At 33.6% G+C, this 72,089-nt stretch overlaps 4 protein-coding genes across 6 annotated transcripts; 1 reads left to right on the forward strand and 3 right to left on the reverse strand.

Moving 5' to 3' along the window:
- Nucleotides 1-23,081: 23,081 nt before the first annotated feature.
- LOC109122337 (putative ubiquitin-like-specific protease 1B) lies at nt 23,082-23,889 on the reverse strand. 2 transcript variants are annotated; one of them, XM_019218890.1, is made up of 4 exons: nt 23,784-23,889; nt 23,458-23,693; nt 23,276-23,351; nt 23,082-23,109 (listed from the first exon to the last, which is right to left on the reverse strand). In XM_019218890.1, the coding sequence occupies exons 1-4, from the start codon at nt 23,832-23,834 to the stop codon at nt 23,095-23,097; spliced, it is 378 nt and encodes a 125-aa protein (XP_019074435.1). In that variant the 5' UTR covers nt 23,835-23,889; the 3' UTR covers nt 23,082-23,094. The 2 variants fall into 2 exon arrangements, with proteins under 2 accessions (XP_019074435.1, XP_019074433.1); XM_019218888.2 differs by having other exon boundaries at nt 23,085-23,193.
- Nucleotides 23,890-24,168: 279 nt separating this feature from the next.
- On the reverse strand, nt 24,169-26,085 carry LOC104878867 (uncharacterized). Its single transcript, XM_019218862.2, has 5 exons — nt 25,511-26,085; nt 25,218-25,358; nt 25,029-25,112; nt 24,356-24,906; nt 24,169-24,265 (listed from the first exon to the last, which is right to left on the reverse strand). The coding sequence occupies exons 1-5, from the start codon at nt 25,997-25,999 to the stop codon at nt 24,169-24,171; spliced, it is 1,362 nt and encodes a 453-aa protein (XP_019074407.2). The 5' UTR covers nt 26,000-26,085.
- A 4,159-nt stretch (nt 26,086-30,244) lies between these two features.
- Nucleotides 30,245-32,595, forward strand: LOC104878855 (ubiquitin-like-specific protease 1A). 2 transcript variants are annotated; one of them, XR_009465367.1, is made up of 5 exons: nt 30,245-31,668; nt 31,744-31,836; nt 31,959-32,099; nt 32,183-32,283; nt 32,383-32,595. XR_009465367.1 is itself a non-coding variant. In XM_059735732.1 (4 exons), the coding sequence occupies exons 1-4, from the start codon at nt 31,747-31,749 to the stop codon at nt 32,591-32,593; spliced, it is 543 nt and encodes a 180-aa protein (XP_059591715.1). In that variant the 5' UTR covers nt 31,691-31,746; the 3' UTR covers nt 32,594-32,595. The 2 variants fall into 2 exon arrangements, 1 of the variants encoding a protein (XP_059591715.1); XM_059735732.1 differs by lacking the exon at nt 30,245-31,668 and having other exon boundaries at nt 31,691-31,836.
- Nucleotides 32,596-35,838: 3,243 nt separating this feature from the next.
- On the reverse strand, nt 35,839-57,345 carry LOC104878866 (protein FAR1-RELATED SEQUENCE 5). The gene is made up of 3 exons (XM_010649755.1): nt 57,172-57,345; nt 56,813-56,878; nt 35,839-36,897 (listed from the first exon to the last, which is right to left on the reverse strand). Exons 1-3 carry the CDS (start codon nt 57,343-57,345, stop codon nt 35,839-35,841), a joined length of 1,299 nt encoding a protein of 432 aa, XP_010648057.1.
- Between the last annotated feature and the right edge of the window lie 14,744 nt (nt 57,346-72,089).

Raw genomic sequence — 72,089 nt, forward strand, 5'->3', positions numbered from 1 at the left:
AAGTTAGGTTTTCATGAAAATTGTTGGGTTATAGAGATTTATGCGGAACAAAAAAGGTGGGTAGAGGCATATTTACGGGAAAATTTCTTTAAAGAGATGAGAAGCACATAAAGGTGTGAGGGTATGAATGCCTATCTAAATTGATTTTTGAAAATTCATTTGCGGTTGTATGAGCTTGTACAACAATTTGATAAGGCAATAACAAGAATTCGACATAATGAGGCAAAGGTAGAGTTTGAGTCTAAGAATTCTTGACTTGTTCTTTCAACAAAACTATCCATCTTTGAAAATCATGCTACCAGTATGTACACTAAGGAATCATTCCTCAAATTTCACTAGAAGATGAAGAATGTAAAGTTATTCTTTGTAGTAGGACTTATAAACAAGGATACATTTTAGTCATACACATTATCTAAGTTTAGACACCCAAACTCTAAATGAGAAGTCTAATTTTGGTTAAATATTGTAACATTAAAATGCTTGTGCATAATGTTTGAGTTGATTGACATCCCTTGTTGTCACATGTTGTTATGAAGGTTGAGCAGTTAGAAAAAAGTCTTAGTTCATGTATTTTAAAGAGGTGGATAGAGTTAGCAAAGTCGCATCTAGGATCACCACTTGTGAATGGGATGAAAAATGACATGGTTCACATCATATGGTACAATTCATTGAGTCCTATGTGCAACAAACTCTCTTACTATGTTTCACAATCTTTAACTTCATTTCTACGGGCAAAAAATGAAATTGAAAGTTTAATAATGAAAATAAAGGAGCTTTGTAATATTAATTTAAAGGGAAAAAATTTAGGAATAGATGGAGCCATAGGTCACCATCAAGTTTGTGATCCAAGTATAGTGAAGACTAAAGGAAATCCAAGCAAAGTTGTATCACATATTCAAAAAAGAAGACAATGTAGTCGATGTAAAAGATCATTTATGGTATGTAAGTGTTGACACTATTCAAGAAAAGTAGGCCACACTATTCGAAAGTGTTGACAATCTATAATCCCTCATACGATATGGTATGCAAGATTTTTTATGCGTTACTTGTAAATGTCAATATTTAGTTGTAGTTATATTTATAACTAACATAATGGTTTTGAATGCATTAATTGTTTTCCCAATGTTACATTAAAATGGAATAGATGGCTTCATTAAATTATTCACATGACATTTTCTAAACTTTAAGTCATGTATGATTGTCTTTTAAATAATTTAATAAACTTTAAAAATACCTAAAGTCACATTACTTTACATAACTTAAACTCTGCAAATACAAGGAATGAGAGTGGATACTTCGTGGAATCCACCATCTATCATGTATATGGGATCTTGGTGCAAAGATAAATGTACCCTCCTCACATTAACACATTTCACTAAGACATTTTTAATATGCATTATTTAATGATAATGTTGAACAACTTGTAATGAAATTAGAGGTGTAGATTATAACCATGGACTGTCAATGTGCAAGAACCACAATTTCAACATTATGAACAAATTATTACAATAGAATGTCATGGTGAAAATCCAAACAATACTCCATATGAAAATGATATGCATGCTTTTTGTTATTCCTTAATGGAATAAATAAGGATAGATTAAAATTAGTACTTGTATTTGTTGATGTTTTGACTTAATATATTGTTTAATCATAAACATAGTATTACATAATTGTTGGATTGAAGAAAAAGAAACTCGTGGATTCAGGAAAACTCTTTTTCTTTTTCAGAACCAATCAACCACTTCATTGCTATCAATTGAGGAAAGCTTAATCAATCCATAATAGTAATTATGTTGAACCCTATATGGTTTTCCAATGTTACTGCTTCCCATGAAAATGACCATATATGGAGATGCAATTGACGAACATTGAAAAAATAACAAATTTCATAATAATAATCTTCTCATTGCTCATGTAGATGTATTTGTACAAATAATAGTCAAAATTGTTTGTTTTTCTCTGTTTTCCTTGTGTAGCACTAAATTAATTACTATTTGCCAACATATTTGAATGGAACTTGATATGCTAAAAGCCTTGATGGGATCACCATTTTCGAATGTCTGCACATGTTTAATCAAATGGACTCCAAAATCCCACCTAATAAAATAGAAGAAATGCAAACTGACTTAATAAAATGATGTAATCATTATAACTTAGATAAACAATATTCATGTGAGTCATATATATAACCCATTATCTTGGGTGGAAACCAAAGATGGCCAATTAATGGAGAACCGGAAGACTTCTTTCCCTATATCATCAAGCTTGGAGAAGGTTTGACAAAATTCAACCTGATTCATTTTCAAAGTGTTAATAATTATGCATTACATAAACAAAAAAAAAAAGAAAAACATAGTTTGAAAGAATACCACTATTTTCACATTATTATATCAAAACTCGTTCCTACTTTTTGGTCGTAATGAATCCAAAATTTGGATATTACAATTTTTAAAATTAACCACACATAAATACCAATGATTGGGATAATTGTGATGCATTGGAATGAATAGTTGTAAAGGAGGAAAAATTTAATATTGTCAAACTCTATTGAAGGTCAAAACTATATCTGCTTTAACTTTGATGTATGTAATAAAATATTAGAAATTATTACTAACCTTATTATAATGTACTTACTCACAATTGATGTTTTTAGATTAAATATAAGTTTTGGATTCCCAAACAAAATCATTTTCCAATCACATAATATAAAACAAACATTAGTATATTATACTAAGTATACACCTGAACAAGAAAAAAAATGAGCATCATGTTTGAAGATATAATTGAAAAAATATTTAAATTAATATAATTTTTAACAAATATACAAGTAATGAAATTTTTTATTAATTAAACACTTTTACTTTTGGAGTTGTGTTCTTTTAAAGCAATATCATTTTGAACTTTCATTTAACTTTACCATGAAACCTTCTTTTTCTACTTTTGGAAGCATATTTCACTTCATGCTCAAATTTTTCCTCAACAACATTAATTTACTACTTAATTCAAATTCTAATTTTAAAAAATAATTATATTAGCCAAAAGAGTATTATTCCTTACATCATTATTTATTTTAACTCCTTTATTATCTTCCTTGATCATGCCCAATTGATTGTTACTGCACAACAATTTCAAAAAAATATAACTATAACAACACAACACAAATAATAAACTATTATTTTACATATTTGTATTTTGTTTTACTAATAATGTATCCAAACTTTGATAGATCTCTTTGGATATCTAGGAAGTTTAACACCATCATGTTTGCTCCTAAAAATTAAATCAAATCATTAAGTTAATTTTCTAATATGATTTCAAATACCATAAAATAACTTCTATTTCTATTTTCATTTTATATTAAATATGTTAGAGGCTTCAACATTTAAAAAAAAAACATAATAACTTATTATCATTGTTTATTTTATATTGGATCATTGTATAAATGATAAGAATCAAAATAGTTACAGGAAAAAAATGAAATCAAACTAATACATAATAAATAAAAAAATACTTCCACCACCATACTATCTTAACAAAAATTTATCATAAATTTCAATCAATTTTCTTTTCCTATCTTACAAACAAACAAATACCAAATAAAATACAAACAAAATTATCCATCCAAATCCACCACACAATTTATTTCACATTTCAAAAAATTTTCTATTACTATCTTACAAATGAATGCCAAATAAAATAGAAATTTAATTACCATTCCAAAATCTCTTTACATTTTCAATGGTGGCAAAATTATGAACCTCTCCATTATATCGTTTTTAATGCTCAATTATGGATATAAATATAGTATTTTTCATTAATGTAATCAATCCATAAATAGAATATTATTTTTTTTCATCAATTTCTAACAAAACCACCAAAATATATGTTACAGTGAAGACATTTTATTTTTAACTCTAGCTCTTTTTCTTCTTTGTCCTCCTTTGTTATCATTGAGATTAAAAAAATGTGCACACTCTTCAACCTAATATTCATATCGTTATATCTTTTAGCAAAATAAAACATGTTATTTAACAACTAACATTAAAAAGTAATAAAATTCATTAAAATATAAGACATACCACAGTTCTCACAGATGAAGTTCGCATGCCATCCCTTTCTATTGATGGTAATGAATCCAATATATAAATATTACGTTGATGAAGATTTATAACACACAAATACCAATGATCCGAACATGTATCGTACATCGGGATGCATATCTAAACAAAACACACATTTTAGCATTGATAATTATTTACAACTATGATATGAATACTTCATATATGTTTATCACAATCATTCATTTCATCTATGTGTTTGATAATGTGTGAACATCTTGGTAGCAGTTGCCAATTTTCTACCACCATGTAAGATTATTTGCTATGCAAAAAAAAAAATATATATATATATATATATCACAATATTTATTAGGCTTATTTTTGTTCTTTAATAAGAAATATAATGGATGAACATACCACAAATGTGATGGGTAAATAACATCTGGTAGGCCATATTCCTTTGAATTTGTTCTCAAAACTATTAAGTTTGCATGCAAGTACATTTATGATCTAAAAATAAAACACAAAAAAGTTAACAATGTTAATTATGTAATAGAATTAATAAGAATTGAGTTTATCCTTGTATTACTCACCACATCAAGTAATTCTTGTCTAGGCCCTAAAGTCAAGAAGTCTGCTCGATTTGCATGCTCATATTGAAAATTAACAAGAAGTTCACTGCAAAATATAAGATATTTAATAAGTATAACTTTTAAAACATGACATACATAAAGTATATTCAAAATAATTGGTTTACACACCTTTTGTCCAATGAAACATCAAACACATAAGCAACAACTAGAGACTAAGTGTACTCAAGGAATGTGAATCCTCCATGTTCGGCAAAAGAGACATGGGGATTGTCTATATTGAAAACATCTCTAACAAACATTAGTTATTGTTCACTATATTATTAAGTATTGATTACTACCAAAAAGTGCTATTTTGTAGACCTAATTATAATGGTTTTAAGCACCTTTGAGTAGTAATCATATTCATTTAACCCAATTAATTCATTAAGGTCCTTAGTAATTGGTTTTAACCGTTTTGTGGCAAGTTTACATGTTTTTATCAGCTTATGAATCAATTCAAGCATGCCAAATGATGGAGGAGCTACTTGGACAAGTTATGGCAAAGCTTTTGGAAGCTCAAATTCATGAAGAACAAAGCTTTGGAGCTCCATAGCCCTTTGCCAAAGTCGTTCAAAGTATGCAAGGAAAGAACAATGGAGAAGAGGAAAGCAAAGTGAAAAAATCAGAGGACAGCAGCTGCAGTCTTCTTTCGCACTTTTGGAGCACTTCCAGAAGTCCATTTTTTACATACTATATACCATTTCAAAGCTCTGGAAGTCAATAATCCAACGCTTCAAACCGTGCATGATTTGGAGTTGAAATGAGGAAGATATGGCCTTCGGAAGCCAACTGCTCCAGGTTATGCGAAAATTTCGTCCGCATAACACCTTCAAAATTCGCATAACCCATGCGTGTTGCGAATTTTCCTCTGCTTTTGCCGACTCCACTTTAGATATTTTCCTTTGTATTTTGTGATGTAATTTCCTTTCTTATCCTTGTAACTAACCAATCACAAGCTTTTGCTTTTGTAAAGACTATATAAGGGGTGGAAATCACCTCTTGGAATATAGAATATAGAATATATATTACGTTTGACACTTAGAATATTTACAGAGCTCTCTCGTTTCTATTTTCTTAGTAGCCAAACAGCCTCTGAGGGCTTTTCCTTAGAGGATGATTGGCTAAAACTTTTAGTTTCTCAAAGTATGGATGTTATGTGATGGCTTGGATGCAATCCCATGGAAATTTCTCGCACCCGGAAGGTAAGGTAGTCGTTTTTCATTAAAGGTTCATTAATGCAAAGTTTGGTTTTTATTTCCTTTGGACAACTTCCAACGGCCAATACTTGATAAGCTTTTGGATTTCTATCCATTAGTTATCTCCTACGAGCTATTGGAAGGTGAGGTTTTCAATTCCAAGTTTTGTATTAATCCGTTAGAACCAATTTCAATGGCCATTGAAAGGTGAGTTTATCACTTGGAATGACTTTGAGTTGCCAATATTTGGTAAGCTTTTGGCTTTAGACCATTAGTTATCTCTTACGAGCCATTCAAAGGAAGTCTAAGGTGAATAACCATTGATGAAATTCACTACCATCTGTTTTGTCATTTTAAAGGATTAAAACTTGATTTGCTAAATCCATACCGGTTCGGGAAGCAAGCATCACCATAGTTGCAACCCCAACGCAAGGAGCCTATCCTAAGATTTCCAATTTGCATAAGAGCCAGAGCATAGCTATCCTATATTTGAGAAACTTGTTTTTACACCCTTTCATTTTAGTCTTTAATGTTAGCTTAAATTAGTTTAAATCTTTCTAAAACATTTACATCTTCTTTTAAAGCTAACATCCACAAGAAAATCACCTATTTTCCTAATTTGAATATCACTTGTGTTTGCGAAAACCCTTCCCAGTGAACGATCCTAGAACCACTATGCTATAGTAGCTTGGCTACTTTAGTAAAAGTATTCAAGGTATAAATTTTGTTGATACGCCTTTAAAGCTAAGCTACCATGAGTCGCATCAAGTATTTAAAAAAAACTACATCAATGAAGTAACATTTTACCTCTAATACCTTTTATGACCCAACAACTATGCTTGAGAATCTCTTAGACTTTGTCATCTTATTGGATTGATGAATGTAGGGTGACACCTTGAATTTACTAGGTTTGCATTCCATTCTTGTTCGTGTTCTCTTCAATTGACGCGGGAGCACCACCAATGAACTTAGTCGTTCTTCTTGTTTTTCAACATATGGAACATCAACATTAACCTATCATGTATTTGAACATTAGTATATATATATATATATATATATATATATAGAACTTTGTAAAAAACTAGGTCTTCATAATATGCAAATACCTTTTCATCTAGACATTGATTGTTGACAATGGGAGAAACATGTAACTCCATGTCACCACATGAGTCATTCTCACTCAATCTCTCTTCTACCACAACATTGCTCATAGGAAAAAACAAACGTTTCAATTCCATATATTTTTCTTCAAATTCGCTAAAAGTTGATTCTTTTCAACTTTCATCCATATCAGAAACATTTGTTTGTAGAACAAATTTTTTCAACTTTTCAAAAGCTTTCTCCATACCCATCAAACTTTTTTCTTCAACCTAGTAACAAATAAAAATGTCCAATATCATGAGAGAAAAAAAAGTTTTAGATGAATAAACTAATGTATATAAATATAGTACAAAAAAGTACCTTATGCCCTTCTTCTTGTTGTTCATGAACTTTTGCATCTTGTTTAACACCATCTTTTACATTTCTCATATCATTATCTTTATGATCAATTGTTCTCTCATCTTTCTCAACCACTTTCATTTTTTTCATCATTTTCATTTTCTGCACCATTATTTTGCTCCATATCTACACTTTGCCCAATTTTTATAATCCATATCGTGACCTATAATTTATCCATAAACTTTATTATAATTGTAACATCATATAAACAAATAAGTTTTTCAGTTAATAAATGTATCTTACCTTTGTATCATCATAACCTCCAAGTATTTTGATTTGACGTTTCATCCTAGAAACCTCATCATCTCCCCATTCATTTATACGAGGGCTATATGCATTAAAACATAAGTTCATACCCTTCTTTGTGGAAATGTGGTCTAGGTAGAAAATCTGCAAGAAATAAATTTTAAAATAATTATTGAGTTGAATATATCACAAACTCTATTATTATTAAAAATATCATAATATATCAACTTTGTTAAAAGTGTATTAGCATTAGAAAAAATAAACATCCAGAAATCACATTGCTTCATTTCTTGGATTTAAAGTCGTTTATGCCTCGTACAAGGAAGAAGAATACTATTTGGGCCCAATTTATCTTCTTTATTGATGCGGTGTCTTGAAGGAGATGGAGGAAGGAAGGCTTGACACTAACTTTCATAGTTGGACATAACAAGGCACCTAAAACAAATAATACAAAACGAATTTTAAATTCATCCCCACATTCCTTTTCTTACCGTATTTGGTTTTCTAACATCAACAATGACAATTTTCCCTTCCCATCACAATACATGTTGTATAAATCATTCCGTTTACTTGTGCATCTCTCTATATCTACCTCCACTCCCTTAGCCTTCACGCCCAAAATTAACTCAACATCCATTGGGGATAATTTAATGGAAGTGTTATGCACACTTAATATGCATGAAAGAGTGTCAAAATTCTCTACCAACCAATGACATAAACTATGATCAAGTTTAGTACATCGCAATCCTAAAATACCTTCAAACCCTATTTCTTGTATGGCCGCCTTTTGATTAGGTTGCAAGTGTTAAAGTAGTTTATACACCCAATCAAGTGAACAACGCGTGTAAAGATACGACTGGAAGTCATAAATATACATAAGCATGTATATTTTAAATTGAAAGAAAATATTATCATAATTTAAAAACATAAATTTCGAATTTCTTACCTTTGATGCATTTTTTGAGTTTCGACCCTTTTGTTTTATATATTCATGAGGGCATTTTTTAGACTTCTCTAAGAACTCTTTTTTTTCTCCATTTGAAAGGGATTGCCACTTTTTTCCAATCTTTTTTCGCATATGTAATATTAAATTAGTTAGTTATCATATAGAGTATAAAAGTTGACTAAAAAACATATTATGCAAATATCCATTTCTTTTCTTACATCATAAGTTATTATCAATTCCTTGTTATCTCATTTTCTTGCGAGTACTTGTTCTCGACTGCAAAAAACATCACACAAAAATGATTATATTTTCAACATATGAATAAATATCCAAAATGAATTAACCATATATGTATATATATTCTTACAAATAATAAAGCCATGAACCCATAGGACGTTTTTGGTTTGAAGAGGGATCATTCTCCTCAAATGATTGTTTGCTCTTATTTAAAATACAACATTATGAATGTAATTTACAACTAATTAAAACTATGTACTATATTCAAATCATTAAGTGACAAATATAAAATCTTACATATTTGGCTTTCTAAGTCAAGATGCAATAAGACTGCTCAAAATAAGATAAACTCTTCTTATACTAAGCAAATGTGTAGCCTACAAAATCTGATAAGAATTAAGTTTTGAATTTGACAGCAATGAGTTTGAAAATATTTGTAACAAAATGAAGTTTTTTTCTAAAAATATTAATCATTAGATCGATGAGTTAAACTAATTAAAATAAATTTAAATTATCAAATAAAAATAATTTATTTACTTAAAATTTTTTTTTATCTTATCTTTTTTACATGGCATAACAAAAAGGCAATTTTTAAGATCATATCAAATAATTTATAATTTTTTAAATATAATAATGTTGCGTTGGATTAGAAATAGAAAATAAAAAAAAAATTAAATTTAGAATATGCTATTTTAAAATTTTTTTATCTTTAAAAAAAATTTCCACAATATATATATAAAGAGATGCCTGTAATGGACTTTCTCAACTTGTTGGTCATCAGTGAACATATGTCCAAATGTTTTAAGCCCTTTTATCATTCTTTTCATCTCCTTAGGATGTTGTTTCATTGAATGGTTCAGTCGCATTTTGTAATTTCCAAATTTCATTACAAGTCCTCTTAGCTTCGTAGCTGAAAGTTCATCATACTTTTCTTTTAACGCTTCCCACATTTCATGAGAAGTTTGATATACCTCATACTCAATCATGAGATCATCTTGCATACAACTTAACAAAGTAATGCGAGCTAAAGAATTTTTTTGTGAGAGAGGCCACATCAACAAGATAAATAGACATGTCATGTCTCGCATATCAAATTATTTACATGTTATGTATAAAACATAAAAGAAAATGTAATATATAGAAGGAAAACTAATCTTTTCCTTTGAACTAAAAGGAACAATGTTAGGATTATACACAGTGTCTTCTATAACTCTAGAAGTTGTTTTCAATAACCATAACCCTCTAAGATTTTTATGCCTACTAGAATTTGAAAATCTTGCATTTCGTAAGTTAGGAGAAATACAAAACACTGTTGTTCGTCTGATGGCATTCTTCACGAAGCATTTTTCCCAATGTTCCTTGAAAATAGCTACTGGGTCATCTAAAGACCTATTTGTGAAACCATGAAGCCCTTCTTCAATGGATTCTCATATATTTTCAAGAACTTTTTTCTCAGGTTCTGTTAATGACATTTGTAGAATATGTTTTTTACAGTTTGACTCTAAGATATATTCCTCTTCGAAACGTTTGAACATATTAACCACATGATCCACATGTTCATTTGTAGAATGGCTAGGGTCCCTCTTGTAGTTCAAGATTGTATCCAAATGCGGCCAAGGTCCTCTACCCCTTAGTACTTTCTTAGTTCTCCTCAATCGTACCATTTTGCACCTGATCAAAAGAATTTAATTTAATTTTAATGAGTAACATTGATTACTACTCAAAAAGTGCTATTTGATAGCCTATAATTAATCCTTTTAAACACTTTTGAGTAGTAGTTTAGGCCTTTTAACTCAATTGGCATGTTAAGGACCCTTGAAAGCAATTTTAATTACTTTGTGTAAGTTTTGGTGTTTTTGTTAGTATTTTGATCACCAAAGCAATTCAAGTTTGAGGAGAATTATGAGGAATCTTGGGCAAAGCTTAGAAGTCATTTGCCAAGAGTGAATCCGGAATGCAAGGAGAAAAAGTAAAGAGAATCTGCCATGAAGCATATTCTTGATGACAGTCGTAGCAGCCATTTTTGGAGCACTTTCTGAAGTCCAATTGATGCATGCTATATACCATTTCAAAGCTCAGGAAGTCAACAATCCACTGCTTCAAACGGTGTGCAATTCGGAGTTGAAACGAAGAAGTTGCAGCCATTGCAAGCCAATCACTCCAAGCTGAAGGAAGCATTTTGCAAAGTGTTGCGAAATCACCCTTTTGTTGCGAAGTGATTCCGCAGCCTTTTTGTACAGTAGGGTGTATTTCCTCCTGAAGATGCCCGACATATACCGCGAGAGGGAAGCTGGGAACCTCAAGGTGGAAGCCAACTTCGCAGCCCTGCGAAGATAGCATGTTGTTGCGAAATGATTTCGCAGCCCTCTTGAGTGTCTGCGAAATCTCGCAGACACCATTTTCTCTTGCGAAATGGTTCCTGGAGCATCCCGATATCTGCTACCGACATTGGGAGATATTTTACATTAGATTTTTGTTGTCTAAATACCAAAATACTCCTTGTAAGCCACCAATTACAAGATTCCTTAGCTTTTAAGTTAGTAAAAAAGAGAAAATATCTATGTAATAATTAATTTTATATTATGTTCATATATACCTCTCGGGAGCCTGTTCTCAAGAGGAGGAGATCCTTTTGTAAAGTTTTGGGTAAGCAAGTAAAGTTCAGTTCTTTGTATTGCCTTACCTTCTCACTTTGTATTTTTATTTTCTTACTAAGTTATGAACTCTCTGAGGAGTTTTCCCCAGAGAATGAGTAACTAAATCTCTAGTTCCTTGGAGCTAAGGTTGTCGGGGAAGGTTCCAAGTGCAAGAATGCAAAGCTTTGTGGTTTTAGCTATTAATGAAGAGGAAGTGAAATCCTTTAGTGATTTCTATGTTTTTAGTTAACTTAAAACACCTTAGAGTCACCTGGGCCAACACTTGGTAAGGCAAGTGATTTCCAACCATGGAAATGCACTAGTTTACCCCTTGCGAGCCTTTGGGAGGTGACTTGAAGGTATGATTTTCTAGAATAGCCAACACTTGGTAAGCTTTTGGACTCCAAGGAGACATCCATTAGTTATCTCTTGCGAGCTTTTGACGGGTAATCCAAGGTTAAAGATCACCTTGAATGGTTACGGCTTAGTGAGAGGCTTAAATCATTGCAAGTTGCATCAGTGAGAGAATTAAAGTGAAATCTAATTGAAGGAGGTATCTGTACAGCACCGGTTAGAGAATTGAATATATGTTGAATCTCTAATGCGAGGAAAGAAACCATCTGACCGGAGCTATGTCTTTTGCATGAGGAACCACCCCAGTGAACCTAACTCTCCAAGGAATGCTTTTCTTCCTAAGTTATTCCGAGTACTTGTTATGTTAGTTAGTTTAAATCTTTACCAATCAAAGTTTGTGTTTTCTTTCTTAAGCTAACATTGAAATGAAACAAGACCAATTCACTTGGAATTGGTATCATTGATAGCTTGCTAATCCTTCCCAGTGAACGATCCTAGAGCCGCTATACTATAGTAGCTTTTTCTTTGCTACCCTAGTATATGGTGTTATAGGTTATAAATTTTGTTGATTACTCCCTCTATCAAGGTGCACCAGCTGGACACGAATCAGTTGAGACACCAATTGGGCATGAATCAAACATATACTCATACTTTAATTAAAAATTTGAACAAATCAAATTTTAATTAGAAACACACAATTATTTTTTAAAAAAAATCTGTTATTGTCCCTCAAATTTTTATTATTATTTTATACACAAGTTAACATTCATAATTTCAAATAAACAATATAACACTAATAAATGGTATTTTATATCATATCAAGGTACTTTAGTGGTAATAAGGGACTTTTTAAAAATGATAGAGTTAGGTTCAAATTGCATTATTATTTCTAACACTAAAACGTTCAAAAGTCTAGAATTTTATTACATTTGAAATGAAAAGTTAAATTAATTTATATAAAATATTTTATTTGAGATTTAATTTTTAAAAATTTATTAAAAATATGTGATAACAATTTTTTCTATTAATGTATTTAAATAATTAAAATTATTAATAATTTATCTTACCAAATTAATTTTAATTCATAAAATATTAGTAATAAAATTTGAAAGTTCAATCCATAGTAAAGATTTAATCAAAATACACATGGATAATTACTAATTATTTATATACAAAGAGGAATCCCTAAAAAAGCCCTATTTTTACCACTTCTCTCAGTTGGGGCCTCGAGCATCAAGAAGCCTTTTTTTGAAGTTGCCCTCCAAACGAGAGAATCCCTAAAAAGGCTCCATTTTACTCTGCCACTCTCAATCCTCGCAAGTACTAATCTAATCATGTTATCATTTTTTTTTCAACCCTTGTTTGATTCCCAACAAAATCCATCCTCCATTCAATTTTCGGGAACATTCATGTTCGTTTGATTTCCGAGAAAATCCATGTAAGGGTCCCCCAAGGAAAACAAAAAAAAAAAAAAAAAAATTTATTTTTTGCTCCCTATGTTTTTTGGATTTGTTTTAGGGGTCTCTTTGCTTTTGTGCCATTCGATTTAAATTTCACAAACCCTAAATCCACGATTTTTTAGTCAAGTTAAAAAACACAACCTTTGCTTGCAAATCATGATCAGATTACCAAATAGCATCTTATGTTTTTTTTTAAAAAAATGGAAAAATTTTGTATCGTGTGTGTGGCCTGGACTGGTAGGAAATATCGGGAAATTTCCCAAAAAAAAAATTGGTAAAAATACCAAAATTTCGACGATATTTTTTAATCGATCAAAATATCGTGTTTGTGCGCAACTTAGACTGGTAGGAAATATCAGGAAATTTCCCAAAAAAATAGATATTTTCGAATCAATAAAAATATTGTCTTTTTAAGAAATATCGTCGAACTTTTTCAACATTTCAATCACTACCATATAACATTAAGATGAGTGAAGTTCCTATTCTGGGAGAGTGGGTAGAGTTGCCTACAGGGGGAGATTGGTTTCGGATACTCCGCCAAAGCCCACCTGATTCTTTTCTTATTGATTTCTCCTCTCTGATTTCTCCTTCAAAATCCCCACTCAGCTTCACTCTCTCTGTAAAGTCTCATTTCACCAGAAAATTCCATCTCCATACCCTCAAATTTCTAAAGCTTAACTCTCTAAAATCCGAGAAAAATTGTAATGCCCATCAATCAATAGCTCACTTCTCCGAAAATAAGCGTCAAGTGTAATACCCATCAAACAAATTTTTGTCTTTGGACAAGATTAAGCAAGATAAAAGCGGGAAATCAAGGTGACCGACAACTCTCTTTTATTTTATTTTTATTTTTTTTAAAATTTTTAAAAATAAATAAGCCAATTGGACAATCTGGATTGAACCATCTTCATCCAATGGCCAAAACTATTTTGGGAAAGTTGTGTTTTCATGGGCCAATATGGTTATAATATTGTTTTTGGAACCCAGGTTTGTGAAAGTAGAAAAACATCTGTTAATGTGGAAACTTATATCAGATTCATGCACTCTGAGCCGGCTGTATTGTTTCTACCGAAATTGCCCCTCCAGGTATCCACGTCAACAGCCCATCTCAGCACTGGTTGAAACTGAACCGGTTGTCTTGTGCAAAATCAAATATTGAGCTTCCCACAAAAACACCCTGGGCGACCGACCGTTCATCCTCTCTTTCTCTCATTTGGTACCCATTCCTCTCATCTTTCTGCAGTCCGTCACCAAGGCGAAGCAGAGGTTCCCACAAGAAAACCCTAGCCGATCGACCGTTCTTTCTTCCCTCTCTCTCATTTTGGCACCCATTCGTCTCATCTATCTTCACTCGGTCACCAAGGCGAAGCAGAAAATCCCATAAAAATAGGGTAGCCGAGGGTTCTTTCTTCCCCCTCTCTGATTTGATACCCATTCCTCTCATATTTCTTCACTTCGTCACCGAGGCGAAGCAGATTTCAGTTGAGAAGGCCTTAATCCGATTTGTCACATCTTAGATTTTCTCTGTCGAGGTAAGCCATTCGTTCCGTGTTTTGCATTCGCATTCTCATTCATGAAAATCTGCTGTTTGTGTGGGTTTTTTCTGAACCAGGCGTGGCTGAAATGTTGGCATTTAGGAGTTGGTACTGAAATTTTAAATCTGTTGGTAATGAATCATCATCGTCTTTTTCAAATCTGATTTTGTACTGTTTTATTTGGATTGACAAATTATCGCAACTCTGTTGTTTTGATATAAAGTAAAGGCAAGAATATGGGTTAGGAATTGTTTCGTTGGAAAAGACATTTGTTTTTGTTTTGGTTTAGAACTGAGAAAAACATATTTTGAATTGATTAGCGAAAAAGGAATTTTTTTTCCCAGTGGTGTTTTTAGGTATTGGGAAACAATGCATTTTTAGTGAAACCCATTTATTGGAATGTGTTTTTGGATTGAGCTATGCAGTGGATGACCAAAAGGGAACATTTTTTTGGGATGAAGTTTTCATTTTGAGAACGAAAAAAGTTCTTAATAAATGGTGATTTTTAGATGGGAAAGTTGTTCCAAATTACTCAGTTTTTTAGGTTTTTGTGATATTGATGGTTGATGGGTGCTAAAGTTTTCGTTGTGTTTTTTTGTTTTTGTTTTATATGTATAGTTTCAAATCACGTCCCATTTCTTCAAACATATAGTAACATATGTATGGTTACTATATGTTAATGTTCTTGTTGATTAGTAATTGATATTGATTCAGATATCCGTTTTAGAAGATGGTAATAGGAAAGGCTATATAGGAACTATTGGTATCCATGCATTGGTTTAATTCCCTTCATAACATAAATAGAAAATAGGGAATGCTGGTCAGAATGGATGAAATGCATTTTTATCTATATATCGTTTGTTTTGGTGATCAGTTGGTTAACCTTATTGTACTGATAAGTTAAGCTTATGTACTACCTCATTATTCCTAAATGTACGACCTTAATCGACTGTATGTACTGCATTAGTCAACATCAGGTACTACCTGAGCCAACCTTGGGTACAAGTTGTGTGACGACTGGAAACTTCATTTTTTAATATTCAAATAATTCATATGTGAATAAAAGTTGTCTTTATTGTTAACCCAATGGGGTTCAGTTTGTCAAACATAGGACCTACAGGTTGTTTTCAAGTCATGCATAAATTAAATTGTATTCACTTCCACATACAAGCTATCATGACATTATGTGTTTGACTACTCTGCTCATTTGGTTCCCCGTACCTTTACTTGAGACTGTACCATAGGTACTATCTTAATTAACCTTAGGTCTAACCTTAGTAATCTTTAAGTACTAGGTTAGATATCCTTAGGTACTACCATAGTTGGACTTGTACACTACTTGTGTGCATCGGCCAATTAGCATGTTTGAACCTTAATTGTGTGCATCAGCCAATTAGCATGTTTGAACCTTAAAGTCTATGGAATCAACATGCATAATTCCTCAATCTTTCGTTGTTGTATTGTTTTTAACAAATCTTTATGTCAATAAGGAAATGGAAGAGGAGATGTTTTGTTACATTCATGAAGGTGGTGAGCTTGTTAAGACTGTTGTTGGGCCCGTCGAATATAAGGGAGGTTGGACCAATTGCAGTGTTGTTAGCAAGAATATCTCACAATCTGAATTCGTTTCAAAAGTATGTGGTGTACTGAACTTGGATTCCAATTCCATTAAATTGGAATTCACAGTCAAGTTTGACCCATCATGTCTATTGCCACTGCATAATGATGGCGACATAGTCAATATGTTCAAATTCAACGACATGTTTTGTCATGTCTACATCTCCCAATGTACTGAATGTGGTGATGACTTCATTTGCCCTACTAGGTACCTAATGTCCTTTTACAATAATGTTCCCTTTTGTATAATCGCTTTTCACACTTAGATTGATGGATGATCAAATTCTTTCCTTATGTTTTTTGCAGTGGCCCAACCCCCATTGTTGCTTCAAACTCAGCTCATGTTTCCTCTATTGGCGAGCCCCCATTACACATCTCTAATGAGTCGCCCACAATTCAGTCAGTTGGGTTTTCCCAAAGATGTGCTATGAAAAATACCGTTCAACTTCAACCAAGCCGGTTCGAACATTCAATTGTAGGTAGTGGACATACCTTCCCAAATACGTCGGAGTTTCGAGATGCAATCTATTTGATGTCTTTGGCTGAAAAATTTCGATATTCTTACAAAAGGAATAGTCTAAAACACATGACCGTAGTATGCACAATTGAAGATTGTCCTTGGAAAATCACCGTGCGTGCAATAGAGGATTCAAACATTGTTCAAGTACACACATTCTGAAATGTGCATAACCATTGCTTGGAAGATGTTGTCTTGTCTCAGCCTTTAGTGAGATCCACTTGTGCATCGTTGGTCATTGATGATGTCATTCGATCTACTCCTGAATACCAACCACACCAAATTTGTAAGGACTTTGTAAGGCAACATGGCATCCAGTTAACTTACCTACAAGCATGGCAAATGAAGGAGAAGGCTAAGGAGCGCATTTATGGACAACCCAAGAATTATTACAAATTGTTGCCATGGATGTGTGAAAGAATGCTTGCAACAAATCCGGGATCGAGTGTTGAGCTGAGTTATTCCAATGATGACCATTTTGAGAAGCTTTTTGTTGCTCATTCAATATCTATCGAAGGGTTTGTAAGGGGGTGTCGACCAATCATTGCAATTGATTCGGCCCATATGAGTGGGCCTTATGGCGGTGCTCTATTTTTAGCCACCTCTTACAATGCTAATGACTCCATGTTCCCCTTAGCCTTTGGAGTGATGAGCTCGGAAAATTATGAAGATTGGTTATGGTTCTTGGAAAAACTGAAGATAGTTGTGGGAAACAAGGAAGTTATTATTATCTCAGATAGACATCATGCTTTGCTTCGTAGTGTCCCTGAGGTGTTTGGCATTGAAAACCATGCTTATTGCTACCGTCACTTGAAGGAGAATTTTAGTAGTTTCTTGTCCAAGTATAACACACGAGGGAACAAGGGTAAAGAAAATGCATTGCAATTCCTAGATAGCATTGCGTATGGAAGGCTAGAACATGATTATAACGTTTCCATGTTTGAACTAAAAAAATACAACGAGGCTTTAGCCACATGGGTAGAAGAAAATGCGCCGCACCATTGGGCCATGTCAAAATTCCCAAAACAAAGATGGGATAAAATGACTACGAACCTTGCTGAGTCATTTAATGCTTGGTTACGGATTGAAAGACATCACTCTCTTTGTAACTTTTTATTGGAGCACATGTCCAAGTTAGCTTCTATGCTTGTGAAGCATCAAGAAGAGTCTAAGAATTGGAAAGGGTGTATAGGGCCAAAAATTGAAGCTAAGGTGCAGGAAAATATTGCAAAGGGTGCGGTGTATCCAGTCACACCATTCAAGAATGGAGTATTTGGGGTATGTATTGGGAGAGCCTTGTTGAATGTAGACATTTTAAACCATACATGCACTTGTAGGGGTTGGCAGATGTTGGGAATCCCTTGTGAGCATGCCACAGCCGTCATTATTTCCATTGGTCAAAATGTTACTGATTTCGTCGATGATTGCTACAAATACCCAATGCAAGAGTTGATATATGGGGGCTCTTTCTCCGGCATAGAGACCCATGACATGCCTACTGTGGACGATGATGGTTTGGTTCGATCTATCACCGGGGAGGTGTTCTTCTCTCTAAAGCCTCCACATACAAAGCGCCCTCCCGGAAGGCCAAGGAAGAAGCGCATTGAGTCTCAATTTCAAGATAAACGGCCTGTTTATTGCTCTCGTTGTCATATGTCCGGCCACAACAGAAAAACCTGCAAAAATCCTTTGCCCTAAATGCATATCTGTCTACTTATTGCATTATGCTGATCTTGTATTACTCTATTTCAACTAACTGGTTGTCACCCAATCATCGTTACTATTTGAATGTTTTGTGCCTTTCCATTCACCTGCAATGTTCATTGAGTTACATTATATTTCTCTGCTGATTCAGTTCTTTCACAAAGTCCAAACTATGTTTGCACCACATCTTGTTTTAATGGTATTTACTCAAATCCCATGTATTTGGTAAGATTACATTGCTTAAGTCATTTCAACCATACTGCAGTTTGTGTTCCCATGTATCATTTGGTGGCATCATTTAATTATCCGAAAATAAATACTTTGAATGAGTGGCATCATTTGGTGGCATTTTTCAGAGGCTGGTTGCTAATATCAGTGTCAGCTGACCTGTTTCATTTAATTATCTGCATATTTGTCCTTTGATTTGAGTGCTATTTTCCTAACCGCATGGAATAATTTTTTCCCATTTCCGTAGGACAAGACGAACATGTACAGACTCCAGCTAGTGCTGCAAATAGTCCTCAATGAACGCAACAGTGTCAGAGATACAATCATGGCCGCATGTCATTTGTGACTTCATAGTTCATGATAAGTTTCTTCCTATCTGCTGCTACGTACCAAAATGACCAAGGGTTGATTTTAGTTTGTCCAAAATTTATTAACTCATATCATGTTGTGTGCTGATGTGATTTGTTCCAATTGTAAAACCATTATTTATGTTCTATATGTGATGTATCTGATGAAGTATTCCACATCCCATTGTAACAGTGGCAGTTGGGTTATGCTGAATATGAGGACTTTATGTACAAGAATGGCCAACGTGTAAGGGAAAGGAAGAGTACCTAGTAATGCTGCTGCTGGAGCATATGGGATGCAGTCACAGCAATGTAATAGGGCTGTTCATTTTTCCTTCAATATTGTAAAGTTAGGGAGTAGGAACATGGACAACACTCAGTATTTGTTCTTTTATTATAGTTAAGGGTGCTGGTCAGTGTTGTATTGGCGACTGATTGGACAACAACTGTGATTGTAAGATGTGATCCACAGTGATAGGTTTATTATGGGGTATGGTACTAATTTCATAAGAGAACAACAAACATAGACTGGAACCTATTTGTTTGTACACTGATGCAGTTTCAGTTTATCCTTCCATAATCACATTAGTAAATTGTTTGACGACTTTCCTTTCATATTTAGTTATTGTGTAAGCTTTTACATATCATCTTCTGTTAATGTTATTGGTAAGTTGGGAGGTTTGTTTGGTTTGATTTACTACATTAGAAACAGTTTGCTGGTATACCAATAGTTTGCAATGGCGCCCTTCAAATCCTGATCTACCAGGGTTCAGGACTATTGCACATTCTCATTGGCACGGGCTACTCAGGGTTCCTAAATGATTGTGCATTTTGCTAATTTTGTGCTTCAAACCATGTACAGGTTGTTATAGAAAAAATAAATGTGGTAGAAAACCAATAAATATTTGCTTCGCATGATCACCTTCCGTATCCAACCACAACCATCATAACTTGACATAACCAGAAAAATGAGAAAACAATAGTATGATTAAATAAATATTGAGAGTGAAAAATTGTCGGGAGAGTAAAATTTATCGAATATGGTTTAAGGTAGTGTCATGCTGCAATAAGTAATGAAATTAACTAATAAAAGTCTGAAGCCACAGAATGGCTACATTTCTCACGGGTGCGTTAAAGTAGTACATGAGGTACATTAAGGCAGTACTTGAAGACCATTAAGGTAGTACCTTATGTGCATTAAGGTAGTACCTGAAATTTCTTATGATTACATAAGGTAACATAACAATGTCATGTTGCAATAGGTCATGAAATTAACTAATAAAAATCTGAAGCCACAAAGTGGCTACATTTCTCGTAGGTGCGTTAAGGTAGTACCTTATGTACCTTAAGGTAGTACCTGAAGACCATTAAGGTAGTACCTTATGTGCATTAAGGTAATACCTGAAATTTCTTATGATTACATAAGGTACCGTTGGAGTAACCTATGAGAACATAACAATGTCATGCTACAATAGGTCATGAAATTAACTAATAAAAATATGAAGCCACAAAATGGCTACATTTCTCGCAGGTGCGTTAAGGTAGTACCTTATGTACAGTAAGGTAGTACCTGAAGACCATTAAGGTAGTACCTTATGTGCATTAAGGTAGTACCTTATGTGCATTAAGGTAGTACCTGAAATTTCTTATGATTACATAAGGTAACCTATGAGAACATACAAATTTTTTATAACTTAGTCATTCGGTAGGTTATGTAATCATAAAAAATTTAAGGTACTACCTTAATGCACATGAGGTGCTACCTTAATGACATGAGGTACTACCTTAATGTACCTAAGGTACTACCTTAAGGCACCTTAGAGAAATGATGCTCTTCTATGATTTAAGTCAGAATTAGTTCATTGCATTACATATTACAGCATGCCATTATTATATTCTTATTGCTAACTCATTCGGTAGGTTATGTAATCATAAAAAATTTGAGGTACTACCTTAATGCACATGAGGTACTACCTTAATGCACATGAGGTACTACCTTAATGTACCTAAGGTACTACCTTAAGGCACCTTAGAGAAATTATGCTCTTCTATGATTTAAGCCAGAATTAGTTCATTGCATTACATATTACAGCATGTCATTGTTATGTCCATCATAATTGCATTACACATTACATATAAAGCTTTTTATCACCATTAACAACTACATGTCATGTCCTACTATTAAATGCATGTCCATCATAATTGCATTACACATTTCGTGGGGTTCAGATTACAAACTACTGGAAAATTTTCAATAGCACTTTCAATTGCTACCATGGAAACATGCATCCAATTATCCTGATTATTCTCCTACGACCTACATGTACTTCTATTAGGCTGAAGAGAAGGAAAAAAAAATCTCATCAAACACACTGTTATCTCATAGATTAAATTATGCTTCTATGTTCTACATAACATAGTCATCTCATTCCAATATAAATGAAAGTACCTGGGCACAAAGCAGCGATATCCTACTCAAGTTAATTAACAATTCAATTTCAGTCAATCTAATGAAACAAAAGTTTCTGATTAGCCACATTGTTAGCATCCATGGACTGTAATTCTTCAAACAAATGGCTTATGCAGCGGCCCACATACCATTCATCAAATACAAACACAATGAAGTTGAAACATATCTGTTTACTACATATGGCATACAAATGGTTAGAAGCCAAAATTAATACTTTCCAATTGTATATTAACCGAATTTGTCCTGACATTTTTCTCATCGTCATTTCAGTGTAATTTAATATCATGTCCTCTCGTCAAACACTGCCTATTGTGCCTCATTTTTTCAGCACTTTGAGGTTGTGTTTCTCCAGTTTCTGCATTCATTTATCCATCTCCATCATTTTCTACCCCATCTCTCGAATTTTCTTCGTTCTCTACTTGGAAAAAGTCACGAAAACCATCCCATAATCAACCAATGGACCACCAACCAAAACTACAATAATTTTTTAGTAGATACCAAATAAAAGCGAACAAAACTATAGGCGACAAAGCAAAAGCAGTTACAAGCATTGGCTTAAAATCCACATCTCTCATATGAAAGCAAAGTACGAATTCTTGTTAAATTAATTTATTTGTGTCTAAAATTGAATGTATTTGAAACATTTATTTATGAATCAAACATAAATGGCCAAGCTTATAAAAGCACGTTCCAAATGCAACTCAATATGGCATACAAATTTCTTTGTCTTCTCAAGTGTAATCCATTATAACATAATATTTTTCATATCATTTTTCAAAGTTCAATTCATAATAACTGAAAATTTAAGTTCAAAAGTGAGCTCAACAAAACTGAACTAAGAACAAAAAAACTCATAATTTTAACTACACAGGTCAACTTCGGAATTTATCACATAATACTATCTTATATGCAAAAAGGCCTGAAAATAGTGTCAAACTCTAGCTTATTTACTAAATATTATAAGTGTTTCATTTTCAATGCAAATATAGGAACAACTATTTCAGAGGGAACTTCATACTTTAAAGAACTAAGTTGAGAGTTGTGCAATTGGTAGGTCCTCCAATGAAGGAACAATAGGGTAATAATTTGACATATTAACTAGCTAACAAAAAAATCACAAGACACATCAGTTTTTGGAAAAAAATACCGTTGTCATTCAGTACCTTCCATTTTCTCCAATTTGTTAATATGCAAATTATTGTCCATTCTTGTCCAAAAACAAAACTTACCTTTATTAACTTTGTAACTTAAAGTCATGAACAAATAGCTTGACATGGCTGAAATTCATCAAAATGATCAGAAGAGGAAATTAAAGGGATAACACAACTAACTTCACTACTTACAAATGCAAAACTAGGTGTCATTCTACGAAATACCTTATTTTGACATTTTCTGGTCCGATAACCTCTCACAATCCACATGCCTGTATAATATTTCCCCTAACATTGTTGGCTTCATTAAGGAGCAATGTCACAACCATTTGCAACCTGTAAACATGCATTTTCTCCTACAAATAACATTAAAAATTATTTGCAAGTGTATACAAAATTGGAAGATATGATTAAAACATGTTGTAACGCAACACTAACCTCTGCAACTGCTTGTGTTAAGGTAGCCCCATTCCAATATTCCATGTACTTGAGTGCAAAAATACCACAGTCATACCTAGAAGACCATAACGTTTGGATTATCATACACATACATCAATCGTCTAACGCATTTTAACTACAACTTTATTGCAACCAAAACTGTCATTCACAACAAAATTTACCCATTTTTTTGTTGCACTAGATCTGGCTGTACATGGACCAATTTTGAAACCTCCACATTCACATGAATTCCATGTGCATGCAATGCTCTCTCCAAAGCCATTGATAATCGCCTAGTGGAAGCACTAATGTAGTTCCCTCTTCGTAGTGGCAGACTAGAAAGGATCTCGATACGGCCAGCCGGAATGTTCAGCACATGAAGGTGCCAATGGTTATTCTCGCATACGGGAATGAACAACTACATTATCAACAATTGAATTGTTAGGGTCTATGTTGATAGATATAAGCCACACTGTTAGGTAGCTATGAAAGGAGTATGTTAATGTACCATTTCACAGGACGCTACATCGTGTCCCACTATGTCAGCTTGAAGAAACATGCGTGATCTGTCAAGTATTTCTTCTTTTCTGGCTTTCGGTAAAAGACTAGCAAGAACAACCTGTTCAAATTGGGGATTAGTCAATAATAACATAAACGAATACAATTTACTTTTCCTTAATGTAATAAATAAGTCTCGAAAAGTGTGTACCAAAAATGAAGGATCGAAGTAGTGACAGCGTCGTGGATGTGGTTGGTTAGCATTCAACATGCGAGACGTAACACCAATAATCTAGAAAAAAAAAAAAAAATTCGGTACTCAATTATTAGCCAAGTTTAAAGCATCTATTATTGGAAAAAAATAATGTGAATTGGGTATTCAGGAAATTGGAGGATTAGTAGCTTACAATGTTGTTCACCCATCGACCTTCATTAAGAGAAGCGAGCTCGGTCCTCGTAATAAACAGTCCGTGCATATCACATACAACCTCGCTGAAATGTCATAAAGGATTATGTTAAATCATGCAATAGAGGCATATTTATGCACATTAAATATGGTTGCAAATGAAATTCAAAAACTACCCTGGATCAGCATCTTCGTCCAAAGCAAAATCAGCTACCAACCTATCCTTATGTGATATTTTTGGGAACAGTTTAAGGCATTGTGCAACAAATGGAGATTTACAAATGGCAGGCCTTTTCACAATCCGCCTACCCGTCCGTTTATATTTGTGACTTGAGGTTGGTATGTCTAAATGGCTGTGAGTAGCTATTGTGCCAACATTTTGGACATCTTCTACACTTTCCAAGTGTGGGTAAGGATAGGATTGGTCATGAGATTCTTGGTGTAGCGATGAGGGTCCATGGTCAAATGCAGATTCATGTCTTTCAGTTGGAGAATGCGGTGCTGATGGTAGGCTGGGTTGTTCAACAAATTCTTCAGCTGAAAGCTGAATGTCGCCTGTCGTAGGAGCTGGTTCATCTTGGACTTGGGCTAAAGGCTGGGCTGGAGTAGCTGAACATCGGTATTGCGACCCAAACTGACGGGAACGCAATTCAGCAACATCTTCAGCTAATGAAGAGGCTAATCTCAACAATTTTTCTGAGTTTTCTACCATACGTGCTTGAATTACCTAAGATGAGGAGGAAAAATTTTTAAACAAAAAATCAATGACTAGAATGAGGCGAAAAAATTGCATTACTGTAGTACAACTATGCATATGTGAACTTGGCTATCAATGAAAACATTTACTACCTCAGTAGCATCATCAGAAGCCGATGACTGCCCACCTGCTGCCTGTGCATGGGAGTGGGCAGCAGATTCTGGTAGTTGTTGAGTCTAGAAAGGGTCGTTAAACAAAAATTAGAATATATTTTTTTAAATATGGAGATAACTTGGATAAGAAAATTTTTATAACGAAAGAAGTGTACAGTTGGACCTTACATGGACATGACCATAACCACCAAATGTGGCAATTTCAGCTGATAACCGTCTTTTGATTAGGTCATCACTCCATGCAGCAAGTAATGGCATAGTGACATCAACCGTGACGGATGGCAAATAAAATTTTGTCATGTAGAAGAGCTGTGAAATGACAGGAAAATGTAATAGTTGAAACACATTCAACATCTTTGAATACGGTTTAAAATAAATTATAATTTAAATGAAACTACATTAAAAGGAGAGAATGTAGTAGACATAATTAAAACAATAGATTCATTAAGTCTTAACTGTACCTGGAGAAAAATAAGGCAGCCGCATATGTAAGTTGGCTGGTTTTTCTGGTATTCTCTGATTCCATCCTCTATGTAATGTAGGACAAATTTTGACCAATTCTTTTGGACACCAACGTCACCATCCCATATGGTGTCCCATAGGTCATGTATTCCTTCAAGCTTGGAGTTAGGTGCGAGTAGGGTGGCACATGCAAAAATCAAGAAAGTCTTCCTAAAGTCATCACCAATGGCTAAGTTCTCTAGATTTTGCTCCAATAGACTTATGGTGTAGGTGCGATTAGAGGTGCCTCTCCTAGTATGCACCACAATCTTCTCACCACTACATGGGATGCCCATAATATTGTCAACATCTTGTGCTGTTACCGAGACAACAACGCCGGTAGCCATATTCAGTTGATGGTAGGCAGTGTCATAATTAGAAATTATCCAAGAACACAACTCGTAGCGTAGTTCTGGACAAGCCAAGTGTAGAAGTCCTCCAAATCCCATTTCTATAATGGCGTCTCGTTTATCATCGGGAAGCCTCGCAATGACTGAAATGAATTTTTTGCCAGAACACCGTGATTTTGGCAGTTTCACCTACAGTCAGTGGGCAATTTCTATCAGTATCAAAACATATCAATATAGGGGGAAATAAATAAAAAAATTAAAAAAATTTCAATTCAGTTTACAAAATGTATTTTGTTGGCAACCTGGCTGCATGTAGCTGGGAGGTGTTCTTTTTTTTTCCGCCGAACAGTGGCCATCTATATATTAGTGAGGAATGTGTTCAAGGTATTCAATGTTAGTCGCAGACTGTGCAAAGTACAGAAAGTGAATAGAATGATCAGCAACGGTAGGACCAACAGCAACAGCAAATGCCTAGGAAAACTTATTTTGTTAGGAAATAACAATTCTGATGAGATTGTACACTTCCCAAGAAAATAAAACATCTTAATACCATGGCATCCACAAAAAAAAAAAAAACAAAACCATGTATCTCCACTAAGGCAAATTTTTTTTTCACTGTACATTATAGCAACACATGTGGAATATATTAAAGCCATAATTATGATCACTGCCCCTAACAAGCCATTTTCAGTTTGTTCATGTCATCAACAATTACTTCCCACAAAGCAAATATACTATTTGGTTAGTGTTTTTGAAAATAATTTTATGGCATAGATACAATACAATTTTCCACTCATAAAAAGACAAATACAAAACTATACTCATCTCAAATTTAAAGACTTAGGAATGTAATGTGGTCCCCAAAACATAACTCAGAAAAAATGCGTACCAATTCTTACCTCAACAACGCATTAAACGATTCAAAAATAAATAAAATCTGCAAATAAAGTAAGGCATGACCAACACTTCACAATGCTGTCACTTATTTTTCATCCCAAATTTGTAGTCAACATTCATCTTTTACATGCTTACTGCTATCATTTTATCATGTCTCAAATCAAATTCATAAAACAATAACAATAACAACATACATTCAATTCTATCATGCAAAGACAAAGGACAAAATAATAACAACATACACACAATGAAATCGGTATTCAAATTTAGTAAAGCAATAACAATGACAAACGACCAAGCAAATAATCTGTTTAGGGTTTAGTAGTAACTCTCATATATACCATTAAAATTGAAAGAAAATTTTCATCGACTAGTAGTAATACAAATGAACCAATTTCCCTAAAAATCTAATGACAACAGAATTCCTGGAAAGCAAAAAAAATATTTAAAAATAAATAATAATAATAATAATAATAATAATAATAATAATAATTTATTTTCTCTAAATACGAACATATCTTTAACCAAAAATAATTTATCCTATATTTCATTCTACAGAAAATGAAGTAAATATAAGAAACCCTAAAATAAAACACTTCAAACCCTAAGATATCTGCACCATCCAAACAAACCCGTAAATGAAAACTCACCTGTGATTGATTACTCGGAAAACACGCATAAGAGGGAAAATTCCAGTTTCGTTTTGAGAAACCTGAACGGAATTCCAACTTCGATGATGCAAAAACAAGATATGTCTTCCGTTTGGTTTACTTCAACGTATTGGGAAGATGGGTATCAGTTTCAGCTACTCCAGACGTTTAGAGACAAACACGTTCGACTAATCGGGATGTTAAGAGAAAAACAGAGAAGTTTGAGATTCGGGGAAGATGTGTATCAGTTGGGTTTGTTGGACGTGAAGGTTTTGGCTGATTCAGATTTGAAATAACCTTCTGAAATGGCAAGTTTTTGAGATTCTGGCTTAGGGAAAATCTTAGATTTGGTTGTTACCAAACTAAAAGGCAGATTTAGGGCTACTAAGAGCAAAGTTAGATGTCGTTTGGCTTAAGGTTTTTTTTTACTAAAATGAGAGAAAGAGAGAAAGGGACACCAAAAGTCGGGTCGGGTGGGTTTTTTAAGAAATTATCAATTTTCACAATTTTTTTTTTAAGTATGACATGGAGGCTATTTGGCTACTGATGCATAAGACATTGAGGGCATTTTTGGAAGATAAAATTGACTCAGCACAGAGTGCACAAATCTCATATTATTTTGCCCATTAATGACTGCTTTCCATATTTGAAAAACTTGGGATTTGAATATCATATTTTTTTTAAATAAGGGCCCTAAAACACAAGTTTCCCAACTATTTTTTCGGTAGATACCGAAGTGGTATTGTAGAAAAGTGGTATTGTAGAATTTTCCTTGGATATTATCTACATTTCATTGTCTGAGAGCCTTTAAGTTCAAGTGTTGCATTATTATTATTATCTTTTATTCATTTATTTATTTATTATTTATTATTTATTATTTTTTACTTCTATAGAATTACAATGTTAGAGTATCATATATATCTCGTAATTTATTTATTTATTTTATTCTAATATCCGATTTCCACTATTGGATATTATCTACCAATAAACTTCATTATTGGATATTATCCTCTTTCCATTTCCTTTCAAATATAAAGAAAGTCTAATATAATTAAGTGTATGTTTTGATAGTGATTTTAGAAAGCGCTTCTAACTTTTCTAACACTAAAATTTTGATCATTCAAATGTTCAAAAGTCTAGAATTTTATTACATTATAAATGAAAAATTAATTATATAAAAAAAATTATTTGAGATTTAATTTCTAAAATTTTATTAAAAATATGTGGTAACGACTTTTTCTATTACATTAATTTATTTAAATAATTAAAATTATTAATAATTTATCTTATCAAATTAATTTTAATTCATAAAATATCATTGATAAAAATCGAAATTTCAATCCATGGTAGAGATTTAATCAAAATACACATGGATAATTAATAATTATTTATATAGAGTGAGGAAAATTCACTACTACAAAAATAATTTATGGTGTCACTATTAATGGTGTCACTTTTAAAATAATGACACCATAGGGATTATAATTAATAAAGGTGACACATCATATAAAAAATCTTCAATTGAGGTAGTTAGATGATATTAGTTTTATATCTATAGTGTCATTTTTCGGGAAGTGACATCATATAAAATAAATTTTTTTTAAGTATTATAACTTAATGAGCCCACTTTTAGAATTAATAATGAGGGATAATATATAAAAAGCCCATTGTTTCCATATGTCACCCACAATCCAAAAAATCTCAATATATAAACCCTATATAAAATCATGATCTTCTTCTACCTTTTCTTTCACCCATAGTCAACACGCTCACAAAAACCAACATTCTTCACTTTGTGAACTCCCAGGTAACCCTATTTGTTGGAAATTATATTAATGTAAACATGTTTGATGTTTGTGTATCTTTTAAGTTATATCTTCAGACTCGATGCTCCCCCGAGTGAGTGATTAGAGATTGAAAAATTAGAACCAAAGCAAAAGGCAACCATAGAAGAAATAGGATTTGATAGCCTCTTGCAACTTTGATGTAGGAAAATTGATCATGAGTTGTGTCTTTGGTTGATAAATAGTTTTAATCCGAACACTTATATGTTAAAGTTGTATAATACTTGTATCAAATACCCCATTGATGTTGAATTTAATACGAGATTGAGGGCAAGAGGGTTCAAGATTGGTATGAACAAAGATGTTAGCCATAAGAATGATTTATGTAAAAAATATTGTGATAAAAAAGGGCGATTGCCATTAGTGATGTTAGAAAATCAAATTAGGGAGGATAAAGAGGGTAAAAACGATTTTAAAGTTCATTTTGTATTATTTGTGTTGGGTGCATTATTGTGCCCAACAATGAAGCTTTTTGTGAATCGTTCTTTCTTACATCTTGTGGAAGACATCGATTCAATAAAGAAGATGAATTGGGTAGAATTTGTGTTGTCTTATCTTGTGCACGGGATTGAAGAGTTTAAGAAGAAACAACAAAGTGGGGTTTGTGGTTGCTTATTGTTTTTAATGGTAATGTCCTTATAATTAATTTACATCATAGTGAAATACGATTTTGTTTTAATAAAATTTATGAACTAACTATATATCTATGTCAAATATACTTATAGTTATTCTACCACGAGCATATATCGTTTGAAGAGAAATTTTTACCGCTATATACTCGACCTTCTCCTCGGATTACTGCTTGGGGAGATGATGAAGTATTGGACAGGAAACGAAGATGGAAAAAACTTGGTGGATATGCAAATGAAAATGTAAGTTATAGTTTTGAAAGTCGTTTACTATTGATTTAAGTTTTTAGTGATTTAAATCTGATATGTATTATATTTTGATGAATATATTGTAGCTCAAAATATGGGTGATAGAAAATGAGATAAGGGATTGTGTTGATGGAAATGCAACGACAATGGCAAGTGAGAATGAGGACGATGAGAAATTTGTAATTAATCTAAACAAAGATGTTATTAAACGAGTAAGTTTTACAATATTCATCGTGACTATCTATATTAGCATTGAATCTTTGTATTATGATGTTATTAATCACGTTCGTATATATCATTAGGTTGATGGTGGGAACTTAATGGAGATAGATAAAACCTTCCAACAATTAAAGACACATTTAATTGATATGGCTTATGGTGCAAGTAGTAGTAGTTGTGATCAAATTTTGGCTAAATTTGAGGAGAATTATACTATAGTGAAAGGTCTCTTCCTTAGGTTAAGCGAAAAACCTTTGAGAATGCACGAGGAAGGAACGAAAAATGACATTCTCTCATGCGAGAGAAGTTTGGAAGATACGAACAATATAAATGTGAATGAACATTATCTTCACACTTTGTCAAATGAGAAGTTATCCACCGAGGACTTGAATGAAAAGAATAAAGATGCATGTGCTACATCAATTGAAGTGCATATCATTCCAAACGAAAATCAAAATATTTTACCACTTCCAATCAAAAGGAGTAGAAGAGATTATGGAAAGGTATGTATCATATAAAAGAAAAAATTATTTTCTTTACAACTACTTAACCATTACATAGTAAATAGATGTATATTAATGACATTTTCCATATTAGGAACCATTACGAGCATTATGTGGTTATCCTAATCATGTCATGAAAACACGTACATCAAAGGAGAGGAAACCAAGTAAATTCAAGGTCTCCCTGTTTGTACACAATTTAAGGAAGATGGTAAAATGTGAAGTTTCAGATGTATAATACAAATAGTTTAATATCATTGTTCTTATTTTTTATACTTAACATATATAGTTAATAATTATGTCTTGTTTTCGATTTAGTCAATCCTCATGTCTACTCGTGAAGACGTGGTGGATACTCAATCATTCAATGTACTTCAATCTCTTGTCGTTGATTATGTTTTCAATAAAGCATTGTCAAAAAGGTTTGTCGTGTCTAGAACATTCATAGATGTGTTGTTACAATTTTAGCCTTCATATGCTTCCAATTTAGTCAAGTTTGTTTGAACATATTATTATTTTAGTGAGCTTCTTGTTGACTTTGGTCATGAACATGGAGTTCGTGGAGATTTTGAGTGCTTACGTCCTAGACAAAATTTGATGGATGTTGTAAGTGCCTACTTCATTTATATCAAATGCGTGCTATATTAGTTAAATAAATTTATTGAAGTTATTGTTCAATAACAGGTAATAAATCTAGAAGCCTCAAAACTAAATTATTTTGAAAGACAATTCATAGGCATACGAAGTATAAGATGCTATCTTCCCACGCCATTTTCAGTAAGCTCATATTTCTCTTGTTTACTTACATATTAAGTACAATATACTAATGTTCGTATTATGTTTTCTTATTAGCAAATGATTTTGTGCGGGAGTCTTCATCCTTTTTTTGATAGAAAAACATCCATCGTGAGTAAGTACATTAGCGAATTGGATGATTGCGAGAAGGTTAGTAATTATTTGTAATGTTTAATTGCATATATGAAATTTAGAGTAGATATCGTTTTCACCTATAATATACTAGATTTTTTGTGGTCCAACTCATATATATTGTTTTCCTACCTTTATAGCTATTTATTCCAATGCATGACGATTGCCCTAATCATTGGTATCTATGCGTCATTGACTTCAAACACTTTGATATCCAAATTTTGGATTCATTACGATCGAAGAGTCGGGATGAGTTCCGGTTTAAGAGTGTCAAAATAGTGGTATGCTTTCTGATTTTTATTTTCCTTTTTATTTGGTTTTTTTTTCTTTTTTATATTTATTAACCACTTTCAAAATAAATTAGGTTGAATTTTGTCAAACGTTCTTCAAACTGTATGACATAGGGAAAGATGTCTTCCAATTCTCCATTGATTGGGCTCCTTCGATTCCGACCCAAGATAATGGGTTAGTATGAATACATAACTCACATTAATATTCTTTTTTTTGAGGTATAATTAGATAACCATTCAATAAGTTGTTTTGCTTTTCTTTTCTCTTTCTTAGGTGGGACTGTGGAGTGCATGTCATTAGACATATGCAAAGATTCAAAAATGGTGATTCGATGACGAGCTCAGACTTTTGTAATTCTGTTAAAATATGTCGAGAAATAACATGTGATTTAGTTATACACGAGGGAAATAGAGAAAAACAAACCATTGTGGCTATTGTTTGTACAAAGACGTCGACACGAGCAATGAAAAAATTATTATTATGATATTTGTTATTTTTCTAATATTTATCATTTCCATCTCCACATATCGTCATGTTTATTGGGAAGTTGTGAGATTCGATGACCATACATTATTAATGATTAAGCCCATTTTATTTGAATATCCAAATACTCTTCTTTCAATATGGTAGGCAAAATGAAATTGTAATATATTGGTATCATTCATGTTCGACATGTGTGATTTTGTACGATCTTTAACCTAATCAGATTTGTAAATATTCATTTATCTATACTAAAAATATGTACTTAGTACATTAGTAGACCGGTTGACGAATGATGTTCAGTCGATAAGAACCAGTCCAACGATTTAGCTAAGTCCACTTTTCATAGGCATATGCATTATGCCAACCGGTAGAGAACATTCCTCATATGGATAATGACCCTATGGATGCAGTGTGAACTCGTTGAGGATTTGTCCCAACCATCTCAAACAATTTTGGATGCAGAATCACCCAGTGTCGGCGATCAATTGAGTGACTGAAGAATTTTCTAAAGCGAGTGAGCAATTTTTTGAGTTGTGGAAAGCGGTTGATCAATGAAGAAATTGTCTCAATCGGTTGACCAATGATTTGACCAGTGGGAATCGGTTGACAAATATAGCAAATTGGTTGAGGAATTTTTTCAACCGGTTGATTGTTTTTTAACCAGTGGCAACCGGTTGAGAAATTTGTTCAACCGGCTGAGGAATGTTCTCAATCGGTTGAGGTTTTTTTTGTGGCAACCGTTTGAAGAATGGTATCAACCGGTTGAGGAATTTGCTCAACCGGTTGAGGGTATTTTTAACCAGTGGCAACCGGTCGAGGAATTGTATCAACCGGTTGAGGAATTTTCTCAATCGGTTGACGTTTTTTGTAACCAGTGGCAACTAGTTGAGGAATTTTCTCAACCGATTGAGGATTTTTTATCCAGTGGTAACCGATTGAGGCCAAATCTCAACCGGTTGCCTCATGCAATGCTATTGTGCAATTTAGGAGTACGACTACCGTCCACAAAAAGGGTATGAGTTGTACCAATAACTTTCACTATGTAAACATTCGACAAGGTACCATTAAGTTCAATTAAAAGGTTTGAAATTGATGGAGACTGGCATTACAAATTACCTAACTACGATTTACCCATTTTGAGTAAAATCACTAAATTTACCTATTTCATATGAATTACATCATATTGATTACTTTCCTATAGTTAACTCATAACCACCTAATTGTCAAACTTTAACCACAATTGAATTTAATTAAATCCGCATAATTAACCGTTTTTTTCGACATGATATAAATGAATCGGTTTCTCCAATTACCAATCATTTTATCACTTGTTATCAATTAAATTATAAATGTAGAGGATATTGCATTCTATCAATCAACTTGACTCTTGATCAAAATTCAAACTTTTCATTAAATAGTTAAGTTAAAAGTACACATTAGTGGAAGTGATAACATCAACTAATATAAATACTGATTTAATACCTACCATCCCTTACTCCGTTAAGGAATAAAAAAAAGGTTGCATATCCTTTTCATTTGGATATTTGTTTGGATCCCCACCTTGACATGGTGCTGTCATATTTTGTTCATGTTGCTGAAATCCTGCTATCTGCACATGCACATTCCATTGTTTTTTTCAGTTGTCCAATTCCATTCCAATTAATTAAACCTAATCATTAAATAATGCATAGCTCAAATTCATGTCAAAAGTGTTTCTTTATTCCCGATCTTACATTATTAAGTTCACCACAATCTATGTACTTGTCAGATCGGTCATTCGACAAATGCTCCCCTTACATTCCCTGCATTTTTCAATAATTAAGTGTTGTCAATTATTATTGAATTAGATGTTATCAATGTTTGGAAATTATATAACAAGCCTATTGTACATACATGTACGGTTGCAAAAATGTCAACTGATGAATTTGTTGAAGGCATCATTTCCATTTGAATGTCACATTGGGAAGACAAATTAGTTTCCTACTACGTACTCATAATGCCATCAAAACAATTATGTTAGTTATTTATGTAAGTACAACTACAAAAATTAATCTTAGGGGCAATTTTTTATTGAATATGACATACCATATAACCCTGCTGAGCATTTTGAGGGATTGTAGCTTCTGGACACTTTCGAATTGTGTGACCCACTCTTTTACAACGACTGCATCGTCTTCCTTTTTGAACATTCATTGCCACTTTGCCTGGATTCCCTTTAGTCTTCACAATATTTGGATCACGAACTTGGTTAGTACCTGTCACTCCATCTGCTGCTATTTTCTTCCCTTTCAAATTATAGTTATAGAGTTCCTCCATTCTCGCCGTCAAATTTTCTATTTCATTTTTCGCCTCTATAAATGAAGATGACGTATCTGACGCAAAGTAGGAGAGCTTGTTGCACATCGAACTCAATGAACCATATCGTACAAACCGATCCATGTCGTTATCCGTCTCATTCATTGATACTGATCTTGTATACACCTTTGCTAACTTTGTCCACCTCTTCATAATACATGACTGAGGAATCTCTTCCAAATGCTCCACCTTCATAATGACCACCATGTGGCAACATGGGATGCCAATTGACTCAAACATCATGCATGAGCATTTTAATGTTTCAATATCCGGGCAAAATTGTACTTCCCAATTTAAGTTCGGGTGTCTAAACTTAGATAATGTGTATGCTCGCATTGAATGATCACTTACAAGACCTACCACAAAGAATAACTTTGCATTTTTCATCTCCTCACGAAATTTAAGGAAAGATTCTTTCGTGTATACCGTCACAGCATGATTTTCAAGTATGGATAGTTTGGTTGAAAGCACGGGTGAAGAATTGTTCGACTCAAACTCTGTCTTTGCCTCGTTTTGTCGTATTCTCAGTATGGCTCTATCAAATTGTTGTACAAACTCATATAGTCGCAAGCGAATTTTTAAGAATCTATTTAGATATGCATTCATACTCTCACACCTTTGTGTGGTTCTCATCCCTCCAAAGAAATTTCCACATAAATACGCCTCTGCCTATCTTTTACGTTTCCCATATATCTCGGTCACCCAACGATTCTCATTAACTCCCAAATTTGCAACCATTTCATGCTAAACCTTTTCAAATTCTTCTTCATTCCCACGCATGAACATGCACCTTGCAAAGATGCTTGAGAAGTCCTTAATATGCACATTCGTGAATGCATTTCGTTGCAAATGCCATGAACACAATCGATGACACGTATCGGGTAATACTTTTTAAATTGCCTTACGCATAGCTTTATCCCCATCGGTTACAACAGATATGAGTTTCTTATTCATCATTGCATCAAGAAATGTCTCCAACACCCATTCATATGTCCCAACACTTTCATCTATCAATAACGCACAACCAAATACAACAGTTTGGTGGTGATGATTAACACCGACCAACACTACTAGAGGCTTTTTATAGGCATTTGTCCTATAGGTTGTGTCAAATGCTAGGACATCTCCAAAACACGTATAATCCATTCGAGCAGTTGAATCAGCCCAAAACGAATTTGCTAGTCGACTTTCTTCATTAATGTTGAATTTATAAAAAAATGAAGAATCCATTTCTGCCTTTCCATACAAATAAGCCAATGCCGCTTCTGCATCACCGTCTTTAATTTCACTTCTACGCATTGCATCAATGTGATTGCATATATCTTTTTGTGTGAAACCGACGTGCTCATGTCCCCCTGATTGTTTGACCATATAGTTTATAATTTGTGTGGTTTTAACACCTACTTGATGCAAAATATCAACTTGTGCCTTATCTGGATTACTTACTGTTCGATGAGAGCGAAGGAATTGTCTGCTAATAGGATCGACCAAATTATGATTATGTTCTCCTATAAATTCCTTTACAATCCACTTTCCATATTTTCTATTCAAGCCTATACGAACTGCAGCTTCACATCCAACTCTAGTCAACGATTGTGGCTCACGCTGTCGGTTGTCATTCTCAAAAAACTTTGTCGCTCGATGCCCTTCTTTGGAACACACCCACTTTCGAGATATTATATCTCCATTCTTGTCTCGCTTCAAATCATCTTTTCGAATACTAAATCCGGTTAGTTTTGCTAACATGTCGTAAAATGTTTCAGCCTCGTCTATGCAAGCGAATTGCATTTTGCATACTTCTTCAACTGAAATACCTTTCAACACTTTCTCTTCCCAACCGTTTCCACCCAGCTTGTAAGTTCCACCTGTATATGCATCGTCATTGACAACGTCCTTCGCTTTCACTTCAAACTCCTGCTTGATTGTTTTCTCCATCACCGATTGCATCACCTACATTTCATAAATTATGTCAAAAAGTGTCTCCATAATACCTTAACAAATTATCCTATCACTGTCATATTGATTGATATATTATTTACGATAAAGTCCACATAGGATATTTAAAAATATGGGTCTAACGCATTTACCTTTTCAATGTTTTCATTTGACAATATGCCACATATAAGCCCAGGCCCAAGAATCAACATTAATCAAAAGCTATAACATATCCATTATTTTATTTAATCTCACCTGAAAATTTTGTTACCAAAGCATATTTCTTATGTGTTTGTTTTACCTAATCTCTTCAAAAAATTAAGGCTTTCGAGAAAATAGGGTAAATATAATAAATAGGTTATGCAAATGAAAATTTATAACCCACTACCTAAGCTCCATTAAAGTAATAACTAAGGTTCACAATGGTAATGCCTAAGTTGCAGTAAAGTAGTACTCCTAAGGTTCACTAAGGTAGTACCTTAGGCACATTAAGGTAGTACCTTAGCCACATTAAGGTAGTACCTTAGCCACATTAAGGTAGTACCTTAGCCACATTATGGTAATACCTTAACTAAGGTGAATGGGATGCCTAACCTATTACAACATAACAATGCCATGCTCAGTTAAAGAAACTGTCATTTTCAGCCAAATGGCTTGGTTCTTTATCAAACTAGGATGAAATTGAACGACAAAGATACATCCTATGATTGACCATGGAAGTACCTAGGATTCACAAAGTAACTACAGAGTGTTTACAAAGCTAGTAGCCAAGTTTTGCTCGAGTGCATCGTTAAGGTTCCCAAATGTGAAGACAATGTGGTACATTGAGGTAATACCTAAGGGACATTAAGATAGTATCTAAAGGGCATTAAGGTAGCACCGTAGGTACGTTAAGGTAGTACCGTAGGTACGTTAAGGTAGTACCGTAGGTACGTTAAGGTAGTACCTAGGGTACGTTAAGGTAGTACCAATGGACATTCAGGTAGTACCTTCACACTATTATGATTACATAAGGTACCAATTGACTAACCAATTATAACATAATAATGCCATGCTCCGATCTAGCATGTAGTTTTTATGAAATGTGTCTTCAATACAAAAGTGGAACATTTATCCAACATGCATTAAGGGGAGCAACCAAATGGACCTAAGGAGTAGTAGGATAGTAACCATGATGCATTAAGTTCCATAGGTAAAGTACATGATGATGGTACCTAAAGTGCATTAGGGTAGTACCTAAGGAGAACATTCTATAAATCATTTTAGAACATAATAATGCCATATACTATTCAGGAAATTGGGTACTAAGTTGAGAAGTTCGTCATATAGCAAATAATTATCAAATTAGGATGGAATTCAATGCCAAAAATAGGTCATATGCTCGAGGAAGCTCCTATTTAGGATTGATAAAGTAAGTACCCAAGGTTCACAAACCAACTACCCAAGCTCCATTAAGGTAATACCTAAGGTTCACATAGGTAGTCCCCAAGCTGCAGTAGGGTAGTACTGTAGGTACTTTTACGTACTATCTTAGGTACATTAAAGTAGCCACATGGCCAATCTACCATTTGCCTAAGGTCAAATGTTCACCTATGCCATTACAACATAACAATGGCATGCTCAATTAAGGAAATTGTGTATTATCTACTCATTTCTTGATTCATCTTAAAACTAGGATGGAATTAAATGCAAAAGATACATCCTATGATTGAACATGGGTAATACGTAGTATTGACAAAGTAACTACAGTTGGTTCACAAATGTAGTACCCAAGGTGTGCTAAGGTAGGCTTATAGGTTTCACAATGGTAATATGTATAAGACATTAAGGTAGTACATAAGGTACATTAAGGTAGTACCTAAGGTTCATTATGATAGTATCTAAGGGTTACTAAGGTAGTACCTAAGGTTCAGTCAAGTAATGCTTAGAGCAAGCACCTAAGGTGAACAAACTCACTAAAATTGCAAAACATTATGCCCAAGCAAGTTACAAAGGTTCACAAAGGTTACAAGCCAAGGTGTTCTAAGGTATAAGACCATAGATAGCCTCATGACTTAACGTAGAGCAGTAGGATGTGTTTGACATACGGGAATTGGAATGGAAATGAAGTTGAATCATAATATTATATAGAAGAAAGGAATCAAAATTCTAGTAGGGTTGAGAGTAGGTTCGCATCAAAATGAATACATCATTCATATTCTCATTCATTTTCTCATATTAAAAAACAATCTAAACAAATTAATGAATGGAAAATGCCATTACTTCCCCATTCTCATTCTCTATTCTACTGATTCGACTCATGGTAGCTTAACTTTAAAGGCGTATCAACAAAATTTATACCTTAAATACTATTACTAAAGTAGCCAAGCTACTATAGCATAGTGGTTCTAGGATCGTTCACTGGGAAGGGTTTTCGCAAACACAAGTGATATTCAAATTAGGAAAATGGGTGATTTTCTTATGGATGTTAGCTTTAAAAGAAGATGTAAATGTTTTAGAAAGATTTAAACTAATCTAAGATAACATTAAAGACTAAAATGAAATGGTGTAAAAACAAGTTTCTCAAAGATAGGATAGCTATGCTCTGGCTCTTATGCAAATTGGAAATCTCAGGATAGGCTCCTCGCGTTGGGGTTGCAACTATGGTGATGCTTGCTTCCCGAACCGGTATGGATTTAGCAAATCAAGTTTTAATCCTTTAAAATGGCAAAACAGATGGTAGTGAATTTCATCAATGGTTATTCACCTTAGACTTCCTTTGAATGACTCGTAAGAGATAACTAATGGTCTAAAGCCAAAAGCTTACCAAATATTGGCAACTCAAAGTCATTCCAAGTGATAAACTCACCTTTCAATGGCCATTGAAATTGGTTCTAACGGATTAATACAAAACTTGGAATTGAAAACCTCACCTTCCAATAGCTCGTAGGAGATAACTAATGGATAGAAATCCAAAAGCTTATCAAGTATTGGCCGTTGGAAGTTGTCCAAAGGAAATAAAAACCAAACTTTGCATTAATGAACCTTTAATGAAAAACATCTACCTTACCTTCCGGGTGCGAGAAATTTCCATGGGATTGCATCCAAGCCATCACATAACATCCATACTTTGAGAAACTAAAAGTTTTAGCCAATCATCCTCTGAGGAAAAGCCCTTAGAGGCTGTTTGGCTACTAAGAAAATAGAAACGGGAGAGCTCTGTATATTTCTCTAAGTGTCAAACGTAATATGTATTCTATATTCTATATTCTATATTCTCCAAGAGGTGATTTCCACCCCTTATATAGTCTTTACAAAAGCAAAAGCTTGTGATTGGTTAGTTACAAGGATAAGAAAGGAAATTACATCACAAAATACAAAGGAAAATATCTAAAGTGGAGTCGGCAAAAACAGAGCAAAATTCGCAACACGCATGGGTTATGCGAATTTTGAAGGTGTTATGCGAATGTTATGCGAATTTCGCATAACCTGGAGCAGTTGGCTTCCGAAGGCCATATCTTCCTCATTTCAACTCCAAATCGTGCACGGTTTGAAGCGTTGGATTCTTGACTTCCAGAGCTTTGAAATGGTATATAGTATGTAAAAAATGGACTTCGGGAAGTGCTCCAAAAGTGCGAAAGAAGACTGCAGCTGCTGTCCTCTGTTTTCCTCTTTGCTTGCTTTTCCTCTTTGCTTCACTTTGCATACTTTGAACGACTTTGGAAAAGGGCTATGTAGCTCCAAAGCTTGGTTCTTCATGAATTTGAGCTTCCAAAAGCTTTGCCATAACTTGTCCAAGTAGCTCCTCCATCATTTGGCATGCTTGAATTGATTCATAAGCTGATAAAAACATGTAAACTTGCCACAAAATGGTTAAAACCAATTACTAAGGACCTTAATGAATTAATTGAATTAAATGAATATGATTACTACTCAAAGGTGCTTAAAACCATTATAATTAGGTCTACAAAATAGCACTTTTTGGTAGTAATCATCTACCTTTACAAATATTACCTTATAGTGTTACTCAAGCATTATCAGATTCATATTTCACGACATTAATGCCACAACAAAATTTATTACAAAATAGTATCATATTTTCTTTATTCTATCTAACAATAACCATTGTAACTCATCATGGAAGTTACCCTTGGTGAAAAATTCACATTTCTAAATACCCTAATGTCTAAATACTAAAAAAGACAGGGATTAAGCTTGTAATCATGTTGTCCAAAATCAACCTACGTGTGAAGCTATCGTCTAACCACTGCACACAAATTTTAGAGTCCAACAACCACTCCACAATCACTAATGTTCTTCATTAAAAAATAAAATAAAATAATAAAAAAATAAACAACACTAAAAGAAAATTAATTACCTTAAGATTTTCGGTGGGGGTTAGAACAAAATGAAACCCAATTAGATGAAGAGGAGATTTCTTCTTCACGAAGCCAATATTTCACACTTGGCGTTTTCGTTCGAGTTCACTCTCTTGAACCAAAATTTGAATCATAGTGTTGCTTCCTCAAGCCCTCTTTTTAACTGGACATTGTTACGATGAAGTGCTTCATTTTCTTCTTTAGAACGTGCACAACAAAGAAAAATGCAAATTGAGGTTTTCGATTTACGGTTTCTTCTCTGAAATGTGTGAAATTTTGCAAATTTTAACACGGTCTCCGCTTTGACTGGTTGCGGACATGAAGACGAAGGAGAGAAATGTTCTCAAACTTTGAGATGACGAAGGAAAGGAAAATTTCAGTTCTTTGTCGAGTCAGGTGTTTTTTATGCAATTGATAAGTTTCACAATTTTTTTATTTATTTAAGTATGACGTGGAGGCTATTTGGTTGTTGATGTAACAGACATCAGAGGGTAATTTGGACAGATAAAATTGATTCAACACAGTGTGCACAATTCTCATATTATTTTGCACATTAATGATTGCTTCCCATATTTCATAAACTTGAGGTCTGAATACCATATATTTTATAAATAAGGGCCCTGAAACACAAGTTTCCCAAGAGTTTAACTATGAAATTTTTTGAAAATGAAAATCATAAGGAAATCAAAGTAAAGATTTTTATTTAATATAGGTAAAATTGTCACAATGAAATACAAAAAAAATATTTTTAAGTAATAATTTAACCATATAAGTAAACATTCTAATTTTAGAGAACTTACCTAATAGTTCTTTGCAAATTAAACTTAACCAATCAAAGTGTAAGCTCTTTCTAAATGAAAATCAATTATAAGTCAAAGAAATAGATATTAAAATGGTGTGTTCTACTCCCCCAATGCGTGCGTGGAGTTCTCTATCTCAAAGGTTATGCATGGTTGTCAAGACCTCCTTTAAAAAAAAATCTAAATATTTCTCATCCTAAAATCTAGAATGTGCATCTTTTCAATGGTGTTCATTTACCCACCGAAAAAAAAATCCCTAAATCTCCTAAAAGTCCCCCCAAAAATGTCTTCTCATCCTAAAAACCTTAAGAATCTTTTCTCGTAATCTCCTGACCTCTCCTTCCCATCGTCCATTTCCATTTCCCCACCAATTTTTTTTTTTCAAGAATCATTTTTTACCTAAATAAATAAGTAAATAAAATAAATAAATAAGTATTTTTGGAAAAAATGAAAATAAAATAAAAAAGAAGAAAATAAAAATAATAATATAATAGTAATAGTAATAATAATAATAATAATAATAACAATAATAATAATAATAATAATAATAACAATAAAATAATAATAATGATAAAAGTAATAATAACAAAAATATACAATGACTATATATATATAAGTAGATAAGAAAATGAATAAATAAATAAATATAAGTACGCAACACATATTCATAAAGAAAACATGCAAGTTACGTAAACCATGCAAGCTACATCAGCCATGCAAATGACTTAAGGGTGTTGGGGTAAACCTAAGCAGACTAGGTGCACTTAGACAGGCCAAGTGTGCCTAATGGTTAGATATGTCTAAGCAAAATGTCATAAAAGTGCACCTAGTATCCAGAATGGCTCAAATAGGTAAGCTATATGAGTTGCAATGGGTCATCAAGAACTACTGTGGAATACTAAAAGAGTACTTAATCAAGACATGTGTCAATGGGACAAAATAGAGGGTCTAAAAATCTAGGGTTCCCAACACCCATGTACGACAAATGTACATTATGAATGACCTTACCTAAAAAGCTCCATTCATTATTTTACAATACATACAAGTTGTAGCGTATTGGCCTATCAATTTAGAAAATGGAATGCATTGGCCCATGTACTTTGTGAGTCATCAAATCACCTATTCTTTGAATTGTCACATCCAATGAAGTTGCTAGTGCAGTAATGTTTGCTGAATTCAAAAGTGAAAGATAAACTTGTATCATTTAGCAATGGTCGCATGAAGTAGAGGAGTTTAGTAGTTTAGCCATGACACTTAATGAGCCTAAATGTATTGTCTCATCATGCCATGTGTTGTCACTTCAATTGAAATTAAAATGTGCTAACAAACATGATCTTCATGTGTATGCATACGTATGGTTATATATATCTTCAATCTTAAACAAGTGTAAGTTAGAAGCTTGTCTCCATACACGAGACACTCTTTTGGTAAAATTATAGTCTATGAGATGTGTTCGAGTGCACTGGGTGTTATTGGGCTTTGGAAGATGAATTTTACTACCCGATGACACCATGTGACTGTTGCAACAACAAGATTGTACAAACAATGACAGTTGAGAGGGAGCATCATGTCAATGAAGGTGATATCCTTATCAATGATCTTCAAGTTCCTAGGGCACCTATACAACATCGTCGCATGAGAACAATGGATAGGAATGGAACAATTCAATTATGTCAGGCCTTGAACTACATTCATGAAGAGAACAATAGAATGACCATTCAAAGAAATAGATATTCCATGCAGAAAGAGTTGTTCTGTACTACATCAGAACATGGAAAAAGTATGAACCCAAACAAAGTAGCTCAAGTATTCACAGTACCAGAGTGCAAATCAGATACTAAAAGTTTGATAAAAATAATGAAAGTGATTAAGTTAAGTGAAATTGACAATAGCATAAGGTTGTATCGTGGGAAAACATCATTCTTATGCCATTATATGTTCATACGATGTTGTAATCGCAATTCAAATGCGGCAAATTCTACATTCACATGACATGCCACAATAAGATTGACCACATGGTAATTTTTTGCTTTTATTTTAATTTGATGCATTCAAATAACATTAACATGAGTATGTTTAATGAGGTACTTATTGATGATTAAAACAATTACAATCAGGTTATTAGGTCAGTTAATTTACATACAAAATCCATGTTTTGTTAGGTAAATATTTTATTGAAAAGAGCATATGATTCCAATGGTACACCTTTAGATGGGACAACACTGAAACAGTTAGGATTTCCCTTAACAACCTTAAGCACACCACATTAAGTGACCAAATTGCACATAACTGTGTTAAGTTACAATAATTGAGGGTTGCCACTTTTGTAGACTAGCACTGCAAAATTGCAATAAATAGAATAGCTTCCTATAATAAAGATTGAAACAAAATAATGATTACTCTTTTCAATACTATGTGTGCAATGAGTGCAATGCAACTAAGTAAATGGAAGTGGAGAAAGACAAACAAACTAGTTAAAAATTAAGAATTAAACATTAATGTTGATAACAAGCAATAGTACCTTCATGACAATACTATTGAAAAGGTTAAACAATGAAGATTCATGACACTACCAAGCTATAATTACTTCAACAACATGCATAATAATTGATATTTCATGTAAATTCGTCACATTTCAACTAATATGCATTCTCTAATATGATGTATTCATCATTTCTTAAGAAATTAATGAATTGAATAAATTATATCATCTACATAAGTACTAAAATAGAAAATAGGAAATTAATTGAACAGGACAAAGGTTACACACTAATGCAAACGTTAACAGCAAATAAGATTTTTATGACATAATATGAACATCAATGTAGACATGATTAGCTGAACATGGGGATTCAATAGCATAGTTATACCATAAGAGGCACCAACTCCATGATAGGCACAAACGAGCGAAGGTCGTACCTAAGTATAAAAAAGATAAGATATCATGTTTGAAAAGGTAGCACCTTAACGTTAAAGAAGATAGTAACTGTGAAGATTGCAAAAAGATGTACCCAATGCCAATAGAAGATTGTGTCACACACTACAAGAAAAATGGGAAACAATGACGTTTTTTAAGCGTCAAGAAAGGTAACAGATGACGCTTCTCTAAAGCGTTCTTTTCGCCTCTGTCATTGTATGTCTTAGGCAACAATGACACTTTCAGGAAGCGCCATCTTTGATAAAATAAAGGTTTTTTTTTTGCTGAAAGATGACTTTCCAAAACTCTAATTCCGATCTTCACCTTTCAAATTTAAGATTAATGACTTATAAACCTCTCCTCCAAATTTCAGCTCAATCGGACCATGAAAAAAGCGGCATCGGACGTTTGATGAAATCTGGGCATGATGTAAAAAACCACTGTTTTTCTCTCTTCTCCTCTTTCCCTCTAATGACTTTCCGAAACTCCAAATCCAATCTTCACCGTTCATATTGAAGATACATGAGCCACGAACCTCTCCTTCAAATTTCAACTCGATCGGACCACGGACGAAGCGGGATCGGACATTTGATGAAATCTGGGCATGATGAGAAAAACCTACGTTTTTCTCTCTTCTCCTCTTTCTCTCTAATGACTGTCCGAAACTCCAAATCCGATCTCCACCGTTCATATTGAAGATACATGAGCCATGAACCTCTCCTTCAAATTTCAACTCGATCGGACCACGGACGAAGCGGGATCGGACATTTGATGAAATCTGGGCATGATGAGAAAAACCTACGTTTTTCTCTCTTCTCCTCTTTCTTTCTAATGACTTTCCGAAACTCCAAATCCGATCTTCACCGTTCAGATTGAAGATAAATGAGTCACGAAACTCTCCTCCAAATTTCAGCTCGATCGGACCACGGACGAAGTGAGATCAAACCTTTGATGAAATCTGGGCATGATGAGAAAAACTTGCATTTTTCTCTCTTCTCTTCTTTCTCACTAAAAACGGTGGCAGCCCTTCTTTCTTGTCTTCCAAAAGTTAGGGTTAGGGTTTTCAAGGGAGACTTTATAACAAATTCTAAAATACCATACATGTCCTTTTTCAATAAATTAAAATAGTATTCTTTATTTCATCTTCCAATAATAATTTTTATATATTGAACTCATAATGAATTTATATTGTTTAATTATTTGATATTTTAGGTTGATGTTGGTTTAATTTGAATATTGATATTTTTTTTAAAAAAAACTAATTTAATAGAATGAGCTTAATTCCCATAAATATTAGAAAGTTTTTATAAATATTCTTATTGCATTTAGTTTTATTGTGAGTCTAATCATCATTAAATTAATTTAAATATTAATTTATTTCATTTTAGTTAAATAATTTCAAATTTATATTCATTAACTATAAAACCTTCTCAAATAAAAGGGTTAAACCCAATAAATGTGGCCCAAGGCTCGAACAAGTGCTCAAAATAGGCCAATTTTTTGTGGTCCACAAATAAATTAACAAATTATTTTTAAATGAAATATAAGATAATTTCTAATTTAATAAAAATGAAAAATAGTTTATGAAAATAGATTGTATTGATACAAACTATAAAAAAATTAATATCAAACAATAAAAAAATAATTTATTAGGATTTTATTTTATTTATATCCAAATTTTTTTAAAAAAAACCTTAATGTAGCAACTTTATGTCATTAATATTAATGTCAATTTACCATAATTAATTTATAGAATAAAATTCTAATATCAAAATTTGTATAAGTTAACTTAAAAACAAAAATTTTAAAAGTCAATACAACTATGACACTTCTCAGAACGTCATTACATACCCATCAAATAATGATGCTTATAATAAGTGTCAAGGTAAATAATAAAACTATGACGCTTCTTATAAGCGTCATTATATACACAGTTATAAGGAAAAAGATGACATCAAATAATGACACTTATAATAAGTATCAAGATAAATAATACAACTATGACACTTCTTATAAGCGTCATTGTATACCCTCAATAATGACGCTTTTAGAAAGCGTCATAAAATAAAGCGTCATTAATTTCAATTTTTGTAGTAGTGACATGATTCACTTACTAAACTTGTAATTGTCAATTAGTCTCATGGTTACACAAGGATACCAATGAGGATAGGGTGTCATCATACTGATAAGGCAGGTTGAAATGAACAATGCTTCATTTGAGTGAGAAAGGTTTACATTATAGCATACTTATAGAAATAATAAAAATAAAAAATTTCGTAATTAGAAGTTGGATATAAAATTAAAATACCTATTTAAAAAAATAAAAAAAATAAAAAAACTTGTTATTCCATGCATATAGTCTGTTGAAATGAAGTTTAAGACACTTATGTGACGGACGAAGAAGAAAATAAGTCATATAGTTTACATAATTCTATACCTGTGAGCATTCGGTTACATTCCATACATGTTCCTAACATGAAATTGTCTTTGTGAACTACAATTGTACAAAATGTATATAATTCACACATGTATACCACATATTAGGATAATGATAATGATGATGAAAATATTTTAAAACATGGGATGCCAAGCATGCAATCAAAGTGGAAAAAATAACAAAAAGGTTCAACCACATAAGGAAAATGTAGTACATAGGTTCACAAAAGTAGTACTTAAGGTTGAAATAGGTAGTACATAAGGTTCAAAAGAGACTACGCTATAAAATAAGAATGTCATGCTCATATCTAAATGCAATGGAAAACATAGCTTAGGAGTACAAAAGTTCCACACTTATTTTAGTTGATCTTCAAATTATAGATTTCATCCTAATTGAATAGAAAATGTAGTATATATGGTTGAGAAAGTAAGGTCCTATGGTTGACAAAGGTAATACCTAGGGTTGAAAAATGAAGTACCTAAGGTTGACAAAGGAAGTACCTAACATTCACTAAGGTAGTACATAAAGTTCATTACGGTAGTACCTAAGGTTCACTAAGGTTGTACATAAGGTTCACTAACCTAGTACCTAAGGTGAACTAACTAACTAACCTATTAAAACACAATACCAAATGAACTACCTAAGGTTCATGTATAAAGTATTTAAGGTTCACAAAAGTAGTAACCTAAAATTCGCTAAGATGGTACCTAAGGTTCACTAAGCTTGTACCTAAGTTTGATTAAGATAGTATCTAAGAGGTTCAGTAACCTCTATACCTAAGGTGAACCATCTAACTACCCTAATAAAACATAATGTCATGCTCAGTTCAAAGTACAATTAAAGAAGTTATATGAGTAGACAAGTTCGATCCTGATTGAATGCCACTTATCGATCATATGGTTGACAAATGTAGTACCTAAGGTTGACAAAGGAACTACCTAATGTTAAAAAATTATGTAACTAAGGTTCACAAATGAAGTTTCAAAGGTTCACAAAGGTAGTATCCAAGGTTCACTAGAGTAGTACCTAAGGTTCACTAAGATAGTACTTAAGGTTAAGTAAGCTAGTACCTAAGGTTCAACAAGCACCTAAGGTGAACAAATTGACTAATATAGTAAAACATAATACCAAGGAAACTACTTAAGATTCACGTATGAAGTACCTAAGGTTCACAAAGGTAGTAAGCCAAGGTTTACTAAGGTAGTGCCTAAGGTTCACTAAGGTAGTACATAAGGTTCACTAAGGTAGTACCTAAGGTTAAGTAAGCTAACGCCTAAGGTTTAGTAAGCACCTAAAGTAAACAAACTTACTAACATATTAAAACATAATGCCAAAGAAACTACCTAAGGTTTACGTATAAATTACTTAAGGTTCACAAAGGTTGTAAGCCAATGTTTATTATGGTAGTACTAAGGTTTCCTAAGGTAGTACCTAATGTTCAATAACCTAGTACCTAAGGTGAACCAACTGAATACCCTATAAAACATAACACCATGCTCATTTCTAAGTGTAATTAAAGAAATTGTGTATGAGTAGACAAGTTCCACACCTATCTCAATTAATCTTGGAACTACGGATTCCTTCTTGATTGAATGCCAAAGATAGGTCCTATGGTTGACAAATGTAGTACCTAAGGTTGACAAAGGAACTACCTAATGTTCACAAATGAAGTTTCTAAGATTCACAAGGTAGTACCCAAGGTTCACTAGGATAGCACCCAAGGTTCACTAGGATAGCACCTAAGGTTCACTAGGGTAGCACCTAAGGTTCACTAAAGTAGTACCTAAGGTTAAGTAAGCTAGTACCTAAGGTATAGTAAGCACCCAAGGTGAACAAACTTACTAGCATATTAAAACATAATGTCAAAGGAACTACCTAAGGTTCACGTCTCAAGTACCTAAAGTTCATAAGGGTAGTAACTCGAGGTTCACTAAGGTAGTATCTAAGGTTCACTAATAGTAACTAAGGTTCACTAAGTTATAACCTTAGGTGAACCAACTCACTAACCTATTAAAACATAATGGTAATAATATATCCAGCTTTACTATCTCAATGTGATAAAACTATGAGAGGACTGGGTTGCAAAGCACAAGGGTCTTCAACAAGAAAACTTACATCACAAAATATGCAATGCAATCTACATAGGAAACTAATCAAAGATTGTCACCATCATCCCAAGCTTCCCTCATATCTAAAAGGCAGCTAACCAAGTACAGATAAAATACTAAACATGAATATTAGTCATCAGTATTAGTATCTCATAATTCCACATGAAAATAAAGGAAGGAAAAATCAAAATCCATCATGTCCATCATAAAGAATGAGATTTTCATCTAAATCCCAACGTATACTCAACCACTCAACATAAACCCAAAAAAAATATAAATTAAAACCCATCATCGGTGTATAAGGAAAAAGAAAATTAGAAACAAATTGCTCTACAACAATTTCTCAACTTCTCCAAAAAAAATAGCAAAAACTACAAATTTCCCGTGAATGATGTATCACACAACCACATCTCAAAAGATAAACAAATAGAATTTCATAAAAATATCAAAGATAATACGTATTTGACAAGAATCGTCTACCTTTGTCCTTGTATTTGTTGTACAACTCAGTCAATTGGGTGCAATTCGAATTTGTAACCCCACTCTCTCAACCCCACAATATTCTCAGCTAGCTTTAGCCAACTAATATGTTTCTCAAACCTACAATATAAATGGAAATAAAATAGAAATTAAGATAAATTACAACATCATGTACAAAAAAAAGGTATCAATGGAATCAAAATCCTAGTGAGACTGAAATTTGATTTGATAGCAATGAATTTTTTATTCTCATTCTTATTTTTAAAAAATAATCCAAACACATGTAATAACATAAATACAATTGATTTCTCATTTTTCATTCTCTATTCTAACATTACAAACCATAACCTAAGTTAAACATGAAATCCACAAATTAATTTAGGAAATATGCATTCATTTTGTATCAAATTTGTTTCAAAAAGTACTTTTGTTGTTTTTTTAATTAAAGAAGGTATAAATAGATTTGGGATAGATAATAGATGTTTTTTTGTGTAAATGGAACTCAAAATAAAATGGGGCTAATTATGCACTGGGTTTACCATGTATGTGCAAGGAATCACATGTGCAACATATAGGTCCATGGGTAGTGATGGGAATATATGAGATTGAGGTCTTTTCATTTATAACCATCTAACTCCCATTGAGTGCACCAAAATTGAAAACCTTTCTCATAGTAGCATGTTTTTCCCCAATTTGCAAAACTTGGGTACTAAATATCCTATCATTTTCGGATAGAAAGCCCAAAACATACTTTTCCCAAAAAAAAAAAAATCATCATTTGAGGCCCGGGTTGAGGCAGATATCATTGATAAAAAGGCAGTTTGTAAAATCTCAAGGTCTCATTATCACTAGTAATTAAAGCAAAATTTGTGATTCTTGAACAAAAACATGAGTTCATTAGATGATAGACTAATCACTTGTGTTATTTGCTTTCCATTTGTACAAAGTTCCATTGTTGTCCTCAGAAAATATAGGTTTTAAAATTATGAAGAAACTATAGGTTGTGATCAGAAAACTATAGGTTTTAAAAGTCATTCAACTCCTATCATCTTGCCAATCTCTATCTTTAGGAATAATTTTAATAACTGGTTGAGGCATGCTAATGTGGTGAAAATTGGTTGTGTGGGCATGAGTACTTAAAGAATTATAGGAATCATGGCTTAATGAAACTCCTTACACCAAAGGACTCCTCCTATCCCTACCATATAAATTGTCTAGAACAGACAAACTTTCCATGGCAGGGGATCCTCTATCTTGGGATGTTTACTCTATCAGAAGTCTAACTACAATAACAACCACAACAGTTTAGAAGGTAACTACACATCCAGAGGACAACTTCTTAGTAACTCATGGAAATGACTTTGTTTGCTAGGTTAAGATGAATGGTAAAAATCATACCAAATCAAGAACGAAACAAGCCAAGAAAGTTTATAAATATTCTAGTGAAATTTAAGGAGCAGGAAAGGGGAAAACAACCTAGAAAATGAAATGAATGACCCAAATGTAGTAGAAAAACTAAAAACATCTCAACCTCAATAATGGAACAAATAGAACAAAAAAGCAAAACAAAAACCTTTAAGAAAATTTTCACGTTGATTTTCTAGGTAACCAAATAGAGAACCCAAGAGAGAAAGAGTGTGTATACGTTGGGTTTCAGGTTTTCAGAAAGTCAGGTCAGAGTCATCACCAGTGCACCAAATCAGAGAGAATGAAGGTTGCCTCTTCTGTTTGTTAGGCTAACGTGAGTGAAAAATGAGTATTACTTAAATACCACTTGAATAATGATTGAAAGTCCAATAATGAACACCATAAGGGAAGAGAATAAATGGGTGATTTGAAAATTTTAAAACAATATTTGTAAATTATAATAAACTTTTCTTACTCCAATAGATATCAGAGATGTCTCAAATAAATAAATAGTTATACCTAGAATCTTTAGGTATATAAAAATATGGTTTTTAATTTTTCAAGATACCCTACAGTTGGTTAGGGATAAAGATAATATAATTGTTAATATCTTATATATAAATATTGAGATATGTTGGGGATAATGATAATCGCCATGATTACTACCCTAACAAACTCAATAATAATCTCAACAAATCAATCAATCAAAGGATATCCTAAGTTAAGTTAGGGATAACAATAATTGGTTATAGGTATAACAATCATAACCTTCAAAATAACCAACCCAACAATCCCAATAACCAACTAACCAATCAACAAAAAGTTTATCAAGATCATCAATCATAATATAAGCAATAATAAAAAGATATGCAATGAGGCACAATATTTTTATATGGAAAACCCCCACAAATCGTGGAGATAAAAAACCATGAGATCTAAGACCTTCAAATCTATATCCACTATTTGAAATCAAGTTACACAGATTTACCTGACCGCATTACCCTAAAAACTTACTCTCCAACACGTACAACTTGATCTACGTCCACGATGCAACAATTCCCTGTTACTCCCTAATAAATCCTTTGGCCACTTCAAAGGGATTAAGGTGTTTAACTCATGATTCAAAGAATAAGATCCTTGAATGAGAGATCAAGAATGATGTGGCAAAATGGACTTCCTCCTCAAAGAGATCTTTGTTAAGGAATAAAAGGTATCTTAATGATATATTTTCAATCTTCCAAAATCTCTAACCCTCAAAGGGTTATTAAAGAGGTATATATAGGCAAAAGCCAATAGATTCTTGATATCTTAAGTTTCCAAATTTCAGTTTGGGTGAAACTCATTTAAAATATGTTTCTAAACTCAATAGGATTGTCATGACCGCTTGAGTGGACTTAGACCGATTGAGTGGTTCATACTACTTAAGTGGGATTAACCACTTGAGTGGCCCCTGCTTCTTTTGAAAAACTATATTAAAACATTTTAAGACAAAAAATGATACTGAACCTTTTTATACCTCAAATAAGCCTTATATACCAAATAAAAAAAAACTCAATGTCTTAATAGTGAGAATAAAACTAAAGGGCTTTTCATATTTTCCTTTTTTGTTTAATTGTTTTGGTTTTTTTAGGTCTTCCGATTGCTACTCAAAAAGTGCTATTTTATAGCTTGTAATTCACTCTTTTAAACACTTTTGAGTAGTATTTATTACCTTTTAACTCAATTGGCATGTTAAGGACCCTTGCAATTGTTTCTAAACAAATTGTGTTAAGTTTTGGTGTTTTTGATAGCTTTTTCATCACCAAAGCAATCCAAGAATGAGAGAGATCTTTGTATAGTTCATAGCAAACCAATTTGAAGCTCAAATTCATGAAGAAACTAAGATTTGGAGCTTCGTAACCCTTTGCCAAAGCCAAATCAAGAATGCAAGGAGGAAAAACAGAGAGAGAAATCTAACATGAACCAAGGAGAGCAGCTGCAGGACACATTTAGAGCACTTCTTGGAGTCCATTTTATACATACTATATATCTTTTTGAAGCTCGGGAAGTCAGGAGTCCAACGCTTCAAACGGTGTACAAATCGGAGCTGAAAAAAAAAAGAAGTTATGGCCATTGGAAGACAACTGCACCAATCTGAAGGACAATTTCACAACTTGCGAAATGGATAATTTCAACTTGCAAAATTTTTGCAAGTTGCATTTGAACTTGCGAAATCCACCTGTGTAATCTCAAATATTTGCAACCGACTCTGTTAGATTTTTTATCTTCAGATATTTTTGTATAAATCCCTATTTTCTCCTTGTAATCCACCAATCATAGGTTTTCTTGGTTGGGAAGTTAGCAGGAGGGGTGAATAGCATCTCTATATAATATCTATTGTAATTTTCTTTTACGAGAGCTCGGGAATTTTTCTCGAGGACAACACTTTGTATAGTTTTTCAAGAAAGTAATACACAGAGCTCTGCTCTGCCTTACCTTCTCATTTTGTTTTCTTGTTATTTTTATTTCTAGCAAATCAAACTTTGAGGATGTTTTCCTAGAGGATGAGTGGCTAGGCATTTTTGTTTCTTGGAGTGAAGGAAGCTGGGTAAGGTTTCGAATGCAAAAGTGGAAGTTTCGTTGTTTCAGTTTTTAATGAAGAGAAAGTGTGACTCGTTAATGGTTTTTATCTTTTTAGTTAACTTAAAATTCCTTAAAATCACCTGGGCCAACACTTGGTAAGGCAAGTGGTCTCCGTCCATTGAAATACACTAGTTTATCTCTTACGAGCCTCTGGAAGGTGGTTTAAAGGTAGGATTATCTAGAATAGCCAACACTTGGTAAGCTTTTGGACTCCCAAGAAACATCCATTAGTTATCTCTTGCAAGCTTTTGACGGGTAATCCAAGGTTAAGGATCACCTTGAATGGCCAATACTAGGTGAGAGGTATGAACCATTGCAAGATGTTTCAATGACAGGGATTTAGTGTTTGAACCCATTAAGGGGAAGCATCTATACCACGCCGGTTCGGGAAATAACTATATGTTAAATCCCCAATGCGAGGAAAAGATCCAAGTGACCGAAATCTCTCTTTTTGTATGACGAACTTGAGCTTAGTGATCTAAAACTCCAAGAAATACTTTTCTTTGTAAGTAATTTCAATTACTTTATTTTTTGTTTCACTAAAAACCAACCTTTTCAAACATATTTATGTTTTCTTTTAAAGCTAACCTTGAAAAGAAAAAGCACCAATTCAGTTTTTGAACTAATATCAGTTGTGATTTGAAAACTCATCCCTCTGAACAATCCTAGAACCACTATGCTATACTAGCTAATGCTACCCTAGTATATGGTGAAATAGGTTTATAAATTTTGTTGATTACTCCCGTCTGAGGACCGAAATCAGAGTACACCGGTTGATTGAACACCAATCAATAGGACATACACCAACTAGGCACGAATCATCTTCTGATGTGGACGTAGTGTTGGCTGAAGGAGAAAGGCAATTTCGATATGAAATAACACCTCGCACCAGAGTGCATGAAATTACAATTTTTTTTGTCATCAATGACATACTTTTAGTTATGAAAACTTAGGTTCTGAATATCTTATTAATTTGGGATGGGCAAACCAAAACATAATTTTCCCAAAAGAATGTCTACATAAATGAAGGAATAAGTTTACTTGTAGAGACTTTTACCTTCTATCGTTGCCTATTGGTGATTAGTTGTTCCTTTATTTAATAATAACGAGTCATGAAAAAACTCTAGCTGTAGTGTTTTTTTCTCAACCACTGTCCATTAGTGATTATGGTGTCCTTTAATCAAACTTCATTGGTCAACCTCTAAAAGTCTATTGGTTAAGTCAATTAGAGTGCATTTGGAAGTATTCTAGGAAGTGTTTTTAGTCTTTCTAACATTTGAAAATTTTTATTTTTCAAGTATTAAAAATGCTAGAAACACTTCTCAAAATCACTGTCAAACGTACTCTTAGTACTTTAGGCAATTTTTGAACTTCTTCCCAATAGGGAGCCAATTAATTATATAAAGATTATGTTATTTAAGTTGTCTGATTGATGAAGTTCCTTCTTACGTTAAGAAAGCATATTAAGTGTTTTTTCTCAATAGGGAGAGGTGGATTCAACATGTCTCATTGTCTTCTCCTCATTTGTTCTACTTATTTCCTTGAAGTAAAAAAAAAAAAAATCTAAATCATCCATAGATATTATGAACCAATTGCATGAATAGTCTTTTTATTTGCTTTAGAGACCAAGCTTATTTTTTTCTTGAGCTGAAGAAAAGAAAACTAAATGCTTTTTCCACCTACTCTCCTATCTCTTCTCCTAATTAGCCCAAGTCTTCCTAAATCCAAATTTTGATGATGACAAAACAAAGAGGTTATGTGTTGATAAAATTTTCTTTTAAGTCGGATAAGTTCAAAAGATCAGAGTGGTACCTAAGGTGATGATCAAGCCAAGGATATGGAGCTTCTAGAAGATAAGGTGGAACATCTTGTATCTTAATATATATATATATATATACATGATTTAGACCTATTATGGTTTCTTTCTTTGTACTAGTCTATGTGCACTCATTTGAGAAATCTTACATGCATTAGCCCTTTAGGCTTTGGACTTTTTGACCTTTTTTTTCTGTATGTTGTCACCTTGGCTTTATGGTCTACACCTTGAACTTGAATTCAATAAAGGTTTGTGTAAACCCCTTAAAAGACCAATGTTTTTTTTCCATTTAGCTAGGACCATCCGAGGAAGTTTTTTGGCATTCATTTTTCAAGATGTGGGGGACCCCTCTCCATGCATGGATCCCAGCTGCATGCACACGGCAAGGGGCGTGATGGTCGGCCATGAAGGTGGTTGAGGAGCCCATACTTGCTGATGGGATGAACAGGAAAGTAAGTAATAGCTTGCCAAGGAAGATAGAAACAGAAAGAAATAGAAAGGGGGGGATTGAGTTTGTGGAAGGGAGAGATATTTTCGAGAATGAGAGAAGGGCATTTTCCGGTTATATATAGAGAAGAGGATCTGAGAGTGAAGCGGTTTTGGGAGAGAAAGCTTGCCAGTAAAGAAGGAAGAGCAGAGGGAGGTCGCGTTCCGAACTTTCAGGTAAATTTATCTTGAACCTGGTATGTGTCCGTTTGCTAATGCCTTGCTTCATTTTCTACTGATCTATGGATACGGTTTTATTGCTTGCTGTGGACATTAAGGGTCGCAGGCATGAGTTTTAATGGAACATGTTTTGTCATTCTGGAATGCCCTGTTCTAGTTCTTTTTTATGCTCACATTCTTTTTTTCTGTAAATGACTGCATGTTTCTTTTGGATTGGATGATTGAATAAATATTTTTGTGGATTTTTCTTTTCCTCCCATCAACTTGTCATCCGTCCATTCTCATGCAAACAAAGTCCCATGCACGTCACCACACTCACCGCACTCCATTTCTTTTCATCCTCATACCCATCACTTTCAACGTCGTCCATGCTCACCATATCCAGCTTGACCCATGAAACCATTTGCAAAACCCATCACCATTCTCGTCCATTTTATTCATACCCATTTTCCACACATGCATGGCTACCCAAGCCCCCTCCAAAGCCATTACTAAAGTCTCAAAGTCCACCCTTCCACGTACATGGGGACTGTACATGCATGTCACCACCCTTCCTCTCTCCATCACCACCTTCTCTCTCTATATCCTCGCCCCCACCATCACTCAGACCTCTCTGCGCGCGAGCCTTCTTCAGTGGCTAGAGAACGGGCAGCAGCTAAGCAGCCTTTCATTCCTCACGAACCTCGCCGGAGCCGCCTTTGGGGTTCGGCGCCGCTGCCTTAGTTCAAAGCGCCTCTCTCTAAGCCGTTGACGGCGGCCTGCGCGCCGTCCTCTTCGACTGCTTCCGCGGCGTGGTCGACGGCGCCATCGGCGAAGACGCCCATCTTCTGGTGTCGTGGCCTCGAAAGCCATGTATCTCCGCCGCCTCGGCGCTGCCCTCGAAGCTGCCACCCCTTCCCTCTCCTCTAGGTCGCTGATGGTGGAGGCCTCATCTGAGGATGATGCCCAGATGGAAATGGATGCCTTGGGTTGTGATGGACAATGGGTGTCTTGGGCTCAAGTTAGAGCACTAGGCCCACGCTGTGATGGTGATAGAGCCTTGGGCTCGCCCATGGTGGCGGGTATGGGCTTAAGTTGGAGCCCAGGCCCATTTGTATTGATGAAGGGCCTTATGTCAATCCCCCTCATTAAGGTGGCCCATGTCCACATCAAGTTAGCCCATTAGGCTGCCCAAATTCTAAATAATTTTTTTTTAAAACCTCTAATATCCATAATTAATTAATTTATTCATCCCCTTTTATTTGTTATCTTATTTTATTTCTACCAACTTAGTTGGCTCAACTTGAAGACAATTAAAAGACAAATTATTAAGGTTGAATATCCCTTTCAAAACTTAAAATAATTTATATTTCACCTTCCCTTCTTTAATTATGTCTAATCACCATATGTGAAAACTTTTGTATAAATTAACTTATGTTGGTCTCCATGAATTTACTTCATTCTAAACTTTAAATCCCATTTTCAAAACTTAAGTCTTTAAGTAATTTCTTAAAAATCCAATGTCTTAATTTATTTTTTCAATACTTCGTTTAAATCTCATTTTCATCAAAAAGAATCATTATCCCATATTTATCCAGTTATTTAAAGTCCAATCCTTCATAAATTCAATGTCTTAATTTAATTTTTCAATAATTCGTTTAAATCTTATTTTCATCAAATAGAATCATTATCTCATATTTATCTAATTATTTAAAGTCTGATCCTTCAAAAATCCAATGTCTTAATTTAATTTTTCAATACTTCGTTTAAATCTTATTTTCATCAAATATAATCATTATCTCATATTTATCCAGTTATTTAAAGTCTAATCCTTCAAAAATTCAATGTCTTAATTTAATTTCTCAATAATTCGTTTAAATCTTTGTGGACCCCGCATTTTCGACTCAATGCGTTTCCCACTCGATGGCGAGCTCGATTTTTATTTGAAAAATGATTTTTATTGATTAAGAAAAATGACTTGGAGTCGCCACTTATTTTTGTTTTATTTTTAAAGGGTAAACAAAATAAGAAAGAAAAACCCTAAGTGTGACTCCTTATTTTGGAAAAGGTGATCTACGAAAAACCGGATCGGGTTCGGGGGTCAGGTTACTTATCGGGAAGGTACGGTAAAGACCGTAGCACCCCTCTAAGCCCCTAAAGTCGGGTCTCTACTAATGAGATGAAGCTGACGTGGCGATCAATAGGAAAATCAATGAATATCAACATGATTACACATCGAGAATTAAAGCATGCATGAGAGATGGACAAAGTGAGAGAAAATGCGTACCTTAGCAGCAAACAACAACGCGCTATCATGAAAATGAGATTAGTACAAAACAATGATCACAAGATATAACATACATGTCACTAAACTGAATACAAAATCATCAATAGCACATGTGTCATTTCACTCAATTTTATTTTGATGAAAATTTATTTGATGTTGGGCCCCACCAAAGCCCTTTTATTTTGCATGAATCAATTCCATAAATTCCATCACTTGGAATTACGGAATTTAATTCACACTTATTTTAAAACATTTTGAAAATCAAAGAAAATTCGAAAGTGGCTTGCCGGAAAGAAAATGGCAACCAAATTTTATTGAAAATGGGATTTTGAATCCTAAAAACTCTAAGGATGAAAGCTTTGGAGACTTGAAGTTATTTAAAAACCAGAATTTAGGAAATTATTTACAAACGGGGTTAGGAATTTATTTTTTTGAAATCAAAGGGAAAGAATTTTGGAGGATGGCACGTGGCTCAGAAGGTGGCCATGCTAAGGTGGCCATCAAGTCCATGCATAAGTGGAAGGAGGTGAGGAATGACAACCACGGAGATTAGGGGCAAAGAAGGTGTTGACAGCATTCCATGAGCTTGTTGAAGCCACTTTGCTAAGCACAGAACTGACTAAAGCGACATCTGAAGGTATCCAACCATAATGCCCAAATCCATGCCTAAAAGGTTCCATGCTACTCCCTAATGTTTTCCTTTCTGTTGCTTTAACATGCATTTCCTTATTTTCAAACCTCAATTTCCTCCCACTTGAATATTTGACCATCTCAATCTGCATCACCCCTGTCATATGAATCTACTTCTGCAAGATCACTGTGTTCCTTCACCATAGCTAATTTGTCCAGGCCGCTGTTCAATGGTCCACATATTCTAAAATCCAAATTCAAATATAGCAAGACTGGATCCCATTTTTCTTAGAGCCTAAACATACAGTTCAACTCATGAGAGGAGAAAACACTGCTTGGATGGGAGGAGAAGATGCTGCTTTCTCAGCGAAAACACAGACTTGGAGTTGATTCTTCATTTAATTCACATCTCAGAGCATTATGCTTGAGAGTGGTGAAACCATCTGGGTACACTGCCATAACTGCCATTTCCGCGCCAAATTATCATGTGGGTGATTGAGAATTTTTGTATAGGATTTTTGTAAGGGAAAGGTTTCAGTCAACAATGCTGAAGCAAAGCATGTGAGAAGAGAGGCTCGACAAGAAACTGGATCACCTCGAACCAAAGCTAATGAAACACACTGTAGGAGAAAACCAACTTCTGGATCATTAACCAAGTTAGTAAAACCTCCTGTTTTAGATATTAAATCTCTTGTCACTGCTTTAATTCTTTCCTCTGCAGAAGTCCTTAGACTCAAAGCAGTATCCAGTCCTACACCCCTCGGTATAGTTTTACTGGCAGCCCTCATAACTCCAGCTGCATTCAGGAGGCTTTTTCAACTCTCTGGTCCGCATCAGCCTCCATATCTCCATGACGCCATCCCATGTAGCATCTCATGTCATATCCTACCTTGAACTGAATCTCCCTGTATCTGCACAATATGAATCAAACTAAAACTCTTGTTCTTCTCATTCCGCACCCAAAACTATCACCTTTCTACCAGCTACGAGCTTCTTCACTTCAAAGCATGCAACCTCAAGCTCACTTGGCTCCTCATAATTGTACCGAAGGTCACTACCCATCATATCATCAATATCAGCAAAACAGAATCCTGAGAAACAGGTGGCCTTGACAGATACGCGTCTTCCCTGAAGATATTCCCCAAGAAAGCAGATGCTTGATCCAGTCGTCATAACAAAGAATGGAGGATAAAGTAGCAGCACAACAAACCTTATATTCCAATCTTTCTTAATTTGCTCATTTGCTTCCTTAATGAATAGATACCAAGTAACGCATGCCAACATAGACATTTACATGTATGTTCTTTGCTTCCAAAGCTACTTTAATTACACTCATTGGTGATTTTTCATAAAGGTGAATCACTTCCTATTGCAACATATCATTCTTTACCAGTGGAAGCGCGGATCACAGAAATTAATTGAGTCAATGGCCGCTGAAGAAACTGAAACAGCCTTAAAATGGACAAAAAGCTTTTCTGAAAGCTTGAACACAGTCTCTGGCACCATAGTATGGTCCAAAACTCACCGATCACAGAGACTTACCAATGAGCAAACTCTGAACAGCCCGGTTCGAACCAGGTGACGAGACCTTCCCAAGATCAGGTTCAATTCCAAGTGAAGAGATATCTTTATCAAACATAGCCTTGTGGATGCCACCTATGATACTAGCCTCAGAAACCATGCCATTGACGTCATTGTGCTCGTTACTACTGATGAGAAAGCCACAGAACCACTAAATGAATCAGGTTCCTACTTGAAAGGTCCCATTTCCACATGACAGAATTGAAGCCATTGTCTAGGAATTTGGAGAGCGCATGCCCCAAGAAGAAACATGTTTTGACTCATTGCTGGCACCGTCTGAGGAACACCTGGCAATTCTCCTTTTGTGGCATCTCCAAGAACTACAAGCGGCGAAGCTTCAGCTCAAGGTCTGCTCCATTTTGTTCGAGTTTGTCACCATTAATGGGAGCCCAATTCAGTGCAAAGGATAATATGGTCAAGCGCGACAAGACACATTTCGAAGTGCCATTGCTGAAACCAGACTACAGCTGAGAGGTGCAGGAGGATATGAGATAGGAAGTGAGCGTTCCGGTGATGACAAAGATAGTTCCCAGCTGCAATGGAGTTCTAGAGATCCTGAGTGGCATGGCTGTGGTTGCTTGGCGTTCCGGTGATGACAGAGACGTTTCGCCGCCGGCGGCGTCGTTTGAGGGCAGCTTTGCTTGCTTCACATAAATTCTGCAAGTTTCTTTCCACTCCATTCAACTGAACCTTGCTCGCGCATCAGATTCTTGAAGTTCATCTGGTCTGTTTACAACAACAGTTTCGCATGCCTTAGCAATCCTATTGTTGTCCGCTTTCCTCAATCTTCTGATTGCAATAACCCCAGCTTTACTCAAGTAATGGCATGCCAGGTCACTAGGCCTCTTTTCTGTTATGACCAAAACCACGACAGTCAACAACATAGATAATCTGAATTTCAGCCAGCACAACCTTGTCCCTAGGCTCTTGATGGGCGTAGGCTCATAAGGATCCATCGTCTCCAGAATTCCAGATTTTCCGGACCTCATGATGGGATAGCAATAACCGTTTTCAGCAGAGTCAATATCAAAATTATGGAACCATCATCTTGAGATGTTGGACATGAAGAAAATTGGCTGGAGATGCGGGTTTGACAGTGGAGATAATGGGTATATATATGAGGGTATGAGATGTGAGCATGGAGATAAAGTGGATGGGAAACGCGAGTGATGAGGTGATGAGGTGGAAAATTGGTATGAAAGATAATGGATGAGAATGGCGATGGGTATGATAGGTGGTGGCTTTTGCAAATGGTTTCATGGGTTAAGTTGAATATGGTGAGCATGGATGAGGTTGAAAGTGATGGGTATATTAGATGGGAACATCGGTGATGGACGAGCATGGTGATGGGGTTAAGGGAGGAAATGTGGTGATATGAAGGATAGGGATATCATTGATGAGATGAATGATGGATGGTGGCGAGATAAACAAGTCTGATGGGTATGTGAATAATGGAATTGCAAGAAGGGAGTATGAAGAATAGGATGAGAGAAGAAGTCATCATCAGAGGTTAAATTCAGGCCAACCACTTTTCCCATTTGACATGCTGTGCTTTGCTGCCATGTTCTTCCCAATTATCTCTTAATGCCAGCATGAGCCTGATTTTATACTTCCTTGCTTCACTCAAACAAAATCCCGGGCCTTGAGCACATCTTCATCATAAACAGAAGGAGACTTTTGAAAGAGCTCTCCACTGGCCAACATTGAAAGCCCCAAATCCAGCACACAGTTAAGCCCACAGAGACTGCTCATTAAAACACCTCACTGACCTTCCCCTTTGTGGATTGATTCACGGCAAATTCCATCAACCAGTAAGTGTTGAACCCGTTCACATAAAAGAGTTTAGCATTAACCACAAATCGGTTCCCTCTCTTTTGCACCATTGTCCATGGCTTACCTCCAAGGTCACTTATCTCATAAACCTTCGAAGTCTAACTCAAATGAAAATGGGAGTCGGTCCAGGCTGTGCCCTTTACAACTTCATATTCAAGAAAATCCAAACACGAAGAGCAGAGAGAAAAATAGCAAAAAAAACAGAGCAATGGAGGAATAAAATATGATGAAGCATTAAGAACTATGCTTCATTTCTTCATTAGTGGGTTTGCAGATGGGTGGATTAAAAGGTCTTTTTCTTTCTTTAAAATGCCACAGAGGAGGTAAAATAGAGTTAAAATCAATTTTGAGCACGAACAGGAGCAATAGAGGAATAGTCAGCCATGAAGAACAAAGCATAAATTGTCAAAGATCAACAACAACGCATCCCAATAATAATATATGAAGAGAAAAAGAAAAAAAAAAACAGAAACACAGTGGAAAACTTACTTTCGGGAAGAAAAATGTTAGAGACCCTTTCTTTCTGGCTCTCTCTATAACCTCCAAGCCAAAGGCATGCCCTGCAACTTCCAGCGTGCTCCTCAATACAACGGCCTGCAGATCCTCATGCCACCTGTCAACCTTCCATTGGCATCCTAAAAGCATCATCTGATTCTGCACCAGCCTCTCAAGAGAAGACACGTGGTGGAGCAAGGCTCTTCCACGTGGCAAAATGAGCAGCTGCCCGAATGGCCCCAAATGGGGGGTCTACAATCTTATTTTCATCAATTAGAATTATAATCTCATACTTATCTATTTATTTAAAGTCTAATCTTTCAAAAATCCAACGTCCCAATTTAATTTTCAGTCTCAAAAATCCCACTACACATTTTCTATTCATTTAAATATTGTTTTTGTTAATCGCTATTTCCACGTTTACTTATTTCTTTCTTCTAAAAATTCCAATAACTAAAGTTTAATTATTCAAAAATCCGACTTTCAAACTTAATTTTCAAAATCTCACTATTTACTTTCATCCGTTCAAATATCATTTTTGTCAGAATCCGATTTTCAAATTTAATTTTTAATCTCACAAATCTCACTATTCACTTTCATCCGTCCAAATATCGTTTTGATTAATTAATAACATTATTCTATATTTATTTATTTGTTTCTTTTAAAGATCTCAATATTTCGAATTTAATTTTTAATCTCACAAATCTCACTATTCACTTTCATCCGTTCCAATATCGTTTTGATTAATTAGTAACATTATTCCATGCTTACCTATTTATTTTCTCTTAAAAATCTCAATCATTAAAGTCCAATTCTTCAAAATTTCGATTTCTAAATTTAGCCATCTAAAATTCCAATTGTCCTATCTCCGCGCTTAATTTTCAGTTCTCAATATTCCAATTATCGTATTTATCCAGTTACTCATTTATTATTTTCATTATTATTGTTACCATTTTATTCATTTGTTTCTAAAAAGTCCGCCTTCAAATGATTTTCAAGATTTCCAATTTTTATAAATCAACTTTCATAATTTCTACTCCTCAAATAACTTACAATTCTGATCCCTTTCAAAATTTAACTCCCAAAGTCCCAATTTTCGTAACTTAATTTTTCTTAAAAATCCCGAACTTTTAAATAATTCTTCAAAATCCCAATTTTCTTTCAAATTTAATTTCTAAAATTCTCATTCTTACTTTTAATTCCTAAGAATCCAACTTTCAAATAATCTCCAAAACTCCAATTTTCAAATAATCTCTAAGACTCCAATTCTCAAATGAATTTCAAAAATCCAATTTTCCTTCGAACAATTTTAATCCCTGTTTGGTGATGCATGTGATATGTTTCATGCTCTATATTGTGCACTGACTCTGTTTTTATAATAGCGCATTGCTCATTCGTGGCCCAGGTACGCATCTATTCCTATTCTGGTCATTCTCTATGCATGTTCTGATTCCCATATGTACATAATCGACTTGAGTATCCATTGATTTTCCTATTGATTGCCACGTCAGCTTCATTTTATTAGTAGAGACCTGACTTTAGGGACTTAGAAAGATGCTATGGTCTTTACCGTACCTTCCCAATAAGTAACCTGACCCCCGAACCCGATCCGGTTTTTCACAAACCACCTTTTCCAAAATAAGGAGTCACACTTAGGGTTTTTCTTTCTTATTTTGTTTACCCTTTAAAAATAAAACAAAAATGAGTGACGACTCCAAGTCATTTTTTCAAACAATGAAATCATTTCCAAAAATCAAAATCGAGCTCGCCATCGAGTGGAAAACGCATGAGCCGAAATACGGAGTCCACAGTTTGCTTTGGATCTTCCCCAACTTTGGCTCTAGATCTCTTCAGTCTGGCTTTAATACACAACTTGTGCGCTAGTGGAAGCTTTTCCACTATGCAAGTTTAAAGTAAAGAATCAATTACAAATTAAACAAGAGACTCAATATTTACACGGTTTGAACAAGGTGTACTTCCATGGGTGATATGAAGATTTCATTATAAACCAAATGAATGGTTATAAACACCACACAAATTGAACTTCGCTTTTATACCTATACCGTAACCTGAAACATGCATAAAACATATCTATGTTTCTATGCTCCTCATGAGTCATGAAACAAATTTTTTTTAAAGAAATATTTATAAGCGTGAAAAGTATTATATTAAAAATGTTCTAATTTCTCAAATAAATTTTTATTTTAGAAAATATTATAGAACTGTTTTTTAAAATTGTTATTATAAATTATTTTTTGAAAACTCTTTTAAAAAAATTCCAAAATAGACTCTAAGTTACATATTATTTTCTTCCCTTTCATTACACCATTAAACTGATGTATAACAATTGTGCTCTAAAATCAAACATTTAAGTTTGATTACATGAGTTTATATGTATAATTACTTAAATAGATAAAAAAAATATTTATCAATGTGTCGTTTACATAAATTTGCAGTTTTCTATTTTTAAAAGCAACGAGATAGTAACAACTCTCACATAAAATCTAAGAACTTTTGACATTTATTTTAAAAGGGCAATGATTTTTAAAAGTTATTTTAAAAAATTAAGCATAAATTTTTCTTTTACTTCCTCAAATTTTAAACTTTTAAAAATAACTTTTTTAAGAACATAATTTAAATCTATACTTTTTTAGGTTAGAGTTTTTATTTTGTAAATATAAGAAATAAGAAGTGTACCCAAACCATTACTAAGTAATTTAATTATTTTGAATGAGAAATAAGAAAATAAGAAAGTTTAAAAAAAAAGAAGAAAAAGATTTTATGAAAAATAAAGAATATATAATTTTAGAATATATATATATATATATATATATATATAATGTATAAAAAAAATTTAATGGCTATAAGTTATTTAACTCTTAAAAAACTTGAGTATAAAAAGCTAGATAAAAACTATTGAGAAATAAAGTTACTAATAGAATTTATGATAAGAACGGTTGAGAAATTTTTGTTTATTTTTCTTTTTTTGTTTAACTGGTTTGTAAAGATTTAAGGATTTATGATAAGGAGTGGTCAATACCGAATTGATGTATTCAACTTTGAATTTGGAGGATGAGATGAATGATAAAATCTAAATTATTGCATGAAAGTATAAGTATATAGGAATATAATACAAATAAATAAACTTAAAATGAAAAATAGGATCAAATATAAAATAATGAAAACTAATTAGAAAAAGGTGTATGATAAAGTGGGACACATGTAATAATTCCCTTGGAAAAGGTGTTCAACTATGATATCATGGTGGAACACATGTAATAATCCCCTTTATGGCATTTGAAACATGATAAAATATATTTTTTCTAATCATTTTATTTAAAAAAACAAAAACAAAAACAAAAGGGTGGTTTAATAAATCAACTTAATAATTTAAAATAACTTAATAACTTAATTTAAGTAAATTAAGTATATTTGATAAAATAATTAAATGGTATAACTTTAAGTAATAAGTAAAAATAATCCACTTATTCTTAAATCCATATTTTTATTTTATATTTTTATCTTTATTTACTCTAATTATCTTCATAATCTCCTTTATTATTCCATGAACTTCATTGTTACTCGACTTTCTTTACTCTAATTATAATTTATGAAAATAAATATGTCAATTTGTTAATTTAGAATAAATTTGAAGTTAATTTTATCAACTAACCTTAATACTTAAAATAAGAATTAAATAATAAGTTTTAAGGCATCAACTTAAATATAATTTAACTTAAAGTCAACTTAAGTCATTAAATAATAAGTATTAAATTTTACCAAACACCCTGTAAGATATTATAATGATATTTTTTAAAATCTAAATCCAAACTATTAAATATATATGATGATATTTAAATCACTGAAACTGGTATAAATAAATGAAATTAAAATATAAAGATGTAAATAAATGAGGTTAAAATATTTACAATATGACTTAAAGATGTATATATATAAATGGATAAACCATTTTTTATAATTAGTTAGACGCCATAAAGGTTGCATTAATTGATCAAATGGAAAGAGTTTTTCAAATGAAGTCGTGGACCCACATTTTTCATATACATTCTCACTCGATAATGAGACTTGTTTTTTTATTTATTTGGTGAAAATTTGATTTTTGAAAAAGACTTGGTATCACCACTTATTTTAATTTTTTTTTTAAAGGGAAAACAAAATAAGAAAGAAAACTTTGTGTGACTCTTTATTTGGAAAAGACATGTCTGCAAAAATCGAGTCTAAATTTGAGGATCAGGTTACCTATTGGGAAGATATAGTGGTAAGCCGTAACATCCTTCTAAGCACATATACGTATAGTCTCTATTAAACGAATTGAAAGAATTGTGATAATTAATTAATTAATTATAGATACTAAAAATAATAATCACACAAATGAATATGTACAAGTCATAATGAAAATTAATATATACAAAAATAATGATAAAATATTATTACAAGAACGCATAAAATAAATGACAAAATAATTATGCAAAATAATTTATTGCACTCAATAAAAAAAATATTAAAAAATAGTTTTCAAGAAATTTCAAAGGATTTTATTAAAAACAATTTAGAATTAATAATTTCAATTTATTTATTTATGAAAAAAAAAGTCAATTTATTTTCTCAATTTCATTTGTATTTAATTTTTAAAAAGGTTTGTGGACCCCGCATTTCGGCTCAAATGCGTTTCCCACTCGAAAGGTGAGCTCGATTGATATTTGGAAAAATGATGGTTTTTTATTTATTAAAAAGAAATGACTTAGAGTCACCACTTATTTTTGTTTTATTTTTAAAGGGTAAACAAAATAAGAAAGAAAAACCCTAAGTGTGACTCCTTATTTAGAAAAGGTGATCTGCAAAAAACCGAATCGGGTTCGGGGGTCAGGTTACTTATCGGGAAGGTACGGTAAAGATCGTAGCACCCCTCTAAGTCCCTAACATGGGTCTCTACTAATAAAATGAAGCAATCATGACAATTAATTAGGAGATCAATGAATACCCGGAAATATCATGTACATATGAGAATCAAAGCATGCATAAGGAATGGACAGAGTAAGAGAGAATGTGTACCTTAGCAGCAAACGACAAAGCGCTATCAGGGAATGGGGTTAGTGAACAAACACAGGTTGATTATATACATATCATGGAACATGGCAAAACAATCACGCATGGCAAGTAAATCAACCAATCAATCAATTGGTCGTGAATTCACATATGTAGGGCCCCCACCAGAGCCCATTTTATCTTGCCTGAATCAATTCTGATAACTCTATTGTTTGGAATTACGGAACTTGATTCCTTGCTTATTTCAAATCGTTTTAAAAACAGAGGAAGTATGAAAATTTGTCTGCCAGAAATGAAAGTGGCAGCAAAGCTTTATTAAAAATGTGATTTCGGAACTTAAAGAAACTCTAAGGATGAAGTATTTAAAATGTGAGACACCCGGAGTAGGGATTCCGGATGGGTACAGGATTCCGGATGTGGGACATCCGGAGAAGGTGAAACGTCAGCGAGTACAGAATTTCCGAATGTGAGACATCCGGGTGGAAATGGTGGCGGAGGAAGATTCCGGGTGTGACACCCGGGTGGAAAATGGCGGCGCTGGAGGATTCCTGGTGTGACACCCGGATAGAAAATGGCGGCGCGGAAGGATTCCGGGTGTGACACCTGGATGGAAAATGGCGGCGCTGGAGGATTCTGGGTTTGACACCCGACCGAGGTAGAACGTTGTTATGGGCAACCTGAAGGATAGGTATGGGTTGTATGGATATAGGGATTTGGGTGAGTGGTTTTAATGGGTATGACGACCTAGAGAGAAAAGTGAATAGATGAACGATGGGTATGGGGATGTTGATGAAGTGAGCTTTGCTGCCATGACAACTACTCCAGGTTTTCTAGGATCTCTTTCGGACAGAGATGAGAAAATGGACTCATACCATGGACGGATATCCAGAAACAAGGGAAGTATAAAAGAAACAGAGCGCGAAAGAAGATGAATGAATAAAGGGAAATCTCAGAAAATCCACTTCATGAATCATCCATGAATCTTCTGAGCAGCTGGGTAAACCATATCCGATGCCACCTTCATAATTCTCAAGCATTTCATAACCACAATAGGAGCATATCAAATTAAAAGATGAACAAAACTACACACATGCAGACATGCATATCAACAAACAGGTCAATGGCCTTCAACATCCACCCAAAACAGCATTAAGTAATGGAAAATCAATGAATAATGAGAGACGAGGAGTAAACTGTGTGCATACCTGGTTCCTCAAGCAAAAAGAAGTCAAGTCTCAGCTCTCTCAATGAGTTTCTCCCTTTAACAACCAAAAAAACTCTTTCTTCTCGCTTTAAAAAAAAACCTCTTCCTCTCCAGTTTTCTTTCCTTCTTTTGTGCTTGGAAAAGGCTCCTTCTAAGATATTTTTCAATCCTCAGAAAAATATCTTTTTTCTAGAAAAACAAATATCTTTTTCTGAAAAACAAATATCTTCCTTAGAAAAAACAAATATCTTCCTCTTTTTCGTATATGTTCTCTCTTTTCTTTGTCCTCCCTACGATCTCTGCTGCAACCACCTTTTTTCTGACACATTCTTTCTACAGCTCCCCTTTTCTTGCAGCTGCCAGCTAAAAGTATCCTTTACGCGTCAAAGTCCTACTGTAGTTTCAAAAAGCGAGGTTGATTCCTTACGACCACTTAAGGATGTGACACGTGGCTCGTTGAGATAGTGACGCCTGGCTAAAATGCGATCTGCAAAAATAGAGAATAGGTGACCCACGCCTAAATGGGGGTCTACAAGGTTATTTACACTTATTGTATCAAAAGAATTTATTATAAAATTTCAATTTGACCACAAAAATTATTATTACTAAAAATGAATGAATTTTTGCAATTTTATTTTAAAAAAAACTATTTCAATTTATTTTCATTTAAGAAAAGTGACTTATACAAATTATTAAAAAAAATATGACTTTATTTGCAAAAGAATTTTTAATTAAAAAAAAATTAAATCCTTTATTTCTAAAAATTACTTTTAATCCTATTTTAATTAAGGAAAAAGAATTTATTTAAAAAAAAACATTTTTTTGGATAATTTTATTAAAAATTAATTTTTGGAACAACTTTATTTACAAAACAAATTTCAAACAATTATTATTAAAAATAAATTTTTTGAATTTTATTAAAAACAATTTTCTAGATTTTCCTAAAAATACTTTTCAGAATTTTTATTAAAAACATAATTTCTAAACTATTATTTTTATTAAAACATGTTTACTGAATTATTCCTCTTATTTAAACAAAATTTATGGTTTGTTTGATATCAAATTTTGTACACAATAAGTAAGTATATACAGACAAATATTTACAAAAATTAATAAAAATAAAATCAAATAGTAATAAGAAACCAAATGTGTACCCAAACAAGCTTACAACAAGTTCTATGCTCCATTTACAATTTTTCGATTCTCACTTCCTTTCATGAAATTCCATGTTTCACGTGTCATAAATTCGTACTCAGTCGACAGAATTGCAAAATAGGCCGGTGCAAAACAAAAATAGCCCAAATGTAAATATCTAGAAATGTATAAAGTTCAAAATAGATATTCAAGATCAAATTCAAACTTCAAATGAATCCAATAAATTTCAATGGGCCCAAATTAGCAAATATAACCCAACAAAAATATCTTAGATGTCATAGGTTCTAATTCAAAATTTCCAAATTAATAGTCAAAATATAAGCTCAATTAATCAAACTCAAAACATGATAAATTAAAATAAATTCTATTAGGCCTAAATTTAATATCCCATAATTCAAGCTTAATTTTATATACAAACCTAAATCCACAATCAAAATCAACTCAATTTAATATAAAAATTCACATCCAAAATATATCATAATAGTATATCATATCCAAATTAAATAATTCAAATGAGTACAACCATATAAATTATCTACTAATCTAGCTCAAATTAACAAATTCTAAATTAATTTATTAATAATAAATTAACCTAAATTTCATATTAATTCAATAATTCAAATATCACAAATAATAATTATTATTAAAATCAAATCAAGAAAAATAAAGAAAAACAATAATAATAATGGAAATGGGTGTGATGGGAAAGTAAGGGAACGAGAGATTGAGAGAAAATAAGAAGGGTCGTGGACTAGCAGTGGTTTGTCGACTACGACTGGCCGATACAGCTAGGGGTGATAGATTTTTAGGAAACAAAAATAAAAAGAAAATGAAGATAGCCAAACAGAGAAGAAATGGGAGCAAAAGAAAAAAAATAATGGGGGAAGAGGGGAGGGAGAGAAGGTTGTGCCTTTGTAAGGTGTTCCGGTGAGTGGCAGTGAGAGGGAAGGAAAATGAAAGAAAAATAAGAGAAGAAAATGGAGGGAAGAAAATATGAGAAAATGGGGGAAAAAAAAAAAAAGTAGGTGGAGGGCGTGTGGCAGTGGAGAGTTTGTGGGAAGGGTGGTTTTAAGTGGGGCAAAAAAAGTGGGAGAGTAGTAGAGAGGGAGAAAATGGGTTTTGGGGAGAAGAGAAAGAATAATGAAAAATAAAAAGAAAAATAAAAATAAAAAGGGAGAGAAATGAGAGGGGGTATGCTGTGGGAATGGGTAGGTGAGGGCAAGGAGGAAAAAATCGGAAAAAATCGGCGAAATATCGCCGATATATCGCGTGTCGGCGGGTGGCGAAACGACACATGGAGGAGATAAGTCGGCCGGGCGATTTTTCGCAAAAAATCGCCAAAAATCGGCGATATATCGCCGATAT

Source organism: Vitis vinifera, chromosome 3 (assembly GCF_030704535.1).
Source record: "Vitis vinifera cultivar Pinot Noir 40024 chromosome 3, ASM3070453v1".
Classification (NCBI taxonomy): domain Eukaryota; kingdom Viridiplantae; phylum Streptophyta; class Magnoliopsida; order Vitales; family Vitaceae; genus Vitis; species Vitis vinifera.

Coding starts and splice junctions, on each gene's coding strand:
- LOC109122337 (XM_019218888.2), bottom strand. CDS start 23,834: ATGTTTCTTCAAGCTGACATAGTGGGACACGATGTAGCGTCCTGTGAA. Junction 23,694..23,783: donor ATGTAGCGTCCTGTGAAATG/GTACATTAACAT, acceptor TTGATAATGTAG/TTGTTCATTCCCGTATGCGA. Junction 23,194..23,275: donor TAACACAAGCAGTTGCAGAG/GTTAGTGTTGCG, acceptor TGTTATTTGTAG/GAGAAAATGCATGTTTACAG.
- LOC104878867 (XM_019218862.2), bottom strand. CDS start 25,999: ATGGGATTTGGAGGACTTCTACACTTGGCTTGTCCAGAACTACGCTAC. Junction 25,359..25,510: donor GCTGCCTTATTTTTCTCCAG/GTACAGTTAAGA, acceptor GTCATTTCACAG/CTCTTCTACATGACAAAATT. Junction 25,113..25,217: donor GTGGTTATGGTCATGTCCAT/GTAAGGTCCAAC, acceptor GACCCTTTCTAG/ACTCAACAACTACCAGAATC.
- LOC104878855 (XM_059735732.1), top strand. CDS start 31,747: ATGATTTTGTGCGGGAGTCTTCATCCTTTTTTTGATAGAAAAACATCC. Junction 31,837..31,958: donor AATTGGATGATTGCGAGAAG/GTTAGTAATTAT, acceptor CTACCTTTATAG/CTATTTATTCCAATGCATGA. Junction 32,100..32,182: donor TTAAGAGTGTCAAAATAGTG/GTATGCTTTCTG, acceptor AAAATAAATTAG/GTTGAATTTTGTCAAACGTT.
- LOC104878866 (XM_010649755.1), bottom strand. CDS start 57,345: ATGGCTTTCGAGGCCACGACACCAGAAGATGGGCGTCTTCGCCGATGG. Junction 56,879..57,171: donor AGGCGGCTCCGGCGAGGTTC/GTGAGGAATGAA, acceptor TCATGGGTCAAG/CTGGATATGGTGAGCATGGA. Junction 36,898..56,812: donor ATGAAAAGAAATGGAGTGCG/GTGAGTGTGGTG, acceptor TATGAAATGTAG/GTGATGCAATCGGTGATGGA.